General features: G+C 37.5%; 6 protein-coding genes and 2 long non-coding RNA genes across 17 annotated transcripts; 4 read left to right on the forward strand and 4 right to left on the reverse strand.

Moving 5' to 3' along the window:
- Nucleotides 1–4,623: 4,623 nt before the first annotated feature.
- LOC112291155 (uncharacterized) lies at nt 4,624–6,928 on the forward strand. Of its 4 annotated transcripts, none has more exons than XM_024538232.3 (4): nt 4,624–4,779; nt 5,114–5,182; nt 5,351–5,914; nt 6,253–6,928. In XM_024538232.3, the coding sequence occupies exons 3-4, from the start codon at nt 5,759–5,761 to the stop codon at nt 6,649–6,651; spliced, it is 555 nt and encodes a 184-aa protein (XP_024394000.1). In that variant the 5' UTR covers nt 4,624–4,779; nt 5,114–5,182; nt 5,351–5,758; the 3' UTR covers nt 6,652–6,928. The 4 variants fall into 4 exon arrangements, with proteins under 4 accessions (XP_024394000.1, XP_024393998.1, XP_024393997.1 ...); XM_024538230.3 differs by having other exon boundaries at nt 4,628–4,833; XM_024538229.3 differs by lacking the exon at nt 4,624–4,779 and adding an exon at nt 4,833–4,970.
- A 749-nt stretch (nt 6,929–7,677) lies between these two features.
- Nucleotides 7,678–11,398, forward strand: LOC141046137 (uncharacterized). The gene is made up of 2 exons (XR_012218846.2): nt 7,678–10,067; nt 10,340–11,398. It is a non-coding gene; the product is annotated as an uncharacterized LOC141046137 (long non-coding RNA).
- Nucleotides 11,399–26,982: 15,584 nt separating this feature from the next.
- LOC112291157 (uncharacterized) lies at nt 26,983–30,709 on the reverse strand. Its single transcript, XR_002972361.3, has 2 exons — nt 28,314–30,709; nt 26,983–28,041 (listed from the first exon to the last, which is right to left on the reverse strand). It is a non-coding gene; the product is annotated as an uncharacterized LOC112291157 (long non-coding RNA).
- Nucleotides 30,710–31,452: 743 nt separating this feature from the next.
- Nucleotides 31,453–33,752, reverse strand: LOC112291153 (uncharacterized). Of its 4 annotated transcripts, none has more exons than XM_024538226.3 (4): nt 33,597–33,752; nt 33,194–33,262; nt 32,467–33,025; nt 31,453–32,128 (listed from the first exon to the last, which is right to left on the reverse strand). In XM_024538226.3, exons 3-4 carry the CDS (start codon nt 32,620–32,622, stop codon nt 31,730–31,732), a joined length of 555 nt encoding a protein of 184 aa, XP_024393994.1. In that variant the 5' UTR covers nt 32,623–33,025; nt 33,194–33,262; nt 33,597–33,752; the 3' UTR covers nt 31,453–31,729. The 4 variants fall into 4 exon arrangements, with proteins under 4 accessions (XP_024393994.1, XP_024393991.1, XP_024393990.1 ...); XM_024538223.3 differs by having other exon boundaries at nt 33,543–33,748; XM_024538222.3 differs by lacking the exon at nt 33,597–33,752 and adding an exon at nt 33,406–33,543.
- Nucleotides 33,753–34,702: 950 nt separating this feature from the next.
- LOC112291151 (PH, RCC1 and FYVE domains-containing protein 1) lies at nt 34,703–42,698 on the forward strand. Its single transcript, XM_024538217.3, has 10 exons — nt 34,703–35,135; nt 35,484–35,864; nt 36,680–36,766; nt 37,146–37,235; nt 37,479–37,565; nt 37,722–37,913; nt 38,227–40,428; nt 40,702–40,848; nt 41,034–41,599; nt 41,778–42,698. Exons 2-10 carry the CDS (start codon nt 35,772–35,774, stop codon nt 41,980–41,982), a joined length of 3,669 nt encoding a protein of 1,222 aa, XP_024393985.1. The 5' UTR covers nt 34,703–35,135; nt 35,484–35,771; the 3' UTR covers nt 41,983–42,698.
- Nucleotides 42,699–45,664: 2,966 nt separating this feature from the next.
- On the forward strand, nt 45,665–48,888 carry LOC112291244 (putative cinnamyl alcohol dehydrogenase). 4 transcript variants are annotated; one of them, XM_073538557.2, is made up of 7 exons: nt 45,665–45,796; nt 46,111–46,233; nt 46,583–46,696; nt 46,848–47,075; nt 47,323–47,608; nt 47,901–48,054; nt 48,322–48,888. In XM_073538557.2, exons 2-7 carry the CDS (start codon nt 46,148–46,150, stop codon nt 48,495–48,497), a joined length of 1,044 nt encoding a protein of 347 aa, XP_073394658.1. In that variant the 5' UTR covers nt 45,665–45,796; nt 46,111–46,147; the 3' UTR covers nt 48,498–48,888. The 4 variants fall into 4 exon arrangements, with proteins under 4 accessions (XP_073394658.1, XP_073394661.1, XP_073394660.1 ...); XM_073538560.2 differs by having other exon boundaries at nt 45,678–45,738; XM_073538559.2 differs by lacking the exon at nt 45,665–45,796 and adding an exon at nt 45,878–45,995.
- Nucleotides 48,889–50,222: 1,334 nt separating this feature from the next.
- On the reverse strand, nt 50,223–53,518 carry LOC112291015 (ferritin-3, chloroplastic). The gene is made up of 8 exons (XM_024537938.3): nt 52,738–53,518; nt 52,130–52,213; nt 51,958–52,018; nt 51,632–51,719; nt 51,465–51,526; nt 51,119–51,184; nt 50,923–50,986; nt 50,223–50,651 (listed from the first exon to the last, which is right to left on the reverse strand). The coding sequence occupies exons 1-8, from the start codon at nt 53,061–53,063 to the stop codon at nt 50,590–50,592; spliced, it is 813 nt and encodes a 270-aa protein (XP_024393706.1). The 5' UTR covers nt 53,064–53,518; the 3' UTR covers nt 50,223–50,589.
- A 1,967-nt stretch (nt 53,519–55,485) lies between these two features.
- LOC112291145 (serine/threonine-protein kinase-like protein At3g51990) lies at nt 55,486–59,389 on the reverse strand. Its single transcript, XM_024538200.3, has 2 exons — nt 58,719–59,389; nt 55,486–57,564 (listed from the first exon to the last, which is right to left on the reverse strand). Exon 2 carries the CDS (start codon nt 57,311–57,313, stop codon nt 55,784–55,786), a length of 1,530 nt encoding a protein of 509 aa, XP_024393968.1. The 5' UTR covers nt 57,314–57,564; nt 58,719–59,389; the 3' UTR covers nt 55,486–55,783.
- Between the last annotated feature and the right edge of the window lie 1,559 nt (nt 59,390–60,948).

Below are 60,948 nucleotides of genomic sequence, written 5' to 3' on the forward strand. Positions count from 1 at the left end.
GCAAAATCTGATGCATCTGTTTCCATAAAAAATGCCTTGGAAAAGTCAATACGATATAAGACTGGTGCAGAGACAAACGATGTCTTCAAGGCTTCAAATGCTGCTTTCGCTTCTTGATTCCATTGGAATTTATCTTTACTAGTCAAGCGTGTAAGTGGAGCTACAACTCGTGAGAAATCTTTGATAAAGATCTAATAGTAATTGACAAATCCCAAGAAACATTGGACATCTCTTACTGTCCTTGGAATCTTCCAATCCATGATTGTTTGGACTTTCTTAGAATCCATCATGAGACCATCATTTGAAATGATGTATCCTAAAAAGTCAACTTGAGTAGTGTGAAATACACACTTTTCCATCTTGGCGTACAATCCTGCATCTCTAAATTTTTGTAATACTTGACGAACATATATTTCATGTTCTTCGACATTCTTAGAATAGATCAGGATATCGTCTAGATAGCAGACGACAAAATTATCTAAGAATTCACGAAATACATCATTCATGAGATGTTGAAAAGCAGCTAGTGCATTCGTGAGTCCAAAGGGCATGACATTATATTCGAAATGTCCATACCTGGTTCAAAAAGCAGTCTTCCATTCATGTCCTTCTTTGATCCGTACTAGATTATATGCTCCTCTTAGATCTATTTTTGTATAGATCTTAGCTTGATTCAACTGGTCAAGGAGTCCTGATATCAAAGGTAATGGATACCTGTTCTTGATTGTGATCTTGTTGAGTCCTCGATAATCAACACACATTCGTAAAGATCCATCTTTTTTCTTTACGAATAGAATTGGAGCTCCTGCTGGAGATTTTGAATGGCGTATGAAATTCTTTGCTAAATTCTCGTCAATATATGTCTTGAGTTCAGCCAACTCATCTTGGGATAAACTGTAAATTGGTCCAAATGGTCATTGAGTTCCTTCCTTGAGGTCGATTGAACAATCATATGGGCGATGCTCAAGAAGAATATCTGCATTCTTTTTCTCAAAAATGTCTTGATACTCCTGATATTGACTTGGAATGCCACTTGAAGTCTTTACGTTTTCAAAAATAGGTGCAGCATAAATAGCAAAAGTTGATCCTTCTTTTGCTGCGTGTATAAATGCTTTTGTACCTATCAGTACGGGTTTTACTATATTAGACCTATAATTTTTTACTTGGTTGGTAGAACTATTAATAACGCTCTGGAAAAAGTCAAGTTTACGCGAATTCCAATCTATTCGAGTGTTATATTTTTCTAGCCAGGATAAACCTAAAATAACTGGATTGGACGTGGATTTAATTATGTTAAAAGCTATGTAGCTATCATGACCGTCTATTGTTACTTTTATAGGATGAGTTTCATGAGTGACATCTCCAGAAGACAAGGGACGACCATCTATGACTTCTACATGTACTGGTTTAGGTTTCTATATAAAAGGTATTTTATGACTTTTAACAAATTGTTCATCTAAAAAACATGTTGAGGCTCCCGAATCTAATAAAGCAGAGGCTTTGTAATTCTTAGGTCCTAAATATAAGTCTATTATATAACAAGAAGAGGGTTCTGAGGAGAGGATAGGACCTTCATTAGGAATTGTACAAGGTTCCAGCTGCACGGTCCCTATTGTAGCTGGACAAATCTGTTTTCCGACATGTTGTCTTCTTTGACCGCCGTACCCTTCATTTTATAGTTGCGTCGTTTCTTTGGACAATGTTGAGCAGTGTGCTTAGATTCTCCGCAATATAAACATAATCCTTCTTGACGACGATGAATCTTTTCTTGCTCAGTTAGGGGTTTAAAACGTACCGCGTCAATTTGCATGTCTTCTACTTCCGAATGTACGTTTGGCAAAGATGTTGATGTTGCCATTGAGTAATAACGTTGAGGTTCCCGTGAATGATTCTCGGATCGAAATTCGAAAAGTCGATTATCACATTTTATCGCAAAATCGATTGCTTGACTCAAAGTTTGAGGATCAGGTAAGTTGAGCATGAATTTCTTTACTTCGTATTGCAATCCATAAAGAAATTGACTGATGAGTGCAGCATCATCCCACTTGATGTCAATTGCAAGTTGTCGAAATTGTGAAGCATACACTATTATTGAGTGATTTCTTTGTCACAGAATTTGGATCTTATTTGTTGCAACACGAGTTGCATCGTGTTCACCATACATAGATCGAAACTCTGCCAAAAAAGCTTCCAAATTGTCCAATATTGGATTTCGTTGTTCAAGAAAAGATGAAAACCACGATAATGCAGAACCAGAAAGTAGAGTGCCAATAAACCTGACTTGTGATCCTGGAGTTGGATAGCTTTGCGGTTGAAGTTCAATTGCCAATTGTACTTGATTGATGAACCCTCGAAACTTTGATCTTGTACCATCAAATTTCTCGGATAAGGCAATTCTTGGATCTCTAGTGCTTACAGGGTGTTGTACAATTGGGGAAGGAACGTGATTTGTTGTAGATGTTGAAGCAGCTCTAATCATCTCTATATCCCCACTTTCTGCTATTCTTGTTCTTTCCTGTATTGGTGAATTGAGTTGATGCATCGCAAGCATTAACTCCCTCATTTGCTCTTGCATTTGTGCCATTGCACTCTTCATTTCAACAAGCTCTGCCATAATGACACTAAGAAGAAAAATTTGTTTGATATTGCTCAAGACAAAAGAAAAGAAAGACTTGATAACAAAGAAGATACTAAGAACAATATCAGTTTAGAAGTGGGTAATCCGTAAACTCCTAATACGCTTATGTCTTGTCAAGAGAAAGGGGTAATCCACTCTTATTCAAGAAAAACAAAGCTCTGATATTGTAAGTGTACTCTTGTCAATCTATCAAGGACAAAGACTCGATGAGGGAAAATATACACAAAAAGGCTATCTCGTTATAATAAATCAAAATATAAACAAGTATGTATATTAAATGGAAACAGGAATGGCTATTGCCACAAGACAAGAAACTAAAGACTCTTGAACTTGGACTAGGAGCAAGAAAGGAGTTGACAAGAGTGAAGAAGCCTTTTCCCGTTTCCCGTCTCACTGCAGCATTCTTGTCCTTTGTACTACTGCACAATTCAGGCTTCGTGAATCGTTTCTCTCATTGGCAAAGCCCATCCAGTCCATCAACAACCACTGCGCACAACATCTAAACCTACTGCTGAATCGCATTGCTGCATTCTCCACAATCAAACACCATCACGACTCCCACCAGTACACTGCCACAGACCCACAAAAACCCTAGAACTCACCTCCCATTTGCCGCACCTATGACACACATGTACCACTGCCTCAACTCCTTCAATTTCTCCTTTCCCTCCTACTCCATCACACACGCATCACGCCCCAAAGAATCTCCATGGCGAAGCCGATGCACCTTCCACCCTCGCAATCTTCCAATCTCACCAGTCGTCTGCTTACATCCTCTCTCATCACATGGCGCAAGACCATGGCCAGATGATCACGAAACTAAAATAAGTTCTCTCATCCCCCTTCCAAACACGCGCCCTCCACAACGGCCCTACTCCACTGTCCGTATCACTCACTAATTTCCAGACCAAATCCCACCAACCCCCCGGCGCCCCGCAACTGCTCCTCCTCCGAAACCAACACCGAGAGAGATGGTGTGGAAGAGTGTGTGGGCAAAAGCGAGGGTTAGCTAGCAAGTAGGATGACGACAATGACAACAGAAAAAAAACGGAGAAGACTGTGATATGATATGCAACATTTGGATGATGTTTTGTTGACAACGTGTTTTTCATCCACCGAGGACGCGACACACAACGGTTGCGTATTGTCTCCTTTTGAAAATTTTAAGTGAACTTGGGGTATTAGTACACGCTTTTGGGTCAAACAATAGTTATTCTAAATAGTTACTTTAGAGTGGGGGTATTCTTTTCTAACGAGAAATAGCCAAAGGAAAGGTAATAACGTGTTGAGAAAACATAAGTTAGATCGAATAAACTTTTAATTTATACGCTTATTATTAGAGGGTCATGTGAAGACAATATTCAAATTTTTCATCTTGTGGGTTAATGACCCTATTATAAAATTCAGAAAATAAGAAAAATTAAAATAATATCAAAGTTTGAAGTTGCGCATAGTTACTTGAAAGCATTCTTGGCACCTTCCAACTAAAGCGCTGAAGGATTATTTCACCATGATTCCTAGAACACGTGATGAATTCCTATTCTCAAAATACAGCATTGTAATTATTGCGTTCAAATACCCATTTTTTTTTTGCAAATAATATTCGAATCCATATTAATTTCAATTTAAAAAAATGTAATCCCAACTCAATCTCAATGCATTGAAACTAGTGGATTGAATTCAGATATGTATAGTACCAACAAGGTCAAAGGAGGAATACAGCAACAGAATACCTAGCATTTCTCATAGTCAAGCACATCGTTGTCGATTTGCAGAACATACACTATGTACACTGTATTTACAGGTTTACAAGCAACTCAAAGATGTTCATTACTTTCTTCACACAAATGCTTTCATAAATGAACCCGACAGTTTTGAGTATTACGAGAGGTAGTCGAAAGCTACACAATACGGTCGTTTTTTATGCAATCTACTAAGGAATGGAATAAATGTAACTGGAGATGGAAGCCAACAAAACGAGTGTGTGAGTGCGTGAGTGAATGAGTGAGTGAGTGAGTCTGAATGGGATATGCAAAGACTGACAAATCGTATAAATCGCCCAACAATCTCATGCGGCTCCAACAGGGACGACGACGACGCTCGTGGGCCGGAGTGGGCAAAATCGAGCATTTCATCATCCTGTACTCAACTTTCACACCGAAGCTTCTCGATGGTTGACTGACTCCATTGCTGTCGTATACTCACTCTCCCGTTTCCCGTCTCACTGCAGCATTCTTGTCCTTTATACTACTGCACAATTCAGGCTTCGTGAATCGTTTCTCTCACTGGCAATAGCGCGGGGACTGTATTTGTTGTCCATCCAGCTTCGCAAGTCGGGATTAAGTGTTTGTCGCCATCACTACTGATCGATGTGTTTTTGTTGAGGTTTCGTGTCCGGAACAGCTATTGTTTTGTGGAGGGCATGAGGGGGTGGTGTTCGTGGGAGTGATATTTATATTTTTTTCTGTGATGTAGAAGGAGTAGCGAGAATGGACGTTAAGGGTCGTGCAGTGGTGGATGTATGATAGGTGCGGCAAATCAGAGGTGAGTGTTAGGGTTTTAACGGGATTGGGGTGGAGACGTGGCGAAGGTGCCGAGAGTGGTGATGGTAGTGCATTGTGGATTTTCACACTGTTCGGTTGAAGAACAATCTCAGTTCCTTGTTGTGCCTCGGGTTTCGAAAGTCAGCATGGGTTTGCGGTGTGACTGCAGAGGAGCAGCAGGAATAGGAGAGGCTACTGCGTATGCCTGAATTCTGATACAAATCCTAGCGAGCGTATCAGTTGAGCGAATTGAGTTGGACAACGGGGGAGTTGCGGAACACGCTACGAGTTAGGCATGGTCAATTGAGACGCCGGAACTCGGCATTCAGCATTCCTCATCCGTGAGAACTACTATTGCACGTCTTCGCCACACGCAGGTTGAATTTGATTATATTCGTGCTTGTCGCAGACACTTTCTGAAGGTTGACACGCCTACTTTATCCTATCCTGATTTTCAAAGATATCTGTAAGGCTTGCTATTTTAATAGTGAGAAGTCAAAGGTTAAGGTTTTTCATTTTGTAACCATATTTTGTACGCAGAATATATATATATATATATATATATATATATATATAAATGTGTGTGTCAGCGAAGCACTTTCAAGCAATGAACTCTCTAGGGGCTGGAGTAGGAGAATTTAGACGTGAAGTTTCCAGAGAGGACATCGCTACGCTTCTTGTCGTAGCTCGGCGTAATTTGAATGAAGGAAATCCGGGAGGTGCCTTACAAGCAGTAAGTGGAGTTGTGAAGTTTGATAATGGTTCAAACGAAACTTGGAGCATCTCAAATTGCATAGATATCTAGATTCCACACTGTTTCAAGACTGCAATTTTTGATGCCCATCGCATGGTTGTTTCAATCGTTAATTAGTAAACTATGAGATTATGTTATGTTCATTGTTAGGGCAGTGTTGTCAGGGCTGAATTGAAAACAAAGGTTGGGATTCTTCTTGTGGACTCGGTGCAAAGCTCACCTTTTAAATACTGTCAGCCGGTCTTGTCTTAGCCAACGCTTTTGAAAGACATACGGTTATTGTGTGTTCTCATTTGTACATTCATGTCAAATCGTAGGTCGTTGCGGCCCTGCGCAGTGTAGGCGGGGAACAAGCAGTTACTACAGCATTGCGAAGGGCTCGGGAAGTATACGAGAATAACGTTCGGATTAACGAAGCTACGGACGAACTCACAACATTATTCGCCCAATGTGCCATTGCTACACTTCCTCCGAATAGGACTTCAGACGCACCAGAGCCTATGGCAGTAGAAACGACGTTGCAAGAGCGAATAATGCTTAGCAGTTTTGATGTTGTTAGAAGTTCCATTCTGGCCGAAAGTGGCAGGGAACAGGTGGTTTATGATGCTTCGGCTGATGGCAGTAGCTTCTTGTGTCAACAGTGTGGTGGAGTTGTTAGCAATTCACGGAGAGATGAGCATCTTTCTTATTGGTGTTCTACTGCTTTTCGAAATTGAAGTGTACTAGTGTTCAGCAACGATAGGAAAATTTTGAAGATGTTTGATGTTGGGGTGAGTAAGAAAGTGCGCAGGTGAAGCACATAACGATCAATCAAAAAAACAAACTTTGGATAGATTTAGGTAGTTGATGTAGTATTTAGAGAACATAATTAATAGAAAGCTGAGGATTTCGACAAATTCCTCTATATTGAAGAATGCAAACTGCAACAGCTGCTCACCACATTGTACATCATTACAAATATGGATGAAAGCTGACAGAAGCGCTCTGCAAATATGATCTTCGTCGTTGTTGGAATTATTCTGACGTTATGAGTACATTGTAGGTTCCTGAGTTGCTATCTTGTGCAAGTGTGCGTGCATGCTAATGAATGCGTATTCATTAACCTTGTATGCTTTTTTCATATGGTATATGCTTGTATGTTCTGGGGTTGCATAGATATTATTGTACTTCATATGAGACGGGTTGACAGATCTTGTTCTAAGAATTTCAACATGCTTTCCTACACTGACATTCTGATAAAAGAAATGAAAGTGTGCATTATTTGTTGCTGCGGACCCTCACACGTTGCTAGTTCATCTTAATTTTTTTCATACGTGATTGTTTTCAAATTAAAGAGATGTGAATTTTATCAACTTTGACATTCTCCTAGAAAAATAATTGTGTATAAAAACAAATTCTTCTAACTCCAATTGGGCAAAACATGTGAACATGTTCATAATTTTAAAAACATCAACTAATTTGATGGTAGAATGTAGATCACATTCTAAACCTGTAAGCATTTATAAATTGACATAAATGGATAAATAAATCTTTCTGATTCATCCTCAATTGGCAGAATGACATTTAATACTTTCATACAAAACATCATTAAGAAGTTTCTAAGTAACCTGATAACGATTCAACTGTTGGATGTTTAAAAACATCTTAAATTCGATATAAAGATGTAAAGACAATTAATTTGATACAAATATATTATATTTAAATATGTTTCTTTTGATACAGATAACAAACAATATAATGGCAGATATATTATGTAGAAAACACTTTTCTTTCAAAGATGCAGTAAAAAAACCAATTAAATCAGAAACAATATATCCACCAAAAACAATCTACAACACTCGAGTTTAAATACTAAAATTTATACAATTTGATAGATACTAATGACTCATTCCATGTTGGACGAAATTTGACTTAAATTTACAAATATAATTAAATTACCGATATAATTCAAACCAAAGTCTATCACCAAACTAACCTAATCTAAAAAACAAACAATACTTAATAATTCTGTCTATAGAACCAATCCTAAAATTACAAACTTCTTCATCAAAGTAACAAAAAGACTTATTCTTAAATCCTCTTGACAAAAGTTTATTGTATAAACCCCTACAGAATTTGAAACCTAAGTAAATTTATATCAGATAGTAAATATAGACATCGACACAAACGAAACCTTAGAAATATAAACAAAAAAATAATAAAAAATTATTCAAAAAACATCCCACGAACATTTGTAAAACCAAACAAGCAGACATCAACTATTCTATAACAATGGGTTTATGCAACAGCAAAGAGGAACAAAAGAACAATCTCAATTCAACCCTTAAAAAGAGACAGCAGGACCAAAAATATTTCAAATAGTAGTTGCACAATTCAAGGGAGAAACATCACCCCATCATAAAAGAAAACATTTAAACACATTCTCACCACCACTCAGCCTTCTAATCACTGCGAAGAACATCAAAACTTCAACCCCAACTTAAGCTCAAGCTCGAACGATAAGAAACACAGAATTCCAAGTTGTTCGAGTGTCCCTTTATCCAAGGGGGACTTGTGAATGTCAGAAGGACGAATGAGGACCTGCGAGGCGCATGCAGGATGCGCACGGAGTTGTTGTGCCGCTTCGACAAAGTCCTCCGAACAGCCGGAACAACATCGTACGTCAGGTTCGACACACCACCGTTAAGGGGTAATGCGGTGCAGATTACGAAAGCTACTTGGTAAGCATGGGCGTTGAGTGTTCCATCCGTTGGGGACGTTGAGCACATCAGTGGCCCATATTATTTGCAGGGGAAAGGATACCTGAGGATGTGAATCGAACCCTATATATGGTGTCCTTTCCGACCTAATGCTCAGAGTGCGCCCGGCGGGTGAGAGCTGACGGCAGGACTGGGCGGGTTGTCTTGTGTGGATCCATCTCGGAGATCATGCGGCGGCGGAGTGTGTGTTTGTGCTTTCAGTTTCTTGTGTGCGAGGGCGTTGGAGGGTCCCTTCGCGTCCAGCTTAGTTGGGACCGATCCTTGCAGGTCATGGGAGTGTGCGATGAGCGGGCGTTTTAGGGTTTTCCATGTTTGTGTGCGTGCGGTGTTGTCGGAGGATGCGAGGCAAGTAGACGTGGGAATGCGTTGTGCGGAGATGGTGTGGTGCGGGTGCGAGCTATGAGGATTTTTTATTACCAGTATAAGCCAGTTCTGCTACTGAGATATGTGAGTGATAAACTGGTCAGAGACTGAGCTCTTGGGGTAGAGGGGTGGTAGTATGTGGTGTGGCGGGGGAGCTTTTGTGAAGTTGAGCTGAGTCGAGGGAGGGGTGGGAGCTCTGAATGTGACGGCACATGATTGCCAACGTGGTGGGTGTAGTACGGTTGGGAGTGGTTGAGTGGTAGCCCCCGGCGCCGGTGGATCGAGTGATGAGATACAAACGCAAATCTTAGGACACCTTCTTACATGGCGAATGCCGTGGATGAGAGTGAAAGTTCTCTGACGATTATCCACTGTCATGAATATCGAATGAGTTGTTCTTTTGTCGGTGTGCTGCTGTGACGACTAACCGAAATTATACATGTTAGACTATGGAGATGGCTTTGGTCATCCGTGAATAACAAGAATGGATCTGAGCAGAGTACTAGGTCCGCTGTGCGGGGGGGGGAGGGGGTGTTGGACATGTCCGGTGAACAGAAGGATGTGAGGGTCTGATGCGGGAGCTGGTTGGTTCAATCAGCTCGCATTTGTGGGTGGACGTCGGTGAACGTGGCGGGGTTATGGACAGATGATAGAGTTTCGAAAGCATAGGATGAGAATATTGGATTCCCCTTCCAACTGCGGTATGAGGAAAAGTCCTGTTCCTGATGCTATATCACTTGTTTGGGTGACTCCGCTTTGTGTAATGCTGTGAGGTTATCCTGTTTGGTCAAGAGAAGTGATGAACATTTTAATCCGTTACCACTCTGAAGGATGACATGTGGACGAATATTAAACCATGGCTGTGGTTCTGATCTCTATTTCCGCGTGGTTTGATATTGCTACAAGATCCGTTGAACTACTGTTGCGAAGGATCGTTGAATTAGTGACCGGACCTTAGATTTTGGTGGAAATCTGGGTCACGGTTCTGGGGCTGCCGTGCTCACTTGGAGGTGAGCATGTATGTTAGGTATCGAGTGTGGTCAAGAGAAGTGATGAACATTTTAATCCGTTACCACTCTGAAAGATGATATGTGGACGAATATTAAACCATGGCTGTGGTTCTGATCTCTATTCTCGCATGATTAGATATAGCTACAAAATCGGTCGAACCACTGTTGCGAAGGGTCCGTGAAGTAGGTGGAGGAACATTTGGCTTTGATTTTAAGGTGGGGTTACGTGCAGCTTGCTGAGTGTGTCGGTGGGTTGTCGCTTGTCGAGGCAGTGATTATTGTAAACCAATTGCTCCGCACCCGGTATCGCTGTGGAGATAGCCAGGAGGTGGATTATGGTCCTTGACATAACCACTTCAGAGATGTTATGAGGACGCGCATGTGCCTCCTGGTGCGATGTTCGAGCTTCTCGTGGATAGTTGTTTTATCCTACCCGGTTTCACCTGTTTGCTATAAAAAGGTTCGTTTAAACGAAGATGTGGGTGTTCTGCCTGCACACTGTGCGACCAATGACGCAATCGACAATCGAAGTGCAGCTTTGCCATGAGTTGTACCTATTAAATATGTTGCTCAACAAATTACCTACGCCGAAGGTATATACGGAAGACAACCTTCCACTCAATGTGCATTTGCAAACAGTTTTATCCAGCATTCGAAGTTCCATGTAAGCAGACGAACCCGCCTCATAAAGGAGAGGATAAATGTCTGCGGAAGCGTTTGCGTTGTCCTCATCACGGTAGCGCAGCTTTCCGAACAAAGGTCCTGGTAGATTTTACATGTATTTATGATAATCCTTCAACCAACTAAACAGACTTGAAAGGAGACATGAAGGTGAAACAAATGACTACTCTACAACCAGCTGAAGAGGGAATTCAGTTGTAAAGGAAGTGCCGATGTTTTGAACGCAATGAAATGTTGTATTGGGTGGACTATCTTGTTATTATTCATTGTTCAACAACTGATATCTGCTTTAAGAGTAAACAAAGGAGAAATATTTGTATGAGAAGGGAAATGAGCGACGTAGTAGTCACTCTTCAATGCAGATTAGAGTACAAAAATGATGTTGGTAAAATGCATCATAGCCTCAATTTCATCATATGTACGAGTCATACGAAGTAGCTCTTGTGGTAGCCGTCCAGAGACAATGATGCTTTTGGCCTGATCAACAAATTGTAAACTGTTTCTAACATGACATCCTCGAATGAAGAAGCTTGTAGTTGAACTTACAATAGTTACTTCATATGAATAATATGAATAATAGTCTAAAAATCGAAGTAACGTGTGAGAAATGTCCGTCCAATCTGTACAGTAAAGCTGCCATCATCAAACAAGTCTCCCATTTCTGTCCTGTTTTCTCTTGTGGATTATCAACTTGATGGACATATTTCTTAGATTACTCCATTCTCAATGAGATACAATTCCTCCCTCTATAAGTTGTATTCTATAAGTTGTATTTACAGCTCTATAACTTGACAAAGCATAGAACTGATTATTATTTTTTTATCTTTCTTTTTGAGCAGTATAAGATAGTGGATGCATTGGGAAGAAGATAAAAATCCCATGTTGTAGTACTAGACAAGGATGAAGAATTTGACGAGAAAGAAGTTTCAAATGGAAGGTTGTGTCAAAATAGGTCAGAACGGTTCGTTTGATGTAGACCATTGAAAAACCAAAACTTATATATGGTAATATAAACAATACAACAGTGGAATATGTCCACTTTGTTGTCAAACTTAAATATTGTCTTATACTTTGTATTGTCAAATTTAAGCTAATATCAATATCACTCAAATATTTCATTCACTTCTTACAAATCATGACCAACTTGTTAAAATTGGAATAAATTGATTTATTATATACTATCAATTAGAAGCTTTTTCTACAGTATTTGACTAGAAAGAATGAATATGTATTCTATTTTCAAATGAAACCAATTCTAATGTTCTATCACATGTGTATAATTATATTCATTTGTGAGGAGTCAATCAAATGCTAATATGTTGACCTTATAATGTGATTATATGCAATTGTATGACTCTTAAAACAAACTTGAGGCAATAGGCATATTACAACTTTGAAACAAAGTTATGCACTTAATTAGTTAAGAATTTGAATTATATAGCCAAATATTTAAGGTTAATAATCAATGGCATATCAAAATATCTAATAATAAACATAAATTTAAATAGGCAAATGCTATTACTAATTTTGACCTTTGTTGCTTGCAAGCTTCCAAACATGTGTTTATTGTACTTATATTCAATGTAAGAATAAAGCCACAACATTTAATGATCAATTTACAATAAAAAAAAATCTAACTTAATTACAATTAGCTTCCAAACCTACAACAGATATATATAAGCCTTTGCAACAATTTCCAAGATTGATCTCCAATTCTTCTTTTCATGTATATGCCCTACAAAGATCAATAACATTTCAACATTAGAAAATATTTTGTTTAACTAAAGACCTCAAGTTTGAAGGATTTGTGAACTACTCATATGTGCATTGCATGTGATCCTAGCCACTAAATGTGTGGCACATATCCCTCCACAAACTGTGCCACCTTTCCTCTTTTGGCTATATTCTTGTTTTTAGTATGGCCTATAATAGAAATTAGGATTTTCTAGCATTACAACAGAATTTTGCAAGCGATTTTGAAGAAGAAGTTCTGATACTATGAAGAGTGGAAGAGGTGTTGGCATCTATTACAAAGACTCACATAAATCTTAGTTTACAAAGCTTGCTAGTAACCTCAAAGATTGTTTAGAAGAACGGTGATTAAGGAAGGATGGGCATCTAAATTTTTAGGTACTAAGTAAGGCAAATGGAATGTAATGCTCAATTATGACAAGAGTGGCTATTTTTTGAAACTTTGTCCATTGTCTCCAATCTTTCAAATAAGCAAGGTTTTGATCTAAAAGTTTGGCTTCCAACTCCCATAAGCTTCTCCACTATTTAGATGAGATTATTAGTGTGATCAAGTCTAATATATTAGCATCTAGTTATTTATTCCAAATATAATCAAATAATATAATATACTAATTTATGTGCATGATTCTTATGCTAATGTAGGCATTTCTATTGTAATTAATCACATTGGATAAGATTCTATATCAATTTTAATTTAATAAAAAATGAGCTTTTACACATTTGAGTCACTTAAACAAACCAAATTTAAGACATTCAAATTCTATTGTAGATTTTATTTCAAGACGATAATTTTAGATGCTTCTTTTAGAAAGAACTTTGTCAATGGGCATAAGTTAGTATTACAACTCAACATGCCTAATATTTGTCAAGCTATTCTACATTTGATTAGATAAATCATGAATTGTTTGCAAGAAAAAAAGATTTGTCAAATGTAATGTACAAATAAGAGAATTTATTCACCTAGTCTTACTACCAAGACCTTGCTTCTCATCAATTTTCATCCCTAGATAAGTAGGACTATCTAAATCATCAATCTATTCTAATTCGGTCTTTAATTCAACCAAGGTATTTGGTTTTGATGCAAAAATGTTCTTGTGTTTTGTATGATGTTTTTCATTTATAGGAGATTGCTACCAAGAGAATATTGTAATACTTTCTTTCATTTGCTTACAAGGTTTTGTATTTAATTGTTTATCAAAGTGAAGATTTTCATGTTTAAATTGCATAGAAAGTAAAAATATGATTCCAAGAAATAACATATAGTTAGATATTGCCTACAATGACAAAGATATCTAGAGATACCCTATACCTAAGAAATTTGACATGGGCTCTTAGGTAACCCTCAAAGAAGATGGTGTTTGAAGTGATAAGATTGAAATTATCAAGTCTATAGATTATCTTCTATATACATTGATACAATGATGGTATGTTGATCTTTCCACTATTGAAATTTTAATTTGAATCCAAAGCTACCTAAAATACTTTGTATATATAATTATAAGTTTTTAATTGATTCTTTGCAATATTATTTATTCTAATATTTGGTAATTAACATGAAAGAAATTAGTGATTGTCATCTTACTAGGTTACAAAGATTATTATATGTGTTACATATTAATTAAACAATTGACTTATCAAGGACATGTATCTCAAAGAAAGAAAATTCAATACATTCTTATGTTACTCAAAAAGATTAAAAATTCACTCAAAAATGGTAATATATTGAATTAGAATGGCTATTGCCAAAGACGAGAAGACTAAAAAAATCTTGAAACAAGCCTAAAGACTAAAAAGGCATTGACAAGAGTGAAGAAGGCTTCATTCTTACTTCCATATATACTATCTAACTAGGAGCTATCTGGCAATGTTCTATAGGACCTCTAATATGTGTTGACTTTACAAGACATATATCTTAATTTATAAGGTAAATTTTCTATATATATTCCATATAATTAGCTTACTTTACAAGCTACCAACACGTTATTGAGGTAAAGAGAATTTGCCTTAAGTAAACATTGAGCTTTTGGCTGTCAATAATTGCTTAATCAAGCCTCAAGATTAAAAAAAATACTAAGTTTATATATAAAATTATTCCTATAGAGGCAATTATATCAATACACAAGCCTTAAGTACCAAAGATCACCAAAAATGTGATAAAAATATTATAAATCCTTGTATATCCTTAAGGTGAATTTTTCCCAAACTTCAACAACTCATATTTCATGATTGGACCGTCCAAAAAAACCAAAATTTTACATGAAGTAATGATGTGTTTTTAACAACTACCACAACAAATTTCAACTATAAATTCGTTATGGATCTTGAAATATCACCAAAATCCTAATAGTAGTGTCAAATCCATGTTTATATACACCTATGTGTAATTTTATTCATATCTCACAAATTAAGTACTCAAATACCTTAAAATTTTGATATATAGCTTTTTAACCGAATAGCACATATTTTTTAAAATTTTGGGCTAAAAATTCATCTAGAAACTTAAGATATGGCTCCAACCATACTATCAACAAAACAACTTACTTATTGCCTTTGAAATCATATATGCTAACTTCATTGGTGTATAATTTCTTCATGCTGATTCCAAATGCGAAATTTCTTTTACAAAAGTTATAGATTTTAAAATGAGTTTTGTAGATGTGCCTTTCAATCTTCGATTTTTTTCATTTTTTGTTTTTTTTAATTTTTGTATGTTCAAAACAACAATAATATTTCTTTTAAAGACACCTTAGCTTCAAAAGACATGCTTAGTCTAAATCTTCTAAATTTTTGCACAATTTGTTGTTTAAATTTCTTATTTTATAACCATTACTTTTGATTTCTTAATGCCCCTTTTAAAGTCACGAAAATCCTTGTTATGATTGCAGTGAGCCTGTTGAATGCCTATTAGGCATGGCCATCTATCAATAGAAATGAAGCTCTCTATCCATTGCCTTCATCTATCCATATCTTGCTTTATTCTTCTTAATAAGTTTTTTAGAGGTTTGGATATTCATCTTTGAGTCCTAATCTTTTTTTTAAATTTTATACTTTATAGCTAAATTCTGTACAATTTTAACCTTATAATCAGTATGGATAAATTTCAAAATAAATTTTCTTACATTAACCCTCTTTAAATTAACCTATTAACCACTCTCATGCATATAAATACTTATAAATATATTATATATTTTAGTTAATTTTTACATACTTTAAATGATCATAATACAATCATATGTGATATTTAGTCAACTTATTGACTAAGTTTCTAACCTATTAATCAATTTATTATACAAGTAAAGTCAAAATCACATCTTTGAAGCTTCCAAAAAATTTTTTAGAAGATATAATGAAATTGATCTACTTCTACCTACTTCTACTTAATCACATAGGTAATTATTGAAATAAATACATATATTTGTGATATGATTTGAATCAAAGATTAATATGATGAATCATTTTTAGATGATTTTTTTATTAATAATATATATATATATATATAGATAGATTTTTAAACTTATAGATATATATCTTATATTATACCAAGATGTTTATATGCTTGGAAAGCATTAAAAATGTTGTTATTACTACGCATGGATAAATTGGGGTAGTAATCTTCTCTAAAACTAATTCAAGTAAATTCTTTTATAATAAAATATTCTTTTGTAATTTATGATATATTTTATCCATAAATAAGCAAGATGATTTTGAAATACCAAAATTAATCTCTTTGCTTAAATTTAATGATTGTAATTGATTTTTATTCAATATGATAATAAGTGGAGCTTTTAAAATAAAGCTTAAATATAATTTCTAGTCAAGTATGAAAGCAACTATAGAGAATCAAAATACTTACTTGCACTAATTGATGCTAATTGTTATCATGTTGGATCTATTTTATATTATAGATTCTATTTACAAGATAAAAAATTTATTTATATTTAAAGATATCTTTTATACTTTATTTGAGCCATTGATGGATCTTAGATAGAATGATAAATACATCAAGGTGATGTTGTAAAATGAATTTTTGCAAGGCTCAATATTATATTTAGATATAATCTAACTTCCATTCTATCTATTCACGTGTAATTTTCAAATGCTACAAGTTAAAATATCAAATTTTGATAAATCACATCCAATTATATTGATAAAATTTATAAAATTTTGATAGGTTTCAAAATTTAGAGATAAAATGTTATATGCCAACTTCCAATTCAATCAATATATATTGAAGAAGAATAATCAATTGATCAAGAAGAACATGTAGAGATAGTAATAGTCGATTGTCACCTTCTTGAAAGAGACTTGTTATAGATTTAAGTTAGAAAAGCATAGACATTAACTCACATTTGTCATGAATTCTATATTATGCTAATATCACAGACATCCATGTTTATTTTAATAATTACTTAGATAATATGAATAGATAGAAATAGATAAAAATAGATAAATTTGATACTAACTTATAAAAAAGCTTCATATATGGATCTTTGATTTATTACTTATTTATACTTGATTGATGGATTAGAAACTTGGTCAAGCAATTAAGCTATGTATTGCAAGTGTTAATCACTTATAGTACATGTTAACCATATGGTGCACATATATGAAACTTTTCTTGTAAATTAGACACATGTCATGCAAATTGAACATGTATCAGAGGTCCTATAGAGCATCACCATATAGGTCCTAATTAGATAGTATATGTAAAAACAAGAGTGAGGTCTTTTTTATTCTTATCAACTCTTTTCTTATTTCTAATCTATTTTTAAGGATCTCTAGTTTTCTTATCTTATGGCAATAGCCATTCTATTTTTTAAAAAATAAATATATTTATTTTTTTCTATATTATCATTTTCTTTTGTAAAAGTCTTCAATATTTATATATTGTCTTCTTTGAAAAGTTGATTTTTAAACAAAAAATCTTTAAAAAATTAAATATTTAAGGTATATTTTTATATTCTTTTAATCTCTTTTTTTTCTATTTATATTAGATTTATATCAATTAATGTTAATCAAGTAATAAATATATATATATTTTTACAAATTAATATTATATGTATTTATACAAGTATTTTTAAAGTGGGATTAGTAGACTTAATCTAAAAGATAAACTGCTAAGTTGTATATGTTTATAATATTCAACTTTAGCTTTGTAATCAAATTTTTCGATGCCATACATAAATCAAGCAAACAAACTTCTATATATTTTTATAAATAAAGGTGAGTTGTAATAAGGCATGGATAGGATATTTGTATTTATTTTCATATAGAAATATGTAGTTGGAATCATCTTTGGAATTTTTTTAGAAATGAGGTTAAGATAGTGGTTCATGTAAGACCTACTATAGAACCTTCTAGAAAGGCTTAAGGCGATTATCTTGGTGGAGCCTTCTATTAGGGAAATTCTAGAAAGTTCTACAATGGTTGGACAAAGTATAAATAGGACTGATTGAAGCCATTTGGGCATTCATTTAGGTATGGCTTCAAATACTTTCTTTTAATAAAGTTTAATTTTCTTGTTTTCTTTTGTTTGCTTATATTTGATTCTATTCTCTTTTACTCAATTCTATCTTTCATGTTCTATTTTGTTTAGTTATTTTTAGTTTTATTCTATTGTATTTCATCTTATGTTGTATCAAAATATTTATTGTTATGGATTTGATAAGGTTTTAGATCTTAGAAAATCTGGTCCTATTTTATTGATATTAGAGTGGATGTTAGTTTATTCTTTGGTAGTGTATTGATAATCGTCGTTTAATTGGAAGTCAATTATTGTAATCACATTGAGTATTATTTTAGAGCTACAATGATCTACTTTAAGAAATTAGTTAGAAAAAGAGAAGGTATTATAATAGCAAAGTTCAATAATAAATAGCAACATGGCAAAGCAATCTCACATGGAGACTTAGATACAACACCACTTAAGGCAGATAGCTACTTTGCAAGGGCAAATAAAACCTTCTAAGATAAAGGAGTTGACATTTGATACGCTAAAATTGAAGAAGTCCAATACATACTCAAAGACCTCAAGGCAAGAAGACGTATGCTAATGGCTCTTTAACATACGACAATACTTCTAATTATCTAGGGCAAAGACTAATGAAGGAATTATATATACTTCCAATTATTTGAGAGATGCAACAACCATTCGATGGCAACATCAAGCTCAAAGCTATGGAGCTTAAGGCAAATTTGGTGATTGGGAAGAATTTGAAATTAAGCTTAGGAGTCAATTTCGGCCCATTAATGTGGAGAAGTTAGCATGCAATCACTTGGCTAATCTTACACAATCTAGATCAATATAAGATTATATCTCCTAGTTTAAATCTTTATGTCTTTAAATTGGCAACATTTCATAGACGAAGTTGATGGATTAGTTTGTACAAGGGTTAAAACTTGTCATTTAGCGAGAAGTGGAATTAAAGAATCTAATAATTTTTGAAGATGCAATTAGGATTGTAGAAAGGATCAATCTTATAGATTTTAAAAATTGTGGAGTACAACTTATAACACAAAGTCCTATACCACTAGCCAATATTATGGTGCAAAAATCAATGCCAATAGAGATTGATGCTTTGCAAGGACCATTAACACCACAGAGTTGACAATTATTGGCACAAAAGGGGTTGTATTTTTATTATTATGAGCTATACCATCAGATCAAAGATTGTCAAAAACGTCAAAGTTCAAGCATCAACAAATTACAATAGGTTTATAATCTCAAAGGCTACCAATTGATGAAGAAGTGGAATAAAAAATGGAGCTCCATAGTGAAGGCACCAAAGGCTAATACTTAAAATAGTTGTTGTTTTTCAGAGACAAACAGTACAGCCTCGGACAACTATTAGAAGGATCGACTGATATGTCTAATGGATTGATTAAAAGACATCCATGTTGAGTGCTTGTAGATTGCGGCTCTACAAAAACTTGCAACTTGACAGCAATTGCCAACTAGCTTGGGAATAAAAGAAAGGTGATCAAAAAAAAAAGAATATACCTAGTAAATAATTAAGAAAATATATTGAACAAAATAAATAAAGAAAAATTTCTAAGACTAAGTGACACTTATGCTTTTAGGGAGAAGTTTAGAGTAACAAAGCTTAGATATGATGTTATCCTTGGTATGCCATGGCTAGAAGTCGAGAATAAACAAGTCAATTGGCTAATAAGGATAATCTCTTTTAAAGATAGAAGATACATAGTGACTCTTTGTGCCCCTATATGAAGAGGGATAACAAAACAATCTGCGGCTATAAGATTATTTATAAAAATAACCTTTAAAAAGAAGTAAATATGGCATAAGTAATCAATATATATACTAGTTCCAAATCTTGCCTTAGTGATAGGAAAGACAATTAAAAGAATAGAAGGGATAAAGCAACTTATACATGAATATCAAGATGTCTTTCTAATTGACTTACCTAGTGGTGTTCTACTTGATTGAGGTGCCTCTTTTTAAATAGAACTAGTACATAGGGCCAAACCGATAAGTCGGCCAATTTATTGCCTAACATCAAATGAACTTGAAGAGTTACAAAAGTCATTGGATGAGCTGTTAGAGAAGGGCCTCATTCAGAAAAGTATATTGCTATGGAGAGCACTTCTACTCTTTGTATCCAAAAAAGATGGTGGACTTCGACTTTGCATCAACTATTGAATCTTTAATAAGTAGATTTTGATACTACCTTTTGACACTATGGATTATTTCATGTGATCGTTTAATATTGAGATCCATGCTTTACAAGGAATTTTTGGCAAGTCTTGTTGAAATTATTAGGTACACGACTTGCCATGTCTATAGCCTTTTATCTTCAAACAGATGGATAAACAAAGCATTGTCATATAGTGTGATTTGTAATCTAGGAATGTACTAGATATTTAGCTATAGAGTGTTTAGTTTTAACTTATTGAATAAGCTCTAATAAGTAATTTATTCCACCTTTAACTTATATATAAAGTCTTGGCTCTCGAAACCTCTTTATTTTATATAAAAGCTCAAAATATAATAAAATCTTTTTAATTTTTATTTATTTTTATTTTTTCCACAAAGGATTTTTTTTCTCCAAACTTTTTAATCTTATATCTCTTGATTCAATCATTTAATTTCTTTCAAATTTTTATATAACATAGTTATTTTCATTAAGTTTTACTACAAAAAAATAAACTGTAAATTCAGTGCTAATCTTTTGGCATCTTAAAAATCCTAGCACGTGCTTTAAACCTTAACTTACAAGCATCCGAGCACTATTTTCTTCAAATCTCAAAAATCCAAAATTCAAATTCTACAAAATTTGTGCACAAAATTTATTAACATGATTATAAATATTTTAAAAAAAATTAGCCAAAATCTTATCAAATTACTTAAGATATAGATCAAAACTTAACAACTAATAAATCAGATTACTTACTATCTTTAGATTGCAAGTGATGACTTCAACTTCCTATAACTCCTTCATTTCAAGTTAGAATTTATCAAAAAATATGCAAAAAGTATAGTTGAAAAAACGCTCTCTTCAATTCCAATTGCCGATCCTTCATTGCTTTCTAAATAAGCATGTTATGTCTAAAAGAGTGATAGTAGGTACAAAATTAACACCTTAACTTTAAGCCCCTATATCTCCTTCATAAAAACTCCAAATCACTCAAATTTTTTACCAAAACTATAATCCAAATCTTGAACTTATTAATCCTAGCCTCCAAAGTTTGAATGGTGTCAAAAGAGTAACCCTAATCCCTAATAAGGCCTCGGGCAGCCTCCTTGAAGACCATTGGGTATGATTTTTAGCCAATAGGAATAGAGATTTTTATCATCCATCTTCATTCGTCCATATAGATGCCTTAACTTCTCTTTTTGTTACCAAGATCCCTCTTCAATATTTTTTTAATAAGATTTATATAATATATGCTCTATACATCAAATAAAAGAAACAAAATAAGACTTCAAGTATCACCAATATCTAACAAAGGTGATTTTAAATATATAAAAGTTATTATTAATCAAATTAATCTTAAAAGCCACTATCAAAAGAAAATAAAATTATGTAAATTCTAATAGTAGTTCTTTTAAACAACCTCTTTTTAAAATAATAATCTAACTACATTCTACAACCAATTAAAATCCACTAGCATGGCTCTTATCATATTATTTGATAAATTGTATATCAAATATATAAATACAATTTTTTTATATGGTAGCCAAATCACAACATGACAATGTGCAAATCGGACTCTATATGATATGTTACAAGCATTTATGGCAGTTCATTGTAATGATTAAGATGAATATTTGATGCCTTTAAAGTTTGCCTACAATAATAGTATTCAAGTAAGTACCAATCATTTGCCATTCTTTCTTAAGACCAATCAAAATCCAATTACACCAACAATCCAACAACACATGAGTTTGTATAATGGCTTATAGGCCTTATAGGAGGCACAACATTATCTCTTTATTATACAAAATCAACAAAAGCAGTATGTAAATAACCACCAACAATACAAGGTCTTTTAGGAGGGTGACCAAATATTATTGTCCAATGCTAACCTTCCAGTTCTTATATCACCCCAAGTCCGTAAACTAGTACTTCAATGGCTTGGACTTTTCCGCATTTTCGTAGTAATTTTTGATATTGTATACTGCATTGAGCTTCTGCCACATATTGAGGTCTATCCAAACTTCAATGTTTTGTAGCTCAATGAATTTTATAATAAACCAAGGTACTTTTTTGGTTGGCATCAATTACCACCACTACTACCACCGGTTGAGATTAATGGCCAATATGAGTATGAAGTGGACAATATTTTGGAACATGGCTATCTTCACAATGGCAATGGACATCCGTAATTTCAGTACAAAGTTCTTTAAAAAGGTTATCCCATCTATGATGTAACGTGGGAATCTACACAAAACCTCACTCATTATTAGGAAACCATTTGGAAATACCAATTGGAGCAAAACAAAGACGTTCCACACTAGTAGATAAAGATTAGTTGTAATAAGACATAGATAGGATATTTATACTATTTACACATAAAAATATGTAATTAGATTTGTATTTGGAAAGTTTCTAGAATTGAGGTTAAGATGGTGGTTCATATAGGATCTACCATAGAACCTTCTAGAAAGGCTTAGAATGGTTATCATGGTAGAATCTACCTCTAGAATCTTTTAAAAAGGCAGTTATCTTAGTGGAACTCATTAGAAATATTCTAGAAAGTTCTAGGATGGTTGGACAAAATATTAATAGGACTTATTGAAGCCATTTGGGCATTTAGTCAAGTATGGCTTTAGACTCTTTCTCTCAATAAAGTTTATTTTTTTTATTTTGTTCTGATTAATTTTATTTGATTCTATTTGATTCTCTTTTTTTTTACTTAGTTTTGTCTTTCATGTTCAATGTCATTTAGTTACTTCTAGTTTTGTTCTACTATGCTTGATCTTACATTGTATCGAGATCTTTATTGTTATGGATTTTGTAAGGTTTTAGACTTTAAAGAATCCGGTCTTGTTGCATGAGTACTTGATTAGAATATATTGCATCTATGTAAATCAACAAGTCAATATTAAATAAAGATATTAACTTCGTAAATGGTACTAAATTTTATTAAATTTTTTACTTATTATATAATAAATAAAGTGTTCTTAGCCAACTTTTGTTTAATATAATTTGCATTGTTAAAGCATCAAACAAGAACCTTGAAGGTAAAGAATAAGTTTTTTCATGATTCTTACATGGCCATCCTTTTCATCCTTATTACTCCACCCTATAGCCTATTATTCTCAATAATCACCACATCTTTGTACATCTTATCTATCCTTGACTAAAACCTTGGTTGATAGAATTTCAAGCAATTTAAGTCTAAGTGTAATAATTTGTCAATAATAGAGTTACTTTGTTCTGATCTTTTTACATTATTTATGACAATAACATTCCCTCCACGAATGCCAATCTTATTCAAGGCTTTTCAACATCTATATTATCTACTTTTTAATATGTAATATCTTAGATATTCTATATGTACATAAAATATACATACAATAACTTTTCCACTATATGATAGTAATAATGTTTAGTGCATATATGCACTTGTTTCATTAAAATAATAAAGATTAGATTCCAAGGACTAAGATTATCACTTATTTTTAGTTTTATCTATATATATATATATATATATATATATATATTATTGTTTTTTAGATGCTTGAGCAACAATTAAAATTATAGATTTAAATTATTTTTAAGTACAATAGATGCAATCATATTTTTCATTAGCTCTATGCATAAATCTATATAAATATTTAATAAATTTCAATTCACATGTTAGATGTTATTGTATAAGAAAACTACTAATTTTTTTTACATCCAATCTTTTTTCACTTTCTAGAATATGTATGAGATTTGATAAAATTATTTTTAGTTAAATCCATTTTAAAACTTTGTGATCTTCTTTAACTACTTTAAAACATGCTACCAACCATATGTCATTCTTTCATTTTATATTGAAATATTTATCATCTCCATCATGTCTCTGTAAATCCAAATTTTTTGTCATTTATATAATACTTATTCTTTCTATCTTTTGATCACTTACAATCTGAACTTTATCTATTTTCAATAACAAAGAAAGATAATTTTTATCTACTTTTCTTCTAAAAGAACAACAATCATACTATTAAATCTTAATAAAGAACAATAATAGTAGTAGAGGTATTGGTAGTGCAACAAAAAGGGAAGGTAAGAGAGGTTCTTTGAAGGAGGAAGAACAAAAAAAACCAAATATCTTCTCTTATATATATATATATATTCATTTTTTTCTATTTACTCTTTATTGCCCTCTCTATCCAATAAATGTCAAGTTCTAGTCTCATTTAGTCCATTAGACAAGCAAACAAGTAAGTCCCTTTTCCCTTCTTTCTTCTCCCTCTCTTCTCTGTCTTTTTATTGCTTGTGCTGTTAGATTTGGTCCTTTTTTCTTTCATCCATTATACTATTGCATTATCATCATTATCATCATCATTCCATTACAACACAATCCAATAGATTGCAATACAAATGCAAAAGAAGAAAAGAAAGTAATACAATGTTGCATAGTCTTGGCAGTGGCAAGGAATCGCCTCCATTATCCTACTTATATTCTATTCTTCCACCTTCCCTCTTCTTCACTCGCTCCCTCTCACTTCATGGTACTAACTTCTCTCTCTTTTTTCTCTTATTTCTTGCAACAATGAAGGTAGCAATCTTGGTAGCAATCTCCTATAAATGAAAAACATCATACAAAACACAAGAACATTTTTGCATCAAAACCAAATACCTTGGTTGAATTAAAGACCGAATTAGAATAGATTGATGATTTAGATAGTCCTACTTATCTAGGGATGAAAATTGATGAGAAGCAAGGTCTTGGTAGTAAGACTAGGTGAATAAATTCTCTTATTTGTACATTACATTTGACAAATCTTTTTTTCTTGCAAACAATTCATGATTTATCTAATCAAATGTAGAATAGCTTGACAAATATTAGGCATGTTGAGTTGTAATACTAACTTATGCCCATTGACAAAGTTCTTTCTAAAAGAAGCATCTAAAATTATCGTCTTGAAATAAAATCTACAATAGAATTTGAATGTCTTAAATTTGGTTTGTTTAAGTGACTCAAATGTGTAAAAGCTCATTTTTTATTAAATTAAAATTGATATAGAATCTTATCCAATGTGATTAATTACAATAGAAATGCCTACATTAGCATAAGAATCATGCACATAAATTAGTATATTATATTATTTGATTATATTTGGAATAAATAACTAGATGCTAATATATTAGACTTGATCACACTAATAATCTCATCTAAATAGTGGAGAAGCTTATGGGAGTTGGAAGCCAAACTTTTAGATCAAAACCTTGCTTATTTGAAAGATTGGAGACAATGGACAAAGTTTCAAAAAATAGCCACTCTTGTCATAATTGAGCATTACATTCCATTTGCCTTACTTAGTACCTAAAAATTTAGATGCCCATCCTTCCTTAATCACCGTTCTTCTAAACAATCTTTGAGGTTACTAGCAAGCTTTGTAAACTAAGATTTATGTGAGTCTTTGTAATAGATGCCAACACCTCTTCCACTCTTCATAGTATCAGAACTTCTTCTTCAAAATCGCTTGCAAAATTCTGTTGTAATGCTAGAAAATCCTAATTTCTATTATAGGCCATACTAAAAACAAGAATATAGCCAAAAGAGGAAAGGTGGCACAGTTTGTGGAGGGATATGTGCCACACATTTAGTGGCTAGGATCACATGCAATGCACATATGAGTAGTTCACAAATCCTTCAAACTTGAGGTCTTTAGTTAAACAAAATATTTTCTAATGTTGAAATGTTATTGATCTTTGTAGGGCATATACATGAAAAGAAGAATTGGAGATCAATCTTGGAAATTGTTGCAAAGGCTTATATATATCTGTTGTAGGTTTGGAAGCTAATTGTAATTAAGTTAGATTTTTTTTTATTGTAAATTGATCATTAAATGTTGTGGCTTTATTCTTACATTGAATATAAGTACAATAAACACATGTTTGGAAGCTTGCAAGCAACAAAGGTCAAAATTAGTAATAGCATTTGCCTATTTAAATTTATGTTTATTATTAGATATTTTGATATGCCATTGATTATTAACCTTAAATATTTGGCTATATAATTCAAATTCTTAACTAATTAAGTGCATAACTTTGTTTCAAAGTTGTAATATGCCTATTGCCTCAAGTTTGTTTTAAGAGTCATACAATTGCATATAATCACATTATAAGGTCAACATATTAGCATTTGATTGACTCCTCACAAATGAATATAATTATACACATGTGATAGAACATTAGAATTGGTTTCATTTGAAAATAGAATACATATTCATTCTTTCTAGTCAAATACTGTAGAAAAAGCTTCTAATTGATAGTATATAATAAATCAATTTATTCCAATTTTAACAAGTTGGTCATGATTTGTAAGAAGTGAATGAAATATTTGAGTGATATTGATATTAGCTTAAATTTGACAATACAAAGTATAAGACAATATTTAAGTTTGACAACAAAGTGGACATATTCCACTGTTGTATTGTTTATATTACCATATATAAGTTTTGGTTTTTCAATGGTCTACATCAAACGAACCGTTCTGACCTATTTTGACACAACCTTCCATTTGAAACTTCTTTCTCGTCAAATTCTTCATCCTTGTCTAGTACTACAACATGGGATTTTTATCTTCTTCCCAATGCATCCACTATCTTATACTGCTCAAAAAGAAAGATAAAAAAATAATAATCAGTTCTATGCTTTGTCAAGTTATAGAGCTGTAAATACAACTTATAGAATACAACTTATAGAGGGAGGAATTGTATCTCATTGAGAATGGAGTAATCTAAGAAATATGTCCATCAAGTTGATAATCCACAAGAGAAAACAGGACAGAAATGGGAGACTTGTTTGATGATGGCAGCTTTACTGTACAGATTGGACGGACATTTCTCACACGTTACTTCGATTTTTAGACTATTATTCATATTATTCATATGAAGTAACTATTGTAAGTTCAACTACAAGCTTCTTCATTCGAGGATGTCATGTTAGAAACAGTTTACAATTTGTTGATCAGGCCAAAAGCATCATTGTCTCTGGACGGCTACCACAAGAGCTACTTCGTATGACTCGTACATATGATGAAATTGAGGCTATGATGCATTTTACCAACATCATTTTTGTACTCTAATCTGCATTGAAGAGTGACTACTACGTCGCTCATTTCCCTTCTCATACAAATATTTCTCCTTTGTTTACTCTTAAAGCAGATATCAGTTGTTGAACAATGAATAATAACAAGATAGTCCACCCAATACAACATTTCATTGCGTTCAAAACATCGGCACTTCCTTTACAACTGAATTCCCTCTTCAGCTGGTTGTAGAGTAGTCATTTGTTTCACCTTCATGTCTCCTTTCAAGTCTGTTTAGTTGGTTGAAGGATTATCATAAATACATGTAAAATCTACCAGGACCTTTGTTCGGAAAGCTGCGCTACCGTGATGAGGACAACGCAAACGCTTCCGCAGACATTTATCCTCTCCTTTATGAGGCGGGTTCGTCTGCTTACATGGAACTTCGAATGCTGGATAAAACTGTTTGCAAATGCACATTGAGTGGAAGGTTGTCTTCCGTATATACCTTCGGCGTAGGTAATTTGTTGAGCAACATATTTAATAGGTACAACTCATGGCAAAGCTGCACTTCGATTGTCGATTGCGTCATTGGTCGCACAGTGTGCAGGCAGAACACCCACATCTTCGTTTAAACGAACCTTTTTATAGCAAACAGGTGAAACCGGGTAGGATAAAACAACTATCCACGAGAAGCTCGAACATCGCACCAGGAGGCACATGCGCGTCCTCATAACATCTCTGAAGTGGTTATGTCAAGGACCATAATCCACCTCCTGGCTATCTCCACAGCGATACCGGGTGCGGAGCAATTGGTTTACAATAATCACTGCCTCGACAAGCGACAACCCACCGACACACTCAGCAAGCTGCACGTAACCCCACCTTAAAATCAAAGCCAAATGTTCCTCCACCTACTTCACGGACCCTTCGCAACAGTGGTTCGACCGATTTTGTAGCTATATCTAATCATGCGAGAATAGAGATCAGAACCACAGCCATGGTTTAATATTCGTCCACATATCATCTTTCAGAGTGGTAACGGATTAAAATGTTCATCACTTCTCTTGACCACACTCGATACCTAACATACATGCTCACCTCCAAGTGAGCACGGCAGCCCCAGAACCGTGACCCAGATTTCCACCAAAATCTAAGGTCCGGTCACTAATTCAACGATCCTTCGCAACAGTAGTTCAACGGATCTTGTAGCAATATCAAACCACGCGGAAATAGAGATCAGAACCACAGCCATGGTTTAATATTCGTCCACATGTCATCCTTCAGAGTGGTAACGGATTAAAATGTTCATCACTTCTCTTGACCAAACAGGATAACCTCACAGCATTACACAAAGCGGAGTCACCCAAACAAGTGATATAGCATCAGGAACAGGACTTTTCCTCATACCGCAGTTGGAAGGGGAATCCAATATTCTCATCCTATGCTTTCGAAACTCTATCATCTGTCCATAACCCCGCCACGTTCACCGACGTCCACCCACAAATGCGAGCTGATTGAACCAACCAGCTCCCGCATCAGACCCTCACATCCTTCTGTTCACCGGACATGTCCAACACCCCCTCCCCCCCCCGCACAGCGGACCTAGTACTCTGCTCAGATCCATTCTTGTTATTCACGGATGACCAAAGCCATCTCCATAGTCTAACATGTATAATTTCGGTTAGTCGTCACAGCAGCACACCGACAAAAGAACAACTCATTCGATATTCATGACAGTGGATAATCGTCAGAGAACTTTCACTCTCATCCACGGCATTCGCCATGTAAGAAGGTGTCCTAAGATTTGCGTTTGTATCTCATCACTCGATCCACCGGCGCCGGGGGCTACCACTCAACCACTCCCAACCGTACTACACCCACCACGTTGGCAATCATGTGCCGTCACATTCAGAGCTCCCACCCCTCCCTCGACTCAGCTCAACTTCACAAAAGCTCCCCCGCCACACCACATACTACCACCCCTCTACCCCAAGAGCTCAGTCTCTGACCAGTTTATCACTCACATATCTCAGTAGCAGAACTGGCTTATACTGGTAATAAAAAATCCTCATAGCTCGCACCCGCACCACACCATCTCCGCACAACGCATTCCCACGTCTACTTGCCTCGCATCCTCCGACAACACCGCACGCACACAAACATGGAAAACCCTAAAACGCCCGCTCATCGCACACTCCCATGACCTGCAAGGATCGGTCCCAACTAAGCTGGACGCGAAGGGACCCTCCAACGCCCTCGCACACAAGAAACTGAAAGCACAAACACACACTCCGCCGCCGCATGATCTCCGAGATGGATCCACACAAGACAACCCGCCCAGTCCTGCCGTCAGCTCTCACCCGCCGGGCGCACTCTGAGCATTAGGTCGGAAAGGACACCATATATAGGGTTCGATTCACATCCTCAGGTATCCTTTCCCCTGCAAATAATATGGGCCACTGATGTGCTCAACGTCCCCAACGGATGGAACACTCAACGCCCATGCTTACCAAGTAGCTTTCGTAATCTGCACCGCATTACCCCTTAACGGTGGTGTGTCGAACCTGACGTACGATGTTGTTCCGGCTGTTCGGAGGACTTTGTCGAAGCGGCACAACAACTCCGTGCGCATCCTGCATGCGCCTCGCAGGTCCTCATTCGTCCTTCTGACATTCACAAGTCCCCCTTGGATAAAGGGACACTCGAACAACTTGGAATTCTGTGTTTCTTATCGTTCGAGCTTGAGCTTAAGTTGGGGTTGAAGTTTTGATGTTCTTCGCAGTGATTAGAAGGCTGAGTGGTGGTGAGAATGTGTTTAAATGTTTTCTTTTATGATGGGGTGATGTTTCTCCCTTGAATTGTGCAACTACTATTTGAAATATTTTTGGTCCTGCTGTCTCTTTTTAAGGGTTGAATTGAGATTGTTCTTTTGTTCCTCTTTGCTGTTGCATAAACCCATTGTTATAGAATAGTTGATGTCTGCTTGTTTGGTTTTACAAATGTTCGTGGGATGTTTTTTGAATAATTTTTTATTATTTTTTTGTTTATATTTCTAAGGTTTCGTTTGTGTCGATGTCTATATTTACTATCTGATATAAATTTACTTAGGTTTCAAATTCTGTAGGGGTTTATACAATAAACTTTTGTCAAGAGGATTTAAGAATAAGTCTTTTTGTTACTTTGATGAAGAAGTTTGTAATTTTAGGATTGGTTCTATAGACAGAATTATTAAGTATTGTTTGTTTTTTAGATTAGGTTAGTTTGGTGATAGACTTTGGTTTGAATTATATCGGTAATTTAATTATATTTGTAAATTTAAGTCAAATTTCGTCCAACATGGAATGAGTCATTAGTATCTATCAAATTGTATAAATTTTAGTATTTAAACTCGAGTGTTGTAGATTGTTTTTGGTGGATATATTGTTTCTGATTTAATTGGTTTTTTTACTGCATCTTTGAAAGAAAAGTGTTTTCTACATAATATATCTGCCATTATATTGTTTGTTATCTGTATCAAAAGAAACATATTTAAATATAATATATTTGTATCAAATTAATTGTCTTTACATCTTTATATCGAATTTAAGATGTTTTTAAACATCCAACAGTTGAATCGTTATCAGGTTACTTAGAAACTTCTTAATGATGTTTTGTATGAAAGTATTAAATGTCATTCTGCCAATTGAGGATGAATCAGAAAGATTTATTTATCCATTTATGTCAATTTATAAATGCTTACAGGTTTAGAATGTGATCTACATTCTACCATCAAATTAGTTGATGTTTTTAAAATTATGAACATGTTCACATGTTTTGCCCAATTGGAGTTAGAAGAATTTGTTTTTATACACAATTATTTTTCTAGGAGAATGTCAAAGTTGATAAAATTCACATCTCTTTAATTTGAAAACAATCACGTATGAAAAAAATTAAGATGAACTAGCAACGTGTGAGGGTCCGCAGCAACAAATAATGCACACTTTCATTTCTTTTATCAGAATGTCAGTGTAGGAAAGCATGTTGAAATTCTTAGAACAAGATCTGTCAACCCGTCTCATATGAAGTACAATAATATCTATGCAACCCCAGAACATACAAGCATATACCATATGAAAAAAGCATACAAGGTTAATGAATACGCATTCATTAGCATGCACGCACACTTGCACAAGATAGCAACTCAGGAACCTACAATGTACTCATAACGTCAGAATAATTCCAACAACGACGAAGATCATATTTGCAGAGCGCTTCTGTCAGCTTTCATCCATATTTGTAATGATGTACAATGTGGTGAGCAGCTGTTGCAGTTTGCATTCTTCAATATAGAGGAATTTGTCGAAATCCTCAGCTTTCTATTAATTATGTTCTCTAAATACTACATCAACTACCTAAATCTATCCAAAGTTTGTTTTTTTGATTGATCGTTATGTGCTTCACCTGCGCACTTTCTTACTCACCCCAACATCAAACATCTTCAAAATTTTCCTATCGTTGCTGAACACTAGTACACTTCAATTTCGAAAAGCAGTAGAACACCAATAAGAAAGATGCTCATCTCTCCGTGAATTGCTAACAACTCCACCACACTGTTGACACAAGAAGCTACTGCCATCAGCCGAAGCATCATAAACCACCTGTTCCCTGCCACTTTCGGCCAGAATGGAACTTCTAACAACATCAAAACTGCTAAGCATTATTCGCTCTTGCAACGTCGTTTCTACTGCCATAGGCTCTGGTGCGTCTGAAGTCCTATTCGGAGGAAGTGTAGCAATGGCACATTGGGCGAATAATGTTGTGAGTTCGTCCGTAGCTTCGTTAATCCGAACGTTATTCTCGTATACTTCCCGAGCCCTTCGCAATGCTGTAGTAACTGCTTGTTCCCCGCCTACACTGCGCAGGGCCGCAACGACCTACGATTTGACATGAATGTACAAATGAGAACACACAATAACCGTATGTCTTTCAAAAGCGTTGGCTAAGACAAGACCGGCTGACAGTATTTAAAAGGTGAGCTTTGCACCGAGTCCACAAGAAGAATCCCAACCTTTGTTTTCAATTCAGCCCTGACAACACTGCCCTAACAATGAACATAACATAATCTCATAGTTTACTAATTAACGATTGAAACAACCATGCGATGGGCATCAAAAATTGCAGTCTTGAAACAGTGTGGAATCTAGATATCTATGCAATTTGAGATGCTCCAAGTTTCGTTTGAACCATTATCAAACTTCACAACTCCACTTACTGCTTGTAAGGCACCTCCCGGATTTCCTTCATTCAAATTACGCCGAGCTACGACAAGAAGCGTAGCGATGTCCTCTCTGGAAACTTCACGTCTAAATTCTCCTACTCCAGCCCCTAGAGAGTTCATTGCTTGAAAGTGCTTCGCTGACACACACATTATATATATATATATATATATATATATATATTCTGCGTACAAAATATGGTTACAAAATGAAAAACCTTAACCTTTGACTTCTCACTATTAAAATAGCAAGCCTTACAGATATCTTTGAAAATCAGGATAGGATAAAGTAGGCGTGTCAACCTTCAGAAAGTGTCTGCGACAAGCACGAATATAATCAAATTCAACCTGCGTGTGGCGAAGACGTGCAATAGTAGTTCTCACGGATGAGGAATGCTGAATGCCGAGTTCCGGCGTCTCAATTGACCATGCCTAACTCGTAGCGTGTTCCGCAACTCCCCCGTTGTCCAACTCAATTCGCTCAACTGATACGCTCGCTAGGATTTGTATCAGAATTCAGGCATACGCAGTAGCCTCTCCTATTCCTGCTGCTCCTCTGCAGTCACACCGCAAACCCATGCTGACTTTCGAAACCCGAGGCACAACAAGGAACTGAGATTGTTCTTCAACCGAACAGTGTGAAAATCCACAATGCACTACCATCACCACTCTCGGCACCTTCGCCACGTCTCCACCCCAATCCCGTTAAAACCCTAACACTCACCTCTGATTTGCCGCACCTATCATACATCCACCACTGCACGACCCTTAACGTCCATTCTCGCTACTCCTTCTACATCACAGAAAAAAATATAAATATCACTCCCACGAACACCACCCCCTCATGCCCTCCACAAAACAATAGCTGTTCCGGACACGAAACCTCAACAAAAACACATCGATCAGTAGTGATGGCGACAAACACTTAATCCCGACTTGCGAAGCTGGATGGACAACAAATACAGTCCCCGCGCTATTGCCAGTGAGAGAAACGATTCACGAAGCCTGAATTGTGCAGTAGTATAAAGGACAAGAATGCTGCAGTGAGACGGGAAACGGGAGAGTGAGTATACGACAGCAATGGAGTCAGTCAACCATCGAGAAGCTTCGGTGTGAAAGTTGAGTACAGGATGATGAAATGCTCGATTTTGCCCACTCCGGCCCACGAGCGTCGTCGTCGTCCCTGTTGGAGCCGCATGAGATTGTTGGGCGATTTATACGATTTGTCAGTCTTTGCATATCCCATTCAGACTCACTCACTCACTCATTCACTCACGCACTCACACACTCGTTTTGTTGGCTTCCATCTCCAGTTACATTTATTCCATTCCTTAGTAGATTGCATAAAAAACGACCGTATTGTGTAGCTTTCGACTACCTCTCGTAATACTCAAAACTGTCGGGTTCATTTATGAAAGCATTTGTGTGAAGAAAGTAATGAACATCTTTGAGTTGCTTGTAAACCTGTAAATACAGTGTACATAGTGTATGTTCTGCAAATCGACAACGATGTGCTTGACTATGAGAAATGCTAGGTATTCTGTTGCTGTATTCCTCCTTTGACCTTGTTGGTACTATACATATCTGAATTCAATCCACTAGTTTCAATGCATTGAGATTGAGTTGGGATTACATTTTTTTAAATTGAAATTAATATGGATTCGAATATTATTTGCAAAAAAAAAATGGGTATTTGAACGCAATAATTACAATGCTGTATTTTGAGAATAGGAATTCATCACGTGTTCTAGGAATCATGGTGAAATAATCCTTCAGCGCTTTAGTTGGAAGGTGCCAAGAATGCTTTCAAGTAACTATGCGCAACTTCAAACTTTGATATTATTTTAATTTTTCTTATTTTCTGAATTTTATAATAGGGTCATTAACCCACAAGATGAAAAATTTGAATATTGTCTTCACATGACCCTCTAATAATAAGCGTATAAATTAAAAGTTTATTCGATCTAACTTATGTTTTCTCAACACGTTATTACCTTTCCTTTGGCTATTTCTCGTTAGAAAAGAATACCCCCACTCTAAAGTAACTATTTAGAATAACTATTGTTTGACCCAAAAGCGTGTACTAATACCCCAAGTTCACTTAAAATTTTCAAAAGGAGACAATACGCAACCGTTGTGTGTCGCGTCCTCGGTGGATGAAAAACACGTTGTCAACAAAACATCATCCAAATGTTGCATATCATATCACAGTCTTCTCCGTTTTTTTTCTGTTGTCATTGTCGTCATCCTACTTGCTAGCTAACCCTCGCTTTTGCCCACACACTCTTCCACACCATCTCTCTCGGTGTTGGTTTCGGAGGAGGAGCAGTTGCGGGGCGCCGGGGGGTTGGTGGGATTTGGTCTGGAAATTAGTGAGTGATACGGACAGTGGAGTAGGGCCGTTGTGGAGGGCGCGTGTTTGGAAGGGGGATGAGAGAACTTATTTTAGTTTCGTGATCATCTGGCCATGGTCTTGCGCCATGTGATGAGAGAGGATGTAAGCAGACGACTGGTGAGATTGGAAGATTGCGAGGGTGGAAGGTGCATCGGCTTCGCCATGGAGATTCTTTGGGGCGTGATGCGTGTGTGATGGAGTAGGAGGGAAAGGAGAAATTGAAGGAGTTGAGGCAGTGGTACATGTGTGTCATAGGTGCGGCAAATGGGAGGTGAGTTCTAGGGTTTTTGTGGGTCTGTGGCAGTGTACTGGTGGGAGTCGTGATGGTGTTTGATTGTGGAGAATGCAGCAATGCGATTCAGCAGTAGGTTTAGATGTTGTGCGCAGTGGTTGTTGATGGACTGGATGGGCTTTGCGGTGTATCTGTCTAGCAGCAGCAGAGCGTGGAAGTCTGCTGCTCGCGCCGGAATTCTTGATGGATTTGTTTCTACTCCATCTTTATGAGGTGCCATCCTGGCGGGCAGTTTAATATGGTCGATAGTGCACTTTGTAGGTCCCTTTTTGACGTAGTTTATTCCCTTTGCCAATAATGGATTCCTGTGTTTGTGCTTGCATTCAGGAGATCTGTGCTTGGAAGGCGGTGAGCTTGTTGTAGCTGTAGAAGACCCTTTTTCTATCGGGCTAGCTGTGGACTCGCAGGGTCTGTTTTAATTGCATAGATTCATGTGGGCTGTTACATTACGCAAGGTTCCCTGTTTCTGCGCGGATCGACAGAATATTCTTGAGGAGTGGTGGAAAGTGATGGCCAAAGATAGTGACGATCAGTATGCACATCGTATAGGTACCAGCACCGTTTTCGCGTCTTTGAGGTGCTGGAGTAAAAAATTTGCGAGGTCCAGCAATTGTAATGTCAGCTAGGAAACCGATGCTCTCAGCTCCGGCCGGGCAGCGAATGGCAGATCAATCACGTCATGGAGTTCTGGAGCGTGATATTGAACAGGTAGAGTTTCTGTTATTATGTGATTGAGTGATTATTGTTTGTCTGAGTGCAGACATTAGGGTTTTTCATTGTTTTCCTCTCCCTTGGTTTCAGATGTTGTTATTCTCATTCATCACTTTCGCGGGAAGTATGAGTCGTGGCATCCGCAACTGCAGTCGTGCAACCTACATGACTGAATGATGTCTCTGCGTATAATCATTCAATGTGAACTGAATTGATCACATTGCTTATAATTAATTGAAGCGTTTTTAATTGCGACTGTTATTGTGCTAAACATCCTAATATGTCTTGTATTGTGGTTCTGGGGCTCTTACCGAGTTCATAATGCTAATGATTATTCCCATACTAGCCCAATGCAATCACCATGTTGGTGGTTGATATGGTCTTCATTTGCTTAGCTATGTTCATAAAAATGCTTTTGCCTAAGGCTAGGTTTTACGTATATTTGTTGTATTCTGAGTTTACTTGCTATTGTAGATGTGACAATGATGTAAACTGAGGGTGTCAAATATCAGTAAGTGCTTGGCTTACAGCAGCATGGTTTGCTTGCATCAACATAGTTAACTCTGGCCAGAAATGCTTACATGTGTCCGTCCTGATATGACGAAGTCGTGGTGCTTGTACAATTCGCAAACGTCTGAAGAGCTCGTCAAGGAACTTAGCACATGAATCTCAAACAAAACATGGATCATGTCATTAATTATTGCCACTATTGTATCTTTTCACGTCGAATTTATTAGATTCTAAACCTTACTCTATGCTACTAATAACGTGTTATACACTCTAACTGACCTATTGCAATTCCTTGGATGAAGGCCATAACCGCACTGAAGAAAGGTGCGCAACTCTTGAAGTATGGTCGGCGTGGGAAACCAAAATTTTGTCCATTCAAACTTTCTAGTGTAAGTAATGGTGCAACAGTTCTTTTGCCGCCATTTCAATCAGAGTCCAATTATATCCCTCTAGTCACCCTATAATTGGTATATATGCCTCTTAGTTGCAGCTCACCTCTCAATCCCGTGCGGTCTCACAGATTTGATACTTGCCAGTTGTATCCACTTCCAGTACTCAGATATGCCTGTTCCAAATTTTTTTTTCGACCAATAAAATTCAATGCTAGCTGTCAGTTTCACTTAGGTCAACTTATTCATCGTGTAGCTTTCCGTTTTCGTCACGCATCGTATGATGCTAGAAGTTGTGTGTATGTGTGTTTCATCATGGTAGTCCAAGTCGTAAGCGCTTCTCTGCAAGAAAATTCTGATTCATGACGGCTGTGCGCAGGATGAGAATGCACTAATATGGTACTCCGGTGGGGAGGAGAAAAGACTTTGGTTAAGTACCGTATCTAGAATAATAACTGGGCAACGTACAGTAAGTGCCTCACCCGATCAATGCTATGCAGAATGTAGATGTTGCTGTGCAAGGTGCTCTGGGCGTTGTATTTGTTCAGAATGTTCACTTGCGATATGCTCATGAGCAATTTTCGTTAGCACTGACTGAAGTGATAAGAAGCCATGCTTTTCTGGTGAAGTAAACGTAGTCCGATTGTGTGGCAGACATTCTGTCTCTCTCTACGAGTTTAGAGCTGACAGATGTGGGTGATTGTCGCAACAGCCAGTTTTTCTGCGTTACCCAAGGCCAGAAAAGGAGTGCCAGTCGTTTTCACTGATACACGCGAACGAGGAACGGTCACTGGATTTGGTGAGTACTCTGCCGAGTGGATACGTTAGTCACTCTGCAACTAATGACTTATCCGGCAAATCAGAGCAATCCATGGCATCTACGTTTCTTTGGAATGAGAATCTGGGGATGAAAGAGAGGACGGGTAAGTAAGTGCGTGCATGTGTTTGTTTCCAGATATGCAAGGATAAAGATGAGGCAGAAGTCTGGTTCGTGGGTCTGAAAGCTTCTGTAGCCGGCGCTCAGTTACGAAAGTCGAAGCTCCACACCTTAAGGCATGATGGTTCTGTGGAAAATATTAGTCCAGCAGTAACTAGGCATAGTTCACCTTTGACGTCTCCGTTCGGAAGTACAGACAATCTTAATCAGGTATGTTTCCCTAAGCTGTTCTGAGTTATGATTTGCCAGATTCATTTAATGCAACGATGCTTCAAGAGTACTTGCTTCTGAGGTTGATACCTCAGATTTTTAAGTTATTCTTCTAAAGCTTCCATATGGATGATCCCTGCTTAACACACTCCGTTAGATTTTCCTGCCAAGACTGCAAGTTGTACGGCTCTGCGTTTTCACTCTGTAATTGTTCCACCTCAGCTGTTGTTGTGATCCCTGGCCATGCGTCTTGCATCGTCTGTCTTCATCAATTGTACTGTTTGTTTGTAAAGCCGTGCGTTCTCTTTGCCAGGAAAGCGGAGATTTTTTCAAAAATTCGAGTTTCATAGGCAGCCCTTTGCGATCAGAGAAAGGATATCTTGGTGGATCACTATCTACAGTAGAAACAAAGAACAACTATGACGCGGGTTCTGTAGGAGGGTCGATGCATTCCGGGAGTTCATCGATGGGTTCCGACAGCGTGAGTGCACAGCTGAGGCTTGTCGGCGCGGGGCAATCTGACAATTACAGAATCAGCATGTCAAGTGCTGTGAGCTCGTCGAGCCAGAGCTCTCAGCATGGCGAGGACGGGTCACACCACGCTGAGGCGTTGGGTGATGTGTACATGTGGGGGGAGGGTGTAGGCGATGGCATTTTGGGGGGCGGTTCAGTGAGAATCGGCGCTGGTGGCGCTATGAACTTGGATGCTCCTCTGCCGAAGGCTTTGGAGTCTGCCATTGTTCTTGACGTGCAGTACGTTGCCTGCGGGGGAAAGCATGCGGCACTGGTGACGAAGCAGGGAGAGGTGTTCACGTGGGGGGAGGAGTCGGGCGGGCGGCTTGGGCATGGGGTGGATTGCGACGTGTCACATCCTCAGCTGGTGGAAGCTCTGGCATCGTCGACGACGGAAGTTGTGGCATGCGGGGAGTATCATGGTTGCGCGGTGACGCTGTCCGGGGATCTGTACACTTGGGGGGACGGGACGCACAGCCTGGGACTGCTGGGGCACGGCAACGACATCAGCCACTGGATACCGAAGCGAGTGAACGGGCCGTTGGAGGAGGTGCGAGTGGCGTCGATAGCATGTGGACCTTGGCACACCGCGGTGGTGACGACGGCGGGGCAGCTGTTCACGTTCGGGGATGGGACGTTCGGGGTGCTGGGACACAACGACAGGCAGAGCGCATACTCTCCGCGGGAGGTGGAGTCGCTGAAGGGATTGAGGACGGTGAGGGCGGCATGCGGAGTGTGGCACACCGCAGCGGTGGTGGAGGTGATGGTGGGAAGCTCGAGCGCGAGCAGCTGCTCATCCGGAAAGCTGTTCACGTGGGGGGACGGGGATAAGGGGCGATTGGGGCACGGCGACAAGGAACAGCGGCTGGTACCGACGTGCGTAGCGGCACTGGTGGATCACAACTTCCGGAAGGTGGCGTGCGGGCACAGCCTGACGGTGGCACTGACGACGAAGGGGGAGGTGTTCACGATGGGGAGTTCGATGTTCGGGCAGTTGGGGGATCCACAAGCGGATGGGAAGCTGCCAGGGATGGTGGAGGGGAGGCTGGTGGATGCGTATGTGGAAGACATAGCGTGCGGAGCACATCACGTGGCTTGTGTGACCCTGAAGTCGGAGGTGTACACATGGGGGAAGGGTGCGAACGGGCGACTGGGGCACGGGGACCAGGAAGACAGGAACACGCCGACGCTGGTGGAAGCGCTGAAGGAGAAGCAGGTGAAGAGCATCGCGTGCGGTGCAACGTTTACAGCTGCTGTATGCCTGCACAAGTGGTTGTCGGGAGCGGACCAGAATGCGTGCTCTGGGTGCCGGCAACCGTTTAGTTTCACTCGCAAGCGGCATAACTGCTACAACTGCGGGCTGGTTTTTTGCCACGCGTGCAGCTCGAAGAAGGCTCTGAAGGCGTCGTTGGCTCCGAATCCAGGGAAGCCGTATCGGGTATGCGATCCGTGCTGCGTGAAGCTTCGAAAGGCGAGCGAGGGCGGAGTAGGAGCCGGAGCGTCGTTGTCGAAGCGGGGTGCTCCGAGCCGGAATCGGGGGATGGAGGTGAAAGAAGGATCTGGCAAGGGGGAGTTCCGGGTACCTAGGCCTCAGGCGCCAAACGCAGGGAGGCCGCCGATCACATTGGAATTTGGAAAGGCGGGGGAGGGGAAGTTGGGGATGAAGCGGGGCAAGAAGCCGGAGAATTCATCAAGTCGAGTATCACCAGTCCCGAACGGGACGAGTGGCGGGTCGACGTGGGGTGCGGTGAGCGTTCCAGCGGGGTTTTCGAAACCTCCATTCCAACCAAGTCTGAACGGTCCGCTGGCGATATCGAGCTCGGTAGTGTCAGGTCGGGCGGTGTCAAGAGCAGTGTCACCCCTGTCGAGACGGACAAGCCCTCCTCGATCGACGACGCCGACTCCAACGGGGTCTGGGCTGGCGATACCCAAGACGGTGGTGGAGGATTTGAAGAAGACGAACGATACTTTGAGTGACGAAAATATTCAACTGAGGTCTCAGGTACTTAGTTCATTCTTAGTTTTGGTTTTCATTTCGAGGGCATTGAGTTAATTATTTTGATGTCGATAATGCTCTGTTGTCAATGTGGTGTCATACGATCGTCGAAAGTGCTTTCTGGGTGATTTATTCGTTAATGCCTTTTATTTATTAGAAGATTTTCTTGGTAACTTCTTAATTTATGTTTCTGAAACGGCTGTGTTTAATAATTGTGTTTGTTCTTCTACCTTATTGTGTTGTGCTTGAATGGAGTCAATATAATGTTTTTTTGTGCAGGTTGAGAGTTTAGCTCGTCAGCTCCAAAATTATGAGAAGGAGATTCAGCGTTCAGCTCAGCAACTTCAGAATGCTATAGCCTTGGCAACAGAGGAAGCTGCGAAGTCTAGAGCCGCCAAGGAAGTCATTAAGTCGCTTACTTCTCAGGTTGTTTGTCCTGCATAGTACTGAGGGTGTCTTTTTAATCCTTTTTCTTTACAAACTTCTTGAAGCTGCCTGCTTATAGGGTGAACTCAGCATACCCTTGGTCGGTTTTGCTTGTAATGCACGTTTGTCCTGAAGTTTTGTAGGTCCTTGTTAGTGCTCACGGATTGAGTTGTTTGTTTTTGCAGCTTAAGGAGATGGCAGAGAAGTTGCCTCTGGGCGGTTTCAGACTCTCGCATTCTCGGTCGGGGTCATTATCTCGTCTTGACGTCCCAAATGGCGCTCTAGGCAGTACTGACTTCGATGCACTGGGAACGGCAGGTGGTGAAGGTATAGGTGTGCACTTGCAGCAGTTTAGTTCCAACCCAGCATCCCACGTCCCTGATTTTGAGGCACTTGGAGTTACCAGCCCTCATTCAGCATCTAGTCCGCTTTCGGGACGAGGATCACAGCGGCTGGGTAGCCCTCAATCTACTTCTAGCCCTCACGCCGGCACCGAGGCTGACATCGGCAGTACGTTAGGCAGGGTTGTAGGAAGTGGGCGAATGGCAACTAGACTGGCGGAAGTAGATACAAATGAATATGATACAGCTCAACGAAATGATGAAGGGATCAGAGCATCAGGCACTTCTGTGTCATCTGAGAATGGAAGAGAACCCGAGACAGAGTGGGTAGAGCAAGACGAGCCTGGGGTTTACATCACGTTGACAGCTCTTCTAGGAGGCGGGAAGGATTTGAAACGCGTGCGGTTCAGGTAGGATTTCTAGGATTTGAATAGCAATGATATCCACTTAACAGTGGAGTGTAGTTTGCAGAATGTTTTTCGTGTTTGGTGCTGGAGTTCGGTATTGTTTGCAGAGTTTTGTTGATGTAAATGTGATCTAAGGAGCACTTCGCCCCTGCTAAGTTAAGCTATGGCGTGCATGGTGCAGTCGAAAACGGTTCAGTGAAAGGGAAGCTGAGCAGTGGTGGGCAGAGAACCGGGTAAGAGTACACGAGCAATACAATGTACGAGGTGGAATTGATAGGGGAAGCAATCCAAGTGGAGCTCCTGGTTCAGCTGCTTTGCCACTGGGAAGCAGGCAAGGGGATGACGGGAGGTCAATTCCTTTCTCCTCCAGGCCTGGTTCATACTGACACATTGTCGTTATTGAGCATTTTAGTGTAGATTATTCCGTAATGATGGTCAAGAAACATGGAGCAGAGATATCTTTGAATCCTTTGTGAAAGCTCCAACGAAGTATTTGTTACATTGGAGAAGTGGTAACACATTGTTGCCCTCTTGTGAGGTTAATCATCATAAAATGCAGCATCCTCACTTGCTATTCACTATGCCTTGAACAACTGTGTTATCTGTAGTTGGCTGCGGCTTCCCAGTTTTCAATTCGTTTGATATCATAATGGCCGCCATACCGTGAAGGACAGCTCTTTCTAACCAGGAGTTCAATGCGGAGTGAAGATCTCTTTTTCTTTTTCTTGATACAGTAGTACTTGGTGAAAGGAATGGCTTCGCGGGGCTCTTCAGTGGTAGATTATGATTACCAGAAAGTAGTTTTTCTGGTTAATGTCTTAAATTGCCTGGATAATGACAAAGCTGGGCAGTGGGAATACATTATGATTTAATGAATGCAGCAGCCTACCTTGTCTAGAATTAGTCGATACATTTGGTAGTGTGTGTCAAGGTAGTTCTTAATGATACTGTAGACATGGCTAAACTGCCATGAGGGTGCACCATATGCCCACACTGCTGGAATGCCCTTGAAGGAGGGGTAACCCTTTAGGTAGTGCTGGAAAGCATAAGCTGGAAGAGCGAGATGTGTGAATATCTTGTAATATATACTACTTATTCACTACGTGTGTGCATACTAGTAAGTTTTCTTGTGTGTGATTTCTAGTGTTAGCTTGCTTTGAAGTAACATTGGAGAAGTTGTGGAAGGTGTTTACATCCTCTTGCATGCAATAGAAGTTTGAGTGTCAGGCTTGCCTTAAATTGACCCAATCTACAGACTGACAATTTGCAAGCCCTAACAAACAACAAAAATCTCCCAAAAACAATTAGCCTTTAAGAGTGTGCTCCAAAATGGCTGTAACTAATGTTGGTGATCGGGTCCTGACATTCATTGCAAAACTTGATTCAATTTCTCTTTTGGGAATAACAACTTTGTACATAACTTGTTTTACAACTCATCTTTTGTTGCCTTCATCTAGACAATGGCATGTGATAGTGTACAATAGTTGTGCACAATTGATGCATCTTTATTAATTAATAAAGACTTAAAAGTTGTATTGCAATATACAATAATTAGTATTATTTGTTTAATATTTTATAAATGAAATTGTTATCTACTTTGTTTTTTGTAAAAAATCTAATGCAACCTTTTTACAACTTTATTCATTCTTAAAACTTTTAATGCAACTTTTCACCATGTTTGTTATTTTAAAGAGAGATTAGAGAGAATTGCATAATAGCTTTTGTCATGCCTTAAAAACTAGATGACAATACTATATTCGACAATATATTAAACTTATATTCGACAACATATTAAACTTATATTCGACAACATATTAAACTTAAACTTGCTTGCTTTTCTTTGATTTGAAAATAATATTTCTAAAAATATTATTAATATGTAATATTAATATTTTATAAAAAATTATAATAATTAATAAAAAAAACCTCAAAATTTGTATTAGAAATTATAATTTAGATTTTTTTTCTTAATAAATTAGTTAAGATAGTCTAAAATTTAGATTTTTATAACATAATAATTGATTATTTATTACATTTATTTATATTTATTTAAATTCTTTTAAAATATTACTTTATTAAGTTTTGTGTGATATTAATAATATATCTTTTATGGTTTTTAGATATTTTTTTCATTTTGTTTTAAAACCATATTTTACTTTAATTTAGGAGTAAATAAGTGCATGGGTGCTTGTACTAATATTAATTAGCATCAATTAGTAATGTTTTTTGTGTTAGCAATAGTAGTGATCAACAATATATACAAATAATAAATTTTAAAGTAATAACTCTCTGTGACAATATCCATGTCAATGGCATCAAATGTACACGTTTAAATCAAAAAATACTTTATATTCTAAAGTTGCTTTGCATACAAACAAATATCTCTAACTTTAATATACAAGATTAATAAAAATTATGCCATTGAACATTCAAAAAAATTATTAATAAATACATATTTTTCATACATATATATTTAAAAATATAAATATAAAAAAGAAAAATATATATCACAAAAATGTGTGATTATTATTAAAGAAAATTATGAATTTTTTGTTCAATTAATATAACAAACATAATATGTCAATCTAGTATTACTTTTACAAGTAAGATTTATATAATGATAGAAGCTACTAAGAAGCATTTTAAAACATAAAAAATAAACACAATCAATTCAAATGAATATACACACTTGCACACAAACATACACACATATTGCATAAATGCTTGTATTTTATTTTATTTCATTTAAAGTTAATCAATAACTAAATTCTAGATGTATAAATAAATTTACACATTTTTATAATAATTGGTTTAGCAATACTTTTTTTGGTGAATCAAAGTTAAAATAAATGTATATTAATTATTATAAGTAATACATCAAATTCTCTTGTAATTTTAAAACAATTTGCATAAAATATAAAATGCTTTATGAAAACCCATATATTATAAACTAATTATTAACTAAGAATCATTTATTTAGCTTAATAGAAAAGGTATATCCATATATATATAGAATGTTGTAAACAGCTTAATCTTAAAGCTCATACAATCTTTGTGTTAAATCACCAACCTCATCAAACAGTAGCAGCTTGCAGACCCTAACCTCATCCACCATCCATCAACACACATCTGGTGAAATCATTCATCCACAAACTGTCCAACGAACAGATACTTCCATCCACCCGCAGGATTTCCAACAGAATTTATCGGATGAAAACACGGAATCAACCTTCTTCGACGTCGTTCATATGGGCTTCAGTGCTGCTTTTGAGTGCATCAGCAATGGTGGAATTCATTCCTTCTCTATTTGTCGACATAAGTCCAAGATGGAGCACACATTGTAAGTAAGTAAGTAAGGTGGGAATCCTTTCACGGGGGATTGATAGATATGCTTTGAGGGTCATGGAATCTGCTCACATGTCTCATGATACCGACACATTTTCACCACCGAGAAAGATGCAGTATGTGGTCACATACTTCCACATGACTGGATCATGTGTGGTGGGTTACAGAGTGGATCCACTTTGCTGCCTGATAAGTTGTGGACCTTGATGAAGCTTCATTTAGTTTTAAGATTGTGACTAGGCTTTGGACACAGGTGGATGAAAGTTTTTGGAGGCATTTCTGAGGGTACTTTGTAAAAAGTGATTCCATGGGGCTTGGTCAGGGATGGGTAAAGCGTCGATTGCAGCGGTGAAAATTTATTTCTGGAATATTGGGGTTTGAGGTTTTGTGGGAGTGGATTTTGAATTATTATACGTCCAACTCTCATGTCTAATTTCAGCCTAAGTCATTGTTGACCAATGCCGAGCTCTGAGACAGTTTTAGTGCTGATCATTGCGTTGTAGACCCATTCGAAGACGACAATCCCGTGACGTGAAGTGCCAGTAGTACTCCTGTGTGGTCTGGGTATTCAATTCCTCTTGTCTTGGCAATCTTCATGATGATGAGAATCGAATCTCCTACGCTTGTACACTGCATGTAGAACACTGGATGGAACACGTTGTTGAAAATTTATGGGTGCTGTTCAATTCTTGCATTATATTAACTGCTTGGGATGTCCTACATTCAATCCGTGTGAATTTGAATTTATTTAGGAATGATGTTCGTTGAGCTCGAGACGAACATGCTTAGCCATGCTTGTACTCCCCACCTTTCTCACCCTCTTGGAATTTTTTGTTACTCATTGATATTCATTGAGTACGTAAGCATGTTCATTTCTAGGACAGAATACTGTACATTTCAATTCTTTGATTGCTTTACTTTACTGTTCTTTCCTTTGTCGTTTCATTTGTTGATTCAAAGTGCGCTCATTTTCCATCCAAGACCTCAAGACAAATGTGATGGTCACTTTAAGCCGTCCTTATACATTGGGACATTCTTGGTGACAATGCTGCATGTATCTCTGCGATTTTAGAACGAGCACTGCCCCGGGTTGGATGTTTTCACATAATTCGCGACAGTTATGTGTGCCTTGACGGCTTACACGCATTCCTAACGTTATTGATGTTCAGGCTGTAGGTTCGAATTCATTTTGAAAAGATATATGTCATGGGAGAAGCGCCGACTTTGCAAACACTTGGATGGGCTGCGCAGAACTCATCTGGTCTCCTAGCTCCCTACAAATTCAAGCGCAGGTGTGAATGTGCTACACCTTGACATGGAGCTTGACGGCGGCGTATGGCAATAATTGATCCATTTGTTATGCATGCAAACGCTCTAAAATCTAGGTTGGGCTCAAAATGTCTATGCATAGGGTGATCCACTAGCGACCAACTTAGAATTTGGAATGAGAAGTTTATTAGTTGAAGTATGCATACGGAAGATGTTTCTCTTCTCATGAACTGACCAGAAAAAATTCATGTACATTAATATACAGTTTTCAGAAGCTGCATGTGGACTATTTGGTTGGGTTCTGATTAGAATGTCCACGTGTTTTAATTAATGAAATTAATCGTGATTTGCTGTGATTTGGCTTCATTGCAGAGTTACTAGACCAAATGATGTTACGATGAAGGTAAAATATTGTGGAATTTGCCATTCTGACGTTTGTCAAATCCGCTATGAGTGGGGAGCCTCAGAGTATCCTATGGTTCCTGGGTGAGTGCACTACTCGGCACATATTCAGAGTACTGGGTTTTTAACTACCAAATTATGAACGATATTTTCGGCATTTCCGTGAAGCCTCAATGAATTAGGTTCGCAACATGTGTGTGGTATTCAAATAGCGCTGAAGTGATGTAGTTTGCAGTCATGAAGTCGTGGGAGTGATGAAAGAAGTCGGATGCGAGGTGGCCGATTTCAAAGTTGGACAAACGACTGGCGTGAGATGCATGGTTTGGTCCTGTCAAACCTGTGAATCATGTGATGACGGCCTGGAGCAATACTGCCCAAAAAAGATCTGGACGTATAATGGCGTTGATACTGATGGCACCCCCACATATGGGGGATACTCGACGGAAATGGTCTGTGACCGCAAGTGAGTGATTGAACTTATATCAGAATGTACATCTTAATCTAAATACGAATCATTTCAAGTTCTCTGTATAGCTGAATATCCTCGTTACCACTGTCAATCGCATGGGCAAATAGTAATCTTTAAAACTGTTTTTTTCTTCTCGACAATTACCAAAGAACTCTTTACGATTCCCACTCGAATACAGTCCGATAAAGAATGTTGTTGGAGATATTAAGTCATAGGGATTAATTCGTGCTTTGTACGACAGGTATGTGCTGGGAATTCCAGAAAATTGTCCTCTAGATGCAGCTTCTCCCTTTCTATGTGCAGGAATTACCACTTTTAGCCCGATGAAATATTATGGAATGACAGAGAAAGGGAAAAGTTTAGGTGTGATAGGCTTAGGTGGTCTAGGCCGCATGGCTGTCAAGTGTGCGAAAGCCTTTGGACTGAGGGTGACAGTCTTCAGTACTTCACCCGGAAAGGAAAAAGAGTCGCGTGAACTACTTGGGGCTGATGATTTTATAATCAGCACGGACAAGGAAAAGATTAAAGTAAGTTTCATCCTTCGTTGTATTTTCATGCACTTGTGTGGACAATAATACTATGAAACCATTCAATCTCAAATACACCTTTTGAGCTCCTCAAGTTGAAGAGGCTTTTCAGGTCTTAGATATGTTGCAGGTTAGATTGGGGATTTTTTTTTAACTCAAGTCTGTTCTCACCTGGGAGAAATGGCTTGAATATTACGATTAAGAAAGTTAGCCTTTAAAATATGGTCACAACTCTCAACTAAGTCGACTTGAATATAAACTCACTGATCAATGATCTATAAATTGATTGCAGGCTGCTGAGTCGACGATAGATAATATCATTGACACTGTCTCAGCTGTTCACCCAGTGGACGTTTACCTTGGCCTTCTCAAAACCAATGGAAAATTCATTATGGTCGGCATTCCAGAAAGTCCTTTGCAATTCTCGCCAAATTCAGTTATTTCCTGTAAGTACAAACGTTTCAGATAGCGAAAGCTTTGTGTGAGCATAGCAGCAGACTATCGTGCACATCATGCATGCGTGTTGCAGTAATCAAGCCAACTACATGCTGCTCATATTGACCTTAGGAAACTAGACATACTTGAGTTCATAGCCGCAGAACTCGAGACTGAATGATATTACCTGTGTTTTCAAGCTAACTATTGAATGACAGGAACCATTTAATACAGATAAACTCCATGAAATAATTCGCCGTTGACGTGATGATGTTTAGGGCGGCGCTGTGTGGGAGGGAGTCTCCTCGGGGGAGTTGCTGAAACTCAAGAAATACTGGACTTTTGTGGAATTTACCATTCTTTTGAACTCCAACAGCAAATGATGAACTGTTGGATCGTCTGCTGTATACAAACTCTGGAAGCATTCTGTGGGTGCAACTCGGAATGTAGTTGAGCAGAAAGTTTAGCAAATTCCACGCGAGGTAAGCAAGATTAGTTGTGTTGTGAAGGCATTGTTTTAGTGAATTCATTTCCTGAATTACTTTCCCAAAAACTTATGGAGATACACCTGATATTTTTATATGTTACTTATATTGGCACTAGAAATTGATTTTGGGTTTGTCAAGAAATTCTATACGAATTGGAATTGACTTGAATCTTCTACAATTTTTTGAAATACTGCAATTTAATAGAAGTTTGATTAATAAGTACTTACAAATTATATATGTTTTTTATTTTTTCATATTATTTATTTATAGAGTATTAGGTAGTAAATTATTAAAATCTTAGATATTAATTTTTGGACTTTAAATAAAGAAATATTAATAAAGGCAAGGTTGGAACAATCTTTGATTTTAAGATGATTTTTTTTTGAAAAATAATTAAATATTTTTCACTTCATTCTATTTAAAATTTATCTCATTTTTGCATTTAACTTATTTTTTAATATTATTGAAAGTACAGCATTCTATATAGGATGTAGGTTTCTAAAAAAAATTTGAATTTATATTTTAAATATAATGTGGTTAGGAGATAATATTAAAACAATAATAAGCCTCATATTTTGAACCTCATTACATCCTTTTATCTAGAAGTTTTAATTACCTATATTAGTAGTTTGTTGTTAAAATTTCCTTAATATTAATATTTATAATTAAACAAAGTCCTCATTTAAGAATAGATTAAAGTAGAAGGATCAAAAAACATTTATTTTGAGCACTGTGTATTATTAATAATAATTGCAATTTTCTTTTCATCTTTTTTTTTGGTCTACTGCATATGAATTTTAGTATAAAATAAAATAAAATAAAACAAACTAGGAATGGAAAGTAAAATGTATATATATATATATATATATATAGATGATAATCTGATGTAGCATTTGCTTACAAATTGTAAACTTTTAAATTTCAAAATTGACATAGTGTGTACATAGCAATCTCAAAAAAGATTACAGTGTTAAATGATTGTGATAGAATTGCATATTGACAAAAATACTCAATTAATAAAAGCAGAAATTTGAACCTTACTTACAATAGATAAAACTATAATAAACATTTAAAATACTATATATATATATATATATATATATGAGTGTGTATGTGTTTTGTAAAATACATTGACAAAATTGACATTCTATTGTTAAATCTAATTTCTAAAAAGATACCATTAGAATTCTTTAAGTTTGATTTTATAATAAAAATTTGATATAAATTAACTTTAAATTTCTTTAGTTGTTATTTTGAAGAAAAATAGGACCAGAAATAATAATTTCTCTATCAAAAATAAGGACATTATCGAAAATAATTTCTTAATTTTATATAAAAAAACTCGAGGTTTACCTTTTGTAGATGTATACTTAATTGTAGATTATTAAATGTTAAACTATACTATATAATTAGATCATATAGTATATATGTCTATCTGATCGGTTCATATCATTATTTCCACTTCAAATAGAGTTAATTTGAAAAAAGCAACAACTATTCAATTTGGGTAAAAGACAGCCTGTATTAATTTAAAATTTTAGCATCCTTCAAATTGTTTATTGCATGAGTTTCACAATTTATTACATAAAACATGAACAAATAGAAACATATCACAACATAAATCCAAGCTAACCCACAGAATCTCACATGACGAGAATTATAAGAACATTCAACATTCTTAGATTTTGATATGTAAGAATTCTCAATTGGTGATATATTGAATCGATACTCATCCACATAGAGAGAAGCCCTTAATCAGGCTGTATCTTCGTTCCCAAAAATGAGACAAACACTGGTCTACGAACAGATACTAAACCTTAAGTCTACTTATATGTCAATGTATGTGCCAGTACAGAGCCTTTCGCATCAACCTAATGTTGAAGAAAAAAATTGTATGCGAAACCCCAGTCCTTTTAAAATGAGAACAGAAGGCAACAAGGATATAAAGACGCATCGTCTGCTTCCAAAAAAAAAAACAAAAAAAAAAAAAAAAAATAGCCGTAGCGTTCGATTTCACAACCATTACCACGAGGAAAAAATGACCAACCCGAGTAATCCTTAAGCAGCAGCAGCAGCTGGCTCTTGAGCTTCCTGAAGTTGCAGATCAAAGTGATAGACACCTGTAACCAGCACAAGTAGAGAAAAGGTTTTAAAAACTATATTCCCTGGGAAATACGAGCGAATTGTACAAAGCATCAAAACAAACCTTTCAGAACACACGACGAGACATACGATAGTACTTTTAGTTCGTTTACTTTTCTTTCTTTTGGGTATCTTAACTCTGGAAAGTGCCAAAGAACGATGCTCACCGAGGAAGGACCAGCTCAAATGAGGTACATTATCAAACCGTTATTTACTAACACAAATTAGAGTAAAAGTTCAAAATCGTACCGAGTCCTTTCCCAACTCTTCGCAGCTGAGAGACGTACTCTGACACCTTTTTGATTGCTTCAACCTTCAACCGCCAACACCACCCTAATTAAACATAAATAATGGAATAGAATTGATGGGCTAAAAGTTTGATAGACCCGTTCCATAAAGCATCAATATGCATTTCTCCTCTAGAGATTGATGCATACGAAAATACCTGCTCTGTAAGAAACTCTCCTTCAATAAAATCAGTCATCTGAGGATCATTAGCATCAGAGGCAGCCTGGCAAGTTCACAGCCACGATCACTGTAAATACGCTTGCAATACTGAAGAATGAAAATATACATCTGAACGCAATTGTCCGCTAGGTATACTGGGGATTGATCTAGGTGAAAAGAATCCACTTATATTCGAAATCTCACAACTTGAAAATCTCTTTATGTTGAGAAATTATCTTGAGATTGAGACAAACCCACTAAAAACTTCGAAAAAAAAAAATGTTTGCAGCGGCTCTAATCCATTTGAATCACAAAATGCAACTAAAGGTTTGAACACAAGTTACCTGGTGCAGCTGCAGAAGCTTCTCGTTGGTCAATTTCTCCAATGCGAGTGCTAACTCCATTGCTGAACAGGCCATCAACACAAAAACGAAAAGTTGTCACAAAATGGATTCAACAAACCGACATAGGAAGATAATGGATAAACGCGTTATGCATAAAGGTTACTGACCATAAAGAGCGTCTCCTTTTTCAGGATGATCGAACTCCATCACAGGCATGACAATTGTTTGCAACTTCACTTTGCCTCCCCGTTGGTTCTGTAGCACACAAAATTGTCAGCATGTGAAGGATACTATACATCGCGACCATTATGTTACACAGTAAGCACAGAAAAAAAAAAAAAAACGCAACGGCTTGCATAGCAAGACGACAGATAGCTATTGATATCTTTCACCGACACCCTAATGCAGTCGAACTGAAACTTTACTGCACTCATAGTCGTGGAAAAAGTTTAAAACACTCGTTTAGCGGACAATTGCGTTGAAAAACTCGAACCTGATATCTCATCAACTTCTCAGCATGGTCACGCTCCTCGTCACTTGCGTCTTTGAAATACCTGCAAATAATTTCAGAATGTGTCCGATACTCTATAGCAAATCTGTATTATTTGATAAAAAAGAGTGAAAGAAAAACAGTCTACAGGCTCCTAAAATGAGTGAATACTCACTGCGCAAGTCCTGGAAGCCCAACATTGTCACGATCGAAATAGGCGTGCAAAGCGTGATAGATATATGAAACGTTGTATTCCACACTGCAGAGCGAAAGAACACCATAAGATTATCAGCAACACCTTCATAAAGTCCACACTTCTCCAGAGATTGGAGCGTATGCGTAGAGTTTGCAACAGTCAATTTTTGTACATAGAAGTCATCAAAATTATAAAACTATTCTATCCTTGCCCAAATGGTTTTGCAATAATACACGTAAAGACTCGGTATAGTGATCAAATCAAACCCAACAGTAGCTAAACCTTATGACATTACAAAACACCCCGTTAACAGACGCGAAGGCGCATAGTACTGTTGCTTTTCGTGTTTGAAAGAGGCAACAAACTCTTTCTATCCACTGCGCAAGTCAGTTCAATGAGACTACAGTTTGGTCCTAGAGTTCTGCACGCCTGAAACATTCCGACAAACTGTTGCTCTGGTGCTCTCACTTCAGCGCTTTCATATACCTTCAACCTGCTCTATCAAAAGTAAAATTACGCACTGTTCAAACAAGTTCGATGAATAAAAGAAATTTAAAAAAAAAGAAAAGAAAAAGGTGAGGCAGTACTTGATCTGGTCATTGATAGCAGCCTCACAAGAAGGCGCGAACCGCTGACGAGCCAGCGACTCGAATTGCGGCGACATAGTAACCTTTACAAGCTGATCCTGCACCTCACTAAAAGGTTCGAATACCACCCCGTTCACGGTCTGCATCGCCACCTCATTAGTAGAAGCTCTCACACCCAACACTCTCTTCTGCAACGCTTGACCTCCGTGTCGTAGCACTGCACCCTTGCAGGTAGCAGTAATACTCCCCGTTACACCACTCCTCACGGCCAGAGTAACAGCAGCCGCTGTGGTAACAGACGCCGCCGCCGCAAAAACACGCGCCATCACTGTATTACGACAACTCAAAACAATCTCTCCACAGTGATCTTCCCAAACTAACCTCGCAAAACAAGCCTCTCGAAAATTCTGCTCCAAAAAGGCAGGCACTCCTCCCTCAACTTTAAAACGGTGAATAAAAGACAAAACCCTAACAAATTCGAGGAAAAAAAAAAAAAAACAAAACAAAACAAAAACGCTTGATGGCAACCCGCAAATGAAGCACTGGCGCCTCAATTCTGTCAATCTGTGGAGAATATTGCAGATCTGTTTAAAGCAACATCGGCTGCTGAATTAAACACAAGGGTGTGACTCTCCACAGCACTTACGAAGCGAAGCGCAAGGTAGGATGTGTGACAAGGGAGGCGGTTGCCTTTTACAGGTGGCAGAAGCAGAGCGACCCGTTTATTCGACCTAATTTTGATAATGCGCGAAAATAGACATCGCCACGCGCTTGGCGTGTGGAGGACAGAAATGCGGAGTGAAAAAGTGTTGGAAAGCAGTGGAAGAAATTTGTTGCTACTGTGGAAAACGGATCAGTAGTTTCCTCGGGCGTTGCGATGATGCGCGTTGCTGTCTTCTGTCCTGGAGCGTGCCGTTTCCGAAGCTCGTCGTCCAAATTCTCGCTGCGTGCGCATTCCGCGCCATGGACGGTAACGAACGAGCTGTTGTGAATGAACTTTCGGAGCCGAGTCAGCCATGTCTGTCTGTCTGTCTGTGTCTCTGTTTAGCTGATTACGGTTTCCATCTCCGCCTCTGTCTGTGTGTGAGCGGTCCATTTTCCTGAAGCTATGTGTGAAGTTGTTTAGATTTTCCTGAAGCTATGTGCAGAAGTCGGAGACGGCAACCCAATTTCATATGAAAGTATGTGTGAAGCTGTTTCGATTATTTTGGATAAGGCTCACGTCCTGTGCAGCGTATTAAGCTGTGACTTGAGGATCTAAAGAAGGGTTCTCGTAATTGGTCAGCAAAATATTACAGGATAGTATAAGTTCCTGGCATAGGATCTTAAAACGACAGTTTATTTATTTCATTATATTTTAGCATATTTGTTTTATAGCTTGTTCCGTCAGTGGTTGTGTATTAATGGATGTGGTGATAAAATTTTGCCAAACTTAGGTTGTTTTTTAAATTTATTAAAAGTCATTTTCTAGATATATATATATATATATATATATATATATATATATACTTATTTAATTATTGTTCTTGCATTCTTAACCAAATTAGTTCTTTGATGTGTAGATTTGATTTTATATATTATTCAATATACTTGTAGATTTTTTTAAAAAAATAGTCTTAATAGGTATGTTGTTTAGTTACAGGAAAAAAATGCTATACAATACAATTGTTAAAAAAAAATTTAAGTTAATAATATGAATAAGAATAAGTTCTTTAAATGTTTATATATTAAGTGCATCATAAATGTCACGTAGAGGCAACTATAAAAACATATGGTAATTTCAAGTGTATATTTATTAATCAATAATTGAATACAATTGACTAAATAATTTAAAGTTATTTTAACTTGGACAATATTCTTTTGTTTTGAACTATTTAAAAAAAAGAAAAAAACAAAAGAAAAAAACAAAAGAAATGTTGCTTTCTTACTTCTTCTTCTTCTTCTTTTCTTTTCTTTTCTTTCTTTTTTTTTTCCTACAAAACCTTGTTTTAAAAAATGCTAAACCATAATTTTTTTTAGAAATTTTTTTTTGTGATATTTAGATTTTCTTAATCAATCAATGATACGGATTTACTCCAAACTATTGCACAAGTTTTTCTTTTAAAAAAATCTTCAGACTCTCCATCTTAAGTGAAATTAAGTGTTTTAAGGTTTTGTGAAAAACATCCTTCTTGAATTCTATAAGTCTAACTTTTAGACATACAAAACTGTAAAAAATTGTTTAGTATTTTTTTAAATAGTATTTATAATAAAAATACAGATAAAAAAAATACAAAAAAGTTTCTAAACAGAACTTAATCTTGGTTTTCATCTTTTTTTGTGATTAGAGAAAAGGAATATTATTACACGTTTTTGTGTAAAAATTATAATTGTTATATTGAAGATAACTATTAAAATATAGATTGTACATGAGCTCTTTCCTTGTCTTACTTTGAATATATTTTCAACATTTTAAAGCATTCAAACTATGATGTCTGAGTTACTATTATACAACTATAGAATGTTACTACCATTTGTTAAATATCATGTTCATTTTGGTAAGATTAAACATATTTTATAATACAATCAAATGTTTGAAATGTACCAAATTCTTCAATAAATTGGGTAATGTAATTTTGCACTTTAATAATGTTAATTATGTTTTCACGTACAAGTCTACAAACTAAAGAATTAAAACACATTTCTTACCATTGTTGGAATACAAATATATATAATTTGATATTTTTTCAACCACATAATTAAAACATATACCAAATAAAATAAATATTATATTATGTCAGCAATAAAGGATATCCTTTATTGCTAGGAAGGTCAACTTGGATATTCACCACAACTTCTGGATCTGATCAGCATAAATTGCATTCATCAAAGGCACAGAATGATAGCGTTTTTTTTTGTTTCCTGCAATATATATATATATATATATATATATGTACATCCTTCCACCTGCATGCAGCGGAACATATGACAATCGAGTTTTCCTAAGGGTATAGGGAATGATCCTAATTCTGTCAAACATGCAAGTGTGCATATTTATTGAAATCATTTACAGCCTCCGCACCCCACGTCGCTCTGCTAAATTTCCTATCTGAATTCTTGCATCATGTTTGTCGGAGACACAGTGTGGCACTCTTGCTGCTGCTGCTGTGCCGTAGCTTGCTGGCTGAAAGAGGCTGGATCTGATGTCGTTCATTTGCTGCAGATTCACTGGGTATACAATCCCCCCACGCAATCTGCCCGTGTCGGAGCCCTTGACAGATCCCATGTGACTCTTTGGTAAATTCCTTGCTTGCGCTGGCAATCGAGTGTAGCTTTCAGTTCCGAGACGCAGTGTCTTATCTAAAACTTTCCCGAAGCCAAACACTAAGGCAAGCTTTCTTTTCCTCAGCCGTAAGAATCCTGCCCACAAAGGTAGCCGGATGAATCTGCTAGCTTTGCAGAGTGCATGATCAGAATGGCAGGCCCTGGTGAAGAAACTAGTCTGGCCTGTGTGCAGAGTGGTCTTCATCCTTGACCTCAGTCCTGCTAATCCTCTCCACATTGGTAGTGGAAGCAGCTTGCAGACATTCGCGAGCCCATGCACGATTTCGTCCATGGAGGGTCGACGGGACCCTGAAGCGCGTACACACCTAGCGGCGATAGTTCCTAATTGTTTCACCACGGCGGTGACTTGCGGGGGTTTCAGTCGTGTGTCACAGATGGCTATGGCGTTGCCGTGTTTGATGAATGGTAATGCCCAGTGCAGGAGACTGAAAGGAGTGAAATCCGAATCCATGGAGACAGCGCTGCGGCCACTCATAATCTCCAGTAGAAGCATTCCAAAACTGAACACGTCGGTTTTGGTGCTGATGTGGTTGAGATTTTCCCGCTCCAGATCAACATTAGAAACCATCAGGGATGTGAAAAATTGACTGGCACCTTCTTCGGTGTCGACTTCTGGAATTGAGGACAGATTTCTCGGTTTCAGAGGCGGCTCGGATTCCTGCACATATCTTGCAAGTCCAAAATCGCCGAGCCGAGCGTTCCAGTCCTTGTCTATGAACACGTTATTGCTTCTGATATTGCAATGGATGATGGGAGGTGACGATGCGTGCAGTGCCCTGATGGCTTTTGCAACTTGGAGTGCGAGGTGTACTCGCATTGGCCAGCTTAAAGGTACTGCGCGGTCGATACAGCCGCGTAGGCAATCGTCTAGGGAGCCATTGATCATGTGCTCGACCACGAGCAAGGTCTCGTTTCCATCTTGGCTATGACCCAGAAGATTCACAAGGCGTCGGCTGAAGAGCTTCGACAGAATTTGCATCTCGTTCTCGAATGCGCTCTCGTCATGCCAGAGACGGGCGCCGGATCTAGGTCTCTTCACGGCCACGACGCGCCCATCCTTGAGTGTGCCTTTGAAGACCAACCCATGGCTGGTCTTCACTATGAGATTCTCTGCTGCGAAGCCTCCTGTTGCTGCTTCAAGGTCCTTGAACTTGAAAACCTGAAGGCCGCTGCTATTTTTTGCGGGTTGTGAAGATTTACCTATGGTGTTGCAGACAGCGATGGTGGACTTCCCTCTACATAATAGACCCATTACGAAAGGGAGCCAAAATCGACCGTAAATTATACAGTAACTAACGCACCCGAAAGGGATGAGGGGCAGCGATAATAGAAGTCGCTGTTCGGTGCAGATGAAACTAAGATAGAAGCTGATAGAACAGCATCAAAGTGATGAAGTCATGTTTGGAATCGAACATGGTAGTAGTTTGGATGGACTGAGCATTGACTCCAAGTCCGCCTTCCTTGATTGCTGCTCCTAGTCTGGTATGCGCTTGACTCATGCACCTGCGTGTTCAGGTTGCTCCGTTATTGCATGCTTCGATCAACTTAGTACTCAGTCCTGAAACTGTTGTAACGAACTGTAAAATTACCAGCTGAAGGATTCTCCTTACAACCAAATATAAAAACTCCATGCGAACATATTGTTTGCAACCCTATGACCTTCGAAAGTCCATTCAGCTGCAGCAGGAGTATGTCCCTTGAATTCTTTCATTGTACGTAATACCTCGAACACATTTGTCACTGACTCGGTAACCTAACCGTGAAAGTAGTGAGTTGCATTTCCAGTTCGACTTAAGTAGCCGGTCCTATAGACTATGACTAGCATATCTGCGCGACTATGGTGGAAGAGATTCATGAGGATTCAGTGACTGAAAAACTGTTGAATATGAAACCTGTCGTGGCTTTTAGGACTTAGGTCTGGAGTGGCCCATGAATTATAACATTTTGTGGCAATCCAATAGCTAACAGGGGTTGCTACAGCACGTTGGTTTGGAGAATTCTATCAGCTGCAATCCTGCTCTTCGATAAGGAAAGACACTGTCACCAGACGGTCTGCGAATAGTCGAAGTGCTTTCGTGACACTATGACGTAAGGTAGACTCAGACCCAAGCCTTCGACATCAATAACCGAGCACTTTGGTATCGATTCGTTACTTCGCCTTGCTCACTGATCAAGTCGATCAAAACGGGAAGCTAGATGTACCCCGCTTCTATTAAGCCGGGATTCAAGACTGTAAATGCTGGCAAAGCTTGAATGACGGTGATTGCTATTTTAGAGCACGAATAGACCATGCTTTGGAAGAATTGGGCCACGTCAAAAGCAGGAACTCGTCCTTGCAGGTTCCACAAATCATCCACTAAAGCTCTGGAACTCTGACAAAGCTTGCTACTCGGTGCGGACCCAGCCGACAAAACCTCGAAGGTATCTTAAGCTTCAAATTTCCGTAAATTATTGAACATTCCTGATTCCGATTCACCAGCTGATTGCAAAGTCATCCATGGGGACCACAATACAGTTCCAACTGAGGAACTGAAACATTGACTGACCTCCTAGTGAATATCATCCTTTGCTTCTTATCAGTTAGAGAGTACTGCTCGACCTATACTAGAGCATCGAATAACAAAGATCGACTTTGGAGGGGCCTGGCAAATTAGTACCTGAGCTGCAGTCACAATGTTCCCAGTTCTATTGTCTTTTCTTCAATCTTTGCTTCGCGACGACACACAAACTGCGTACTAGGACGCCACCGAAACGATGAAACAGATGGAATATCTGCAATGATGCTGAAGGCGCCTGGTTTAACTTAACAGGGACTCAACCGTCTGCAGCGGAATGTTATTCCCAAAAGCAGGAAGCAGCGAACATAACCCAAGTATGGCAATGTCCGAGGTTCATCCATTCATAAAATCTTCTACATTAATGCATCACGTCCAGGCATACCACGCAATGGTCGGAAGAAAGACAGAATTAAGGTGCAGTGAAGAGTAAAGGAACCCTCATCTGATCAGAAAATTGTTACCCTGCGCTGATTGATCGCCATGCAGTGGCCTTGTGTAAATGACGTGTCATTCCCGTCTTGATGAAGCTATAATCATGAATCGCTTCAGTATCCCTGACAGTATTTCCAGCCAATCCCTCCTGAACCCAGTTATCGTGCATCCACTTATTCAGAATCAAATCAATTGAGTAAAACACTGTATCCGAGCCGCTTGATTTGACAACGTTGTACTGTGGACGGCACTAAACAACCTCATGAGTTTACCATTACTGATTGTTACCAGAGCTTAAAGATACTCCACCCTCACAGTGAAAATTTTGCTGAAGAATTTCTTACCTGAGTATGCTGGAACACAAAAAAAAAAAAAAAAAAAAGAAAAAAAAAAGAGGAATAATTCAAGTACTGCCGACGGCACGCAGATATCGTCCATAGATTCAGTACTTTCGACACGGGATTCTACTGTAGACTTACTGTACTCGTATTCATTGATTTCATTCCTGCACCAATTTACAACGAACGCCGCCTCCAAGATGCATGAGTGACGTGCCAATGATACAAATCATCAGCTCAAGCATCTGTGGCGAATGGGTTGGAGCTTGCGCCCAACACCAGTGTCGTTTCCTCTTCCTAATCCATTCATTACTCGAACCCCACCACACACACACAAACACACATATCCCTTTATATTTACAGATATATCCACTCAGTAATCAAATGAATACGTATATATGTATATATGTATATCTAAGACCAAAGGAATATAATTCCAAAAGCTATTCCAGATATTTACGGAGCTCTTTTCAAGTTAAATATGTCAACTAGACAATAATTTAAATTTAGTCACGATCCTCTCTAACATAATATTCCAAGAAATCCGGTTCAACAGTAGCGAGCCTTGACTTCTCCAACAATGACGCAATTAAGATCGAACACTTATCACCTTTAAACGAAACGAAACGAAACGCTAAAGGGTTCTGCTAGAATTCTCAGCTTGCGAGCAAAAGAATTTGTGTAGGAAGTACACAGAAGAAAGGTGCGTAAAATTTGTTATGTGGACATCGCAGCCATTTTATTTTTATTTTTACGTTCAGCTTGCCATTCCTTCTAGAGATTCTTCTGCTGCCTGACAGGAGTGTCTATTAAACTGTCCCCCTTGAATGGTAACGGTCTTTTGGGGTTCTGCAGTGATGTATCCAGTCTCTGTACCTCTTGCTTGGCTCTTCCCTTTGATCTGTGTGTACAGCTACCACTGGCAGCTGCTATGCCGCTGTGCACTCTCCGATCAACACATAACCTTAAACAGTACATACAAGGTGAATTTTACTGTTCTACTAGAATTCTCCCTGTCTACGGATATCAGTGTGGGTAGCCGGCAGATGTGGCCGGTGCCGGAGATGATTAATTGTGGTGTTGAGCAATCGCTGCTATCCGAAGAATATTAGGAATGTCTCAACTGCCTCGAGCGCTCTGAAATAACTGAGATGCGGGCTGTCTCCACAAATTCTCATTGTCTTCTCTCATCCATTACCAAAGTTTTTTTCCCCCGAATTTTGCGACATCGAAGTCATACAATTTGAGTTAATGAGAACTCATCAGGTGAAGAAAACTTACCTGCACGAACATTCTCCCAAATCTCAGAATCCTACACTGCAGAGTTATTTAGGGTCCCAGCATTCACTTGCAGCGAACTTTTGGGCGTCTAATTCTGAAGGGTACTCAAGTTCAGATTTCTATGTGACAACCTGGTTACTTGCATGGAGTAGCTGTTATGATGATGCATGGAGGTTTCACCCAATGAGCAAGCTCATCAAAACCCTGAGCAAGAGAGAAGAGTGACGGTAGGACAAATACTTCCTAGACCCAACGCGAGAGTCTCCTCCAAATCGGCC

This window comes from Physcomitrium patens, chromosome 14 (genome assembly GCF_059467195.1).
Source record: "Physcomitrium patens ecotype Gransden chromosome 14, ASM5946719v1, whole genome shotgun sequence".
Taxonomy (NCBI): Eukaryota; Viridiplantae; Streptophyta; class Bryopsida; order Funariales; family Funariaceae; genus Physcomitrium; species Physcomitrium patens.

What these genes read in the sequence shown, in the direction of transcription:
- LOC112291155 (XM_024538232.3), top strand. Translation starts at nt 5,759, where the DNA reads ATGTGTGTGTCAGCGAAGCACTTTCAAGCAATGAACTCTCTAGGGGCT. An exon ending in CGGGAGGTGCCTTACAAGCA is followed by an intron (nt 5,915 to 6,252) that starts GTAAGTGGAGTT and finishes GTCAAATCGTAG; the next exon opens with GTCGTTGCGGCCCTGCGCAG.
- LOC112291153 (XM_024538226.3), bottom strand. Translation starts at nt 32,622, where the DNA reads ATGTGTGTGTCAGCGAAGCACTTTCAAGCAATGAACTCTCTAGGGGCT. An exon ending in CGGGAGGTGCCTTACAAGCA is followed by an intron (nt 32,129 to 32,466) that starts GTAAGTGGAGTT and finishes GTCAAATCGTAG; the next exon opens with GTCGTTGCGGCCCTGCGCAG.
- LOC112291244 (XM_073538557.2), top strand. Translation starts at nt 46,148, where the DNA reads ATGGGAGAAGCGCCGACTTTGCAAACACTTGGATGGGCTGCGCAGAAC. An exon ending in CCCTACAAATTCAAGCGCAG is followed by an intron (nt 46,234 to 46,582) that starts GTGTGAATGTGC and finishes GCTTCATTGCAG; the next exon opens with AGTTACTAGACCAAATGATG. An exon ending in GCCAAATTCAGTTATTTCCT is followed by an intron (nt 48,055 to 48,321) that starts GTAAGTACAAAC and finishes GATGATGTTTAG; the next exon opens with GGCGGCGCTGTGTGGGAGGG.
- LOC112291145 (XM_024538200.3), bottom strand. Translation starts at nt 57,313, where the DNA reads ATGGGTCTATTATGTAGAGGGAAGTCCACCATCGCTGTCTGCAACACC.
- LOC112291151 (XM_024538217.3), top strand. Translation starts at nt 35,772, where the DNA reads ATGTCAGCTAGGAAACCGATGCTCTCAGCTCCGGCCGGGCAGCGAATG. An exon ending in ATATTCAACTGAGGTCTCAG is followed by an intron (nt 40,429 to 40,701) that starts GTACTTAGTTCA and finishes TTTTTTGTGCAG; the next exon opens with GTTGAGAGTTTAGCTCGTCA. An exon ending in TTGAAACGCGTGCGGTTCAG is followed by an intron (nt 41,600 to 41,777) that starts GTAGGATTTCTA and finishes TGCATGGTGCAG; the next exon opens with TCGAAAACGGTTCAGTGAAA.
- LOC112291015 (XM_024537938.3), bottom strand. Translation starts at nt 53,063, where the DNA reads ATGGCGCGTGTTTTTGCGGCGGCGGCGTCTGTTACCACAGCGGCTGCT. An exon ending in AGAAGTTGATGAGATATCAG is followed by an intron (nt 51,720 to 51,957) that starts GTTCGAGTTTTT and finishes TGTGTGCTACAG; the next exon opens with AACCAACGGGGAGGCAAAGT. An exon ending in AAGAGTTGGGAAAGGACTCG is followed by an intron (nt 50,652 to 50,922) that starts GTACGATTTTGA and finishes TGCTGGTTACAG; the next exon opens with GTGTCTATCACTTTGATCTG.